Raw genomic sequence first — 72,089 nt, 5'->3', positions numbered from 1 at the left:
AAAACTGCAAATGACATAGATGTTATGGAGGGGAGTTTCTTCAAGTTTTGAGTAGATGTTTCCAAGGCAGGGAGGTCAGGGAATTCCTCTTTAAAGGAATTCTAAAAAAAATTCATAGTAAACTAGTGGAGGACAGGAGGAAAGTACATGCTAGGCATAGGGACAGAATGTGCAAAGTCCTGGTGGTGAAGGGAAGCATATGGGGGAGGCCAGTGGAGGCCAGTTGATGTTCTGGAGCACAGAAAAGGATGGGGAGTAGATTCCAGCAAGTACAAGATGGTACTCAGGAGGTAGGCCGCAGCCACATCTTATAGCTGAAGGGGAAGCAATAGCGCATGTTCAGAAAGGATAGATAATAAAAGTCCCAGCCTTTCCCAACAGGTAAAACATTAGGAAAAGCTTGGAGTGACCATTTGAGATCCTGTATTCCAAAGATCATTAAAGAGTAAAGCAATCCGATCCTTGTGCATTGTCCACAGTGTGTTACAATTCCTTTGCTCTGGATTCCAAATCTGAATGACCAGATGTGGCTGATTTTCTGTATAATCAAGTTTTGAGATGTAGCTTGTTATACAAAAGCAGATCAGTTTATGTCACTTCCCTACAGAGAATCAATGATTGACTCCAGAGTAATCTCAGAGTAAAACTTCTTTTTTTTTTTGGCTTTACATGTGTGACCCTAAAGATCTGACCTCTGCTTATTTCTCTTGAATCATCTGCTACCCTCTCTTGACTCCACGCATACCAAGAATTTGATGTTTTCCCAGTGTGCCAGCCTTTCTTTTAGACAGGGCACTGAGATTTTTTTCAGGTGCCTTTCATCCCCTCCCCCTTCTCCTCCTAAGAAATACTTGGTCATCCTTCAGCTTAAGTAAATCTACTCTTACAGGCCCTCCTATAATCCCCTTTCACCTTGACACCAAAGCTATATTTCTATTTCCTTTCTTCACACATTGCATCTTTTTTTTTTAAGAAAATAATTGTTTACTACAAAATATTTGTCTGTAACAGAATCTCTATTATAATAACAATTGGATAAGTGGAATCATTCAGTGGGCAGATCAGAGAAAGGCATAATAATGCTATTTGACTTTTGCATAATACAATAACTAAATTCTAAATATACCTTTTGTATATTTAGAATTTGTATATTTAGAATTTTCTAATAAACCACTGATGCATGCAGATCAACATGGATTTTAAAAGGAAGATTAAACAGGAGAGTTGCTGTAACTGTGTCTTAGTCCCAAAATGATTGGAAACTCTGCCACATTGTATAAATAATTCTACAGTTGGGGCCTCAGCTTCTACATTTCTAAAATGAGGGAAATGGGTGATGTACTCTTCAAGAACTCAGCTCTCCGTTCTGCCATACTATGTGATATTGGCTACTATTTCTATCTATAAAATTATGGAACTGAATATCATGAGTTCTAAAGTCTTACTAGAAATTTAACTTGTTTGTTTCAATTATTCCTGAGAATTATCCTCTAATTGATGTTGCTTTTGATATTATTTCTTTCCCAGATATATTCTACTCAATAATTGGATTCATATTTCTAAAATATTATTAACCAGATTAATTTAAAATTCCTGATATTTACACAATAAAATAATCTCTATCTTAACATGGTATATTTCATGCTGTATTTTATCATATATCTTTATTATATCCTTTGTTGGCTCTTTGAACCCATCTCAATTTCTCTCTTATCCACAGTCCTGCAAATCATTATGGCTTAAATATGGTTTTCAGTTGTTGTTCACTCATAAAAAACCCATAGAAGGCAGGCTTATCTTCCCTTTTATTACCTCCAGTGCTTAACACGGTGATGAGCACATAGCTGGTATGTAGTAGGTTTGTTATGCTTAAACATTCTTCCTCACAGCACTAGGATCTGGGTTTTGAGACTTCCAGGGATGAATGGATCTTGCTGATTCCAATATGTACCCTCTTCTCTGAGCCTCTTTGAACCAAAGACAGTAGATTTTCAAGATGGATTCAATATTTTTCAATTTAGAAATAACTTCAGCTGAAAATTGTATTGATTTATCTGTGATGTAGAGTAAAGGACACAAACACTCTTGAGTCAGAATATTTGACTTTGTGAGGCTCAGTCTCCTCACCAGTCTAAAGGGAATGAAAATGTCTTCTCAATTGATGTTACTGGCTTTCCAAGGGAATCAGGTGAGGACGGAGCTAGATGAGAAAGCATTCAAATATTGCAGTGTTGTGAGATAAAAGGGACTAATTTTATTGGCAGTAATATAAGTAGTAGTAACAGTAATAGTAGTAGTAGTAATTATACTATCATTAATTAAGAATCTGGCCCACATAAGGGTGGAGGATATTCTCAGGACTACCTCACATAGCCAAAAATTTCAGAATTAAGTAAATTTATATCTGTGTGTGTCCATATATATTTGTGTGTGTGTTTGCATACACATATATGTATTTTATATTAAGGTGTATTTCTATCCATCCGTCATTGCTCCCGTTCTTCATGACTCAAAGTTTGCACTTTTATTTATTTATTTATTTATTTCTTAAATTTATTTATTTATTTATTTATTTATTTATTATTGGCTGTGTTGGGTCTTCGTTTCTGTGCGAGGGCTTTCTCTAGTTGCGGCGAGCGGGGGCCACTCTTCATCGCGGTGTGCGGGCCTCTCACTGTCGCGGCCTCTCCCGTTGCGGAGCACAGGCTCCAGACGCGTAGGCTCAGTAGTTGTGGCTCACGGGCTTAGTTGCTCCGCGGCATGTGGGATCTTCCCAGACCAGGGCTCGAACCCGTGTCCCCTGCATTGGCAGGCATATTCTTAACCACTGCACCACCAGGGAAGCCCTGCACTTTTATTTTTAATTACATATAAGTTGAGTAGTTAAGGCTGAACAAAAGCATGGTGTCTTGATGTTTTCAGTTGTAAGAAACTAAACACATTCAAAAAGACTCAAGTGGAAAGTTGCTTATTTAAAGACTTCAGCAGATATCCTGTGGATAATCAAGTGTCACAAAATATTTGGAAATGGTAGGTAGGAACAAAAGTCATTGCTTCAGTCTCTCATTGAAGTACGTTTACACTTCTGCTCATTTTCTCATTTCCTTTCTCACAGCCTCTGTTTTCTGGGAGTTGCTAATGGACTTGGTTTTCCCTGATGCCTAGTCACACATCAACTTAACATGACTTTTCAGTTCAGTAGCCAAACATTATTTTTTTAATATTTTTATTAACATCTTTATTGGAGTATAATTGCTTTACAATGGTGTGTTAGTTTCTGCTGTATAACAAAGTGAATCAGCTATACATATACATATATCCTCATATCTCCTCCCTCTGGAGTCTTCCTCCCACCCTCCCTAACCCACCCCTCTAGGTGGACACAAAGCACCAAGCCGATTTCCCTGTGCTATGTGGCTTCTTCCCACTAGCTATCTATTTTACATTTGGTAAGGTGTATATGTGCATGCCACTCTCTCCCTTCCTCCCAGCTTACCCTTCCCCATCTCCGTGTTCTCAAGTCCATTCTCTAGGTCTGAGTCTTTATTCCTGTCCTGCCCCTAGGTTCTTCAGAATCATTTTTTTTTTTTAGATAACATATATATGTGTTAGCGTATGGTATTTGTATTTCTCTTTCTGACTTACTTCACTCTGTATGACAGACTCTAGGTCCATCCACCTAACTACAAATAACTCAATTTCATTTCCTTTTATGGCTGAGTAATATTCCATTGTATATATGTGTCACATCTTCTTTATCCATTCTCTGTTGATGGACACTTAGGTTGCTTCCATGTCCTGGCTATTGTAAATAATGCTGCAGTGAACATTGTAGTACATGACTCTTTTTGAATTATGGGTATAATGCCCAGTAGGGTATATGCCCAGTAGTGGAATTGCTGGGTCCGATGGTAGTTCATCATCATTTTTAGTTTTTTAAGGAACCTCCATACTATTCTTAAAAGTGGCTGTATCAATTTATATTCCCACCAACAGTGCAAGAGGGTTGACTTTTCTCCACACCCTCTCCATCATTTACTGTTTGTAGATTTTTTGATGATGGCCATTCTGACCAGGGTGAGGTGATACCTCATTGTAGTTTTGACTTGCATTTCTCTAATGATTAGTGCTGTTGAGCATCCTATCATGTGTTTGTTAGCAATCTGTATATCTTCTTTCGAGAAATGTCTATTTAGGCCTTCTACCCATTTTTGGATTGGGTTCTTTGTTTTTTTGATATTGAGTTGCATGAGCTGCTTGTATATTTTGGAGATTAACCCTTTGTCAGTTGCTTCATTTGCAAATATTTTCTCCCATTCTGAGGGTTGTCTTTTCGTCTTGTTTATGGTTTCCATTGCTGGGCAAAAGCTTTTAAGCTTCATTAGGTCCCATTTGTTTATTTTTGTTTTTATTTCCCTTTCTCTATGAGGTGGGTCAAAAAGAATTTTGCTGTGATTTATGTCATAGAGTGTTCTGCCTACGTTTTCGTCTAAGAGTTTTATAGTGTCTGCCCTTACATTTAGGTCTTTAATCCATTTTGAGATTACTTTTGTGTACGGTGTTAGGAAGTGTGCTAATTTTATTCTTTTACATGTAGCTGTCCAGTTTTCCCAGCATCACTTATTGAAGAGGCTGTTTTTCATGATTGTATATTCTTGCCTCCTTTATCAAAGATAAGGTGACCATGTGTGCTTGGCTTTATCTCTGGGATTTCTATCCTGTTCCATTGATCTATACTTCTTTTTTTGTGCCAGTACCATCCTGTCTTGATTACTGTAGCTTTGTGGTATAGTCTGAAGTTTGGGAGCCTGATTCCTCCAGCTCCGTTTTACTTTCTCAAGATTGCTTTGGCTATTCAGGGTCTTTTGTGTTTCTTTTGTGTTTTTTTTATCATAAGTGGGTGTTGAATTTGATGGAACAAATGCTTTATGCCTGAGGTGATCAGGGGAGACCTGAGAAGGGGCTCAGTCCTCACACTGTAATATATAAAAGTGGTCTGTCTCCCTCATTCCAGCTGAGGCTCCTGGACTTAGGGGAATTAACCAGTCCCTTAGGTTTCAGAATTATCTTGGTTTGGTTGTTCCCAGCATGAAGAACTAAGTTGTCCTCTTGGTTACCTTTCCTGGAGGTGCACAGAAAGTCAAAAGAGGTCACACATTAGGGCTAGTATGAGATAAGAATGGCATCTAAGGAGCACAGGGTTTTACAACTGGGAAGGCCACAACAAGCCAGCAAGCCATAAATAGGGTGCACTTTTTCTGCATCTACTGAGATGATCATATGGTTTTTCTCTTTCAATTTGTTAATATGGTTGATCACATTGGTTGATTTGCGTATATTGAAGGATCCTTGCATACCTGGGATAAACCCCACTTGATCATGATGTATGATCCTTTGAATGTGTTGTTAGATTCTGTTTGCTAGTACTTTGTTGAGGATTTTTGCATCTATGTTCATCAGAGATATTGGTCTGTAGTTTTCTTTCTTTGTGACATCTTTGTCTGGTTTTGGTATCAGGGTGATGGTGGCCTCTTAAAATGAGTTTGGGAGTGTTCCTCCCTCTGCCATATTTTGGAAGAGTTTGAGAAGGATAAGTGTTAGCTCTTCTCTAAATGTTTGATAGAATTCGCCTGTGAAGCCATCTGGTCCTGGGCTTTGGTTTGTTGGAAGATTGTTAATCACAGTTTCAATTTCAGTGCTTATGATTGGTCTGTTTATATTTTCTATTTCTTCCTGATTCAGTATGGGAGGTTGTGCTCTTCTAAGAATTTGTCCATTTCTTCTAGGTTGTCCATTTTATTGGCATAGAGTTGCATATAGTATTCTCTCATGATCCTTTGTATTTCTGTGGTGTCAGTTGTTACTTCTCCTTTCTCATTTCTAATTCTATTGATTTGAGTCTCCTCCTTTTTTTTTTTTTGATGACTCTGGCTAATGGTTTATCAATTTTTTTTGTCTTCTCAAAGAACCAGCTTTTAGTTTTATTGATATTTGCTATTATTTCCTTCATTTCTTTTTCATGTATTTCTGATCTGATCGTTTTGATTTCTTTCCTTCCGCTAACTTTGGGGTTTTTTTTGTTCTTCTTTCTCTAATTGCTTTAGGTGTAAGGTTAGGTTGTTTATTTGAGATGTTTCTTGTTTCTTGAGGTAGGATTGTATTGCTATAAGCTTTCCTCTTAGAACTGCTTTTGCTGCATCCCATAGGTTATGGGTCATCGTGTTTTCACTGTCATTTGTTTGTAGGTATTTTTTGATTTCATCTTTGATTTCTTCAATGATCTCTTGCTTATTTATTAGTGTATTGTTTAGCCTCCATGTGTTTGTATTTTTTAGAGATTTTTTCCTGTAATTGATATCTAGTCTTATAGCATTGTGGTCGGAAAAGATACTTGATATGATTTCAATTTTCTTAAATTCCCCAAGGCTTGATTTGTGACCCAACATATGGTCTATCCTGGGGAATGTTCCATGGGCATTTGAGAAGAAAGTGTATTCTGTTGTTTTTGGATGGAATGTCATATAAATATCAATTAAGTCCACCTTGTTTATTGTTTCATTTAAAGCTTGTGTTTCCTTATTTTCATTTTGGCTGATCTGTCCATTGGTGAAAGTGGGGTGTTAAAGTCCCCTACTATGATTGTGTTACTGTCAATTTCCCCTTTTATGGCTGTTAGCAGTTGCCTTATATATTGAGGTGCTCCCATGTTGGGTGGATAAATATTTACAATTGTTATATCTTCTTCTTGGATTGATCCCTTGATCATTATGTAGTGTTCTTCTTTTTCTCTTGTAATGGTCTTTATTTTAAAGTCTATTTTGTCTGATATGAGAATTGCTACTCCAGCTTACTTTTGATTTCCATTTGCATGGAATATCTTTTTCCATCCCCTCACTTTCAGTCTGTATGTGTCCCTAAGTCTGAAGTGGGTCTCCTGTAAACAGCATATATACGGGTCTTGTTTTTGTATCTATTCAACCAGTCTATGTCTTTTGGTTGGAGCATTTAATCCATATACTTTTAAGGTAGTTATCAATATGTATGTTCCTTTGTCCATTTTCTTAATTGTTTTGGGTTTGTTTTTGTAGGTGTTTTCCTTCTCTTGTGTTTCCTGCCTAGAGAAGTTCCTTTAGCATTTGTTGTAAAGCTCGTTTGGTGGTGCTGAATTCTCTTAGCTTTTCCATCTCTGTAAAGGTTTTAATTTCTCTGTCAAATCTGAATGAGATCTTTGCTGTGTAGAGTAATCTTGGTTGTAGGTTTTTCCCTTTCATCACTTTAAATATATCCTACCACTCCCTTCTGGCTTGCAGTGTTTCTGCTGAAAGATCAGCTGTTAACCATATGGGGATTCCGTTTTATGTTATTTGTTACTTTTCCCTTGCTGTTTTTGATATTTTTTCTTTGTACTTAATTTTTGATAGTTTGATTAATATGTGTCTTGGCATGTTTCTCCCTGGAGTTATCCTGTATGGGACTCTTTGTGCTTCCTGGGGTTGATTGACTATTTCCTTTCCCATACTAGGGAAGTTTTCAACTGTAATCTCTTCAAATATTTTCTCAGTCCCTTTTGTTTCTCTTCTGCTTCTGGGACACCTTTAATCTGTGATAGCTATTTCCACTATTTTATCTTCCAGGTCACGTATCTGTTCTTCTGCCTCAGTTATTCTGTTATTGATTCCTTCTAGAGAATTTTTAAGTTCATTTATTGTGTTGTTCATCCTTGTTAAACGTTTCTTTTATTTTTTCCATTCTATTTCCAAGATTTTGGATCCTCTTTACTATCATTACTCTGAATTCTTTTTCAGGTAGACTGCCTATTTCCTCTTCATTTGTTTGGTCTGTTGGGTTTTTACCTTGCTCCTTCACCTGCTGTGTATTTCTCTGTCTTTCATTTTGCTTCACTTACTGTGTTTAGGCTCTCCTTTTCACAGGCTGCAGTTTCGTAGTTTCTGTTGTTTTTGGCGTCTGCCCCCAGTGGGTAAGGTTGGTTCAGTGGGTTGTGTAGACTTCCTGGTGGAGGGGATTGGTGCCTGTGTTCTGGTGGATGAGGCTGGATCTTGTCTTTCTAGTGGGCAGGACTGCACCTCCTGGTGTGTTTTGGAGTGTCTGTGAACTTATTATGATTCTAGGCAGCCTCTCTGCTAATGGGTGGGGTTGTGTTCCTGTCTTGCTAGTTGTTTGGCATAATGTGTCCAACTCTGTTGCTTGCTGGTCATTGAGTGGAGCTGGGTCTTAGCGTTGAGATGGAGATCTCTGGGAGAGCTTTCGCTGTTTGATATTATGTGGGGCCAGGAGGTCTCTAGTGGACCAATGTCCTGAACTTGGCACTCCCACCTCAGAGGCTCAGGTCTGACACCCGGCCAGAGCACCAAGACCCTTTCAGCCACACAGCTGAGAAATAAAGATAGAAAGAAAGAAAGAAAGAAAGAAAGAAAGAAAGAAAGAAAAAAAGAAAAGAAAGAAAGAAAGGAAGGAAGAAAGAAAGGAGAAAGAAAGAAAGAAAAGAAAAAATAAAATAAAGTTATTAAAATAAAAAATTTTTAATATTATTAAAAATAAAAAAGTAATAAAACAAAAGAAAAGAAAGAAAGAAAGAAGAGAACAGCCAAACTAAAAAAAGAAAAAGAAATCCACCAATGATAATAAGCAGTAAAGAAAAAAAAAAAAAAAAAAAAGCAAAAACCTGACAGACAGACCCTAGGACAAATGGTAAAAGCAGAGCTATATAGACAAAATCACACAAAGAAGCATACACATACACACTCCCAAAAAGAGAAAAAGGAAAAAAATATATATATATATAGAAAAAAAAAAAGTAAAGGAAGAGAGCAATCAAATCAATAAACAAATCTACCAATGATAATAAGCACCAAATACTAAGATAAACATAAAACCAGATACAAATCAGATGCAGAATGCAAACCCCATGTCTACAGTTGCTCCCAATGTCCACCGCCTCAATTTTGGGATGATTCGTTGTCTCTTCAGGTATTCCACAGATGCAGGCTACATCAAGTTGATTACGGAGATTTAATCTGCTGCTCCTGAGCCTCCTGGGAGAAATTTCCCTTTCTCTTCTTTGTTCACACAGCTCCTGTGGTTCAGCTTTGGATTTGGCCCCGACTTTGCATGTAGGTTGCTGGAGGGCATCTGTTCCCCACCAGACAGGACAGGGTTAAAGTAGCAGCTGAATAGGGGGCTCTGGCTTACTCAGGCCAAGGGGAGTGAAGGGTACCAATGTGGGGTGAGCCTGGAGCTGCAGAGGCCAGCGTGACTTTGCACCAGCCTGAGGCGTGCCATGTGTTCTCCTGGGGAAGTTGTCCCTGGATCATGGGACCCTGGCAATGGCGGGCTGCACAGGGTCCCAGGAGGGGTGGTGTGGATAGTGACCTATGTTTGCACACAGGCTTCTTGGTGGCTGCAGCAGCAGCCTTAGTGTTTCATGCCCGTCTCTGGTGTCTGTGCTGAAAGCCGTGGCTCGCACCCATCTCTGGAGTTCATTTAGGCAGTGCTCTGAATACCCTCTCCTCTTGCACCCCAAAGCAATGGTCTCTTGACTCTTAGGCAGTTCCAGACTTTTTCCTGTACTCCTTCCCTGCTAGCTGTGGTGCACTAGCCCCCTTCAGGCTGTGTTCATGCAACCAACCCCAGTCCTCTCCCTGGAGTCTGACCTCCGAAGCCTGAGCCTCAGCTCCCAGCCCCCACCCGCCCTGGTGGCTGAGCAGACAATCCTCTCGGGCTGGTCAGTGTTGGTCGGCACCGATCCTTTGTGTGGGAATCTCTCTGCTTTGCCCTCTGCACCCCTGTTGCTGTGCTTTCTTCCGTGGCTCAGAAGCTACCCCCTGCCCACCCACCGTCTCCGCTAGTGAAGGGGCTTCCTAGTGTGTGGAAACCATTCGTCCTTTACAGCTCCCTCCCAGAGGGGCAAGTCTTGTCCCTATTCTTTTGTCTCTGTTTTTTCTTTTGCCTTACCCAGGTATGTGGGGAGTTTCCTGCCTTTTGGGAAGTCTGAGGTCTTCTGCCAATGTTCAGTAGGTGTTCGTAGGAGTTGTTCCAGGTGTAGATGCATTTTTGTTGTATTTGTGGGGAGGAAGGTGATCTCCACTTCTGACTCCTCTGCCATCTTGAAGGTCCTCCCCACACATTGCATCTTAATCATTAAAAAATAATTCTTTCTCCCCAAATCTATGATGGCATGAGGAAAAGTATATTTTTTTAATGTTTATTTCAGTATCCATGCTTAACACGATGGCTGCTACATATTTCGAAGGAATGAAGGCATCTGTGCATATATTAAACATTTGTTCCTTGTAGTGATCCATTCAATAAATTCCTGTTTTGGTACAGGAAGTAGAGAAGTTCTGATTAATGTACTATGGATTGTTTTTGAATGACTACATCTGAGTCTATTTGAATCATTTTATTCTTCAACTATTTGTATGGACTTTGTGCTTTTATGTACATGGTCAGATTTAAGCTTCTGGAGGAAAAGATAGTGTTTGTCTGGTATTTGTATTCCCAGGTAGCACAAACCACAGATTATCACATATCGTTGACACTCTTCAATTTTTTATTTCTTTTGAAACACACAAAGACAGAGATGTTAGTGTGAGTTTTTTACATCTGATCTTTTACCAAATTCTTCTCATATCTCTTGCTCATGGGGTTGTCTCCACACCACAAGAGCATTTTCTCCTATTCCCACAGCCAAACTGAACTGGAAATTTAACTCAGCTTGCATTCTTGACATCCCTACTTAGGCTGTTCTTAATCAATGCAGTTGTTATTTCTAAGGCAGTTGTTGTAATTATATTTTTGTTGGCTTTCTTCATTATATTTCTTCTCCAGATGGTCCACAGTTTAGGTTTTTGGCTTCCTTCCTAATATCAAACTCTAAGAATATTACACCATCTTCTTTTAAAAACAAATCTCAAATGGTTTCTTACTTGCCAATGGCTAGAGCTTTGAAAGTCCTCCTCCTGGGACCCTTCATATCTCAGTGATTTCATTAGGGAAGAGAACCCCCTGTGGAGATCCTGTTTTTCATTTCAGCCTGAACAATGTTCTGGCAAAACTCTGATACTGTGGATTAGATTTTGACATCCTTACTTTTATATAAAACATTATAAAAGCATTCTCCTCTGAAAATTCTGCTGAATTGAAACTCATGAACTACCTGACTCATGACAAAATTAACTGGAAAATAAGACCATGTTTTATAAAACAAGCAAGAATAGTCATCTGCAGTGAGAGTCTTTGAAGAGTTCGTAGCTCAAATACAAAGGCATTTTGAGTATTTATCTAAATTTTAAAGAATGTCATCTCCCTGTTCATGTCTTTAACACAAGGAAGCCCAACACCAGTGTATCAATTCTCTGTGCTTAGTTTTCTTTTTATCTTAAAATAATACACATAGTCTCATTTTTTTCCACTGAGGATGAAATAAGTTAAATCATGTAAAATGCTTAGAAAAATGTTTGATTAAAAAAAAAGCCTCAATAAATGTTAATTATTATTAGTAGTAGTAGTACGCATTGATATACTGTGCTAGCATTAAATGTTCGTCATGAACACAAAATTATTGTGTTTATATATAATTAGTGGGATTTGCCTTTGGTGATATCTTCCTGCCTCTCTTTTAAAGAAAATGAATAGTAAGAACTAAAATCACATGTAGTTTGTTACACGATCAGCTAATTTAACTTAGTCAGTGGGCAGAAATACTTGAAGTGCTATTTAACCCTAACATTTCAAACTTTAACACTTTAACAGTGAGAGAATAATTAGTAAATAAATGAAAGTTTCTGGCAGGAGAAAGAGAGAAGGAATTGAGAGGGGGAAAATAAGAAAAGTCACTTAGCTTTTAGAAAGAAGGCACATGAAAAATCTGGGAGAAGGATTCCTTGTCATTGTTAATGACATACTGGCACCCATGATTTCATTTCAGAAGCAGCTGTCTTAATGGCTGGAGGCGACTTCCAGTCATTCAAAGGGATGATTCTGTCTCAGTTGTCATACAGGTAGATGATGGTGTCATTTTGTGTAAGAGAATCTACCATAAGTAATTATAATCGTGAATATGGCAGGTCCACACCAGTCCTATTTACCAGCATATACCCTGCCACTATCATGGTGCCGACCCCTTTATTGAGCCTGTTCTCAATCAATACTTGTGGAATGAAAGAGTAAAAGAATGAATGTAAAAAAGAAATAAATATCACATGATTGAAACATTTATACATTTCACAAATTAAAAATAGTAAATATATAGATAGTGGTTCTGAACTTTAACTAAATCACCTGGGAATTTAAAAAAAAATCCTGATTATCAAACTGTGTTCCAGACCACTTAAATCAGAATCTCTGGCAGTGGGAGCCAGGTCTCAACATTATTTTAAATAATCTTTTCAAGTGTTTCCACCAGGCAGCCCACATTGACAATGACTGGTCTAGACCAAAACCAATGGAACACAGTAAATGGGATCCAAAAGAAAGCCTCATGCAAAGGAATCAAAACAGCCTCGTGGATCATCACTATTGAAGATGAATTTGGTTTCAAGTTACTTCACCAAATGCTTTTATATCTGAATGTCCAAATTCTCCACCTCCATATTTTAGGATGGATAGTGATTACTTAAAGCCATATACTGAAACTTAACTCACTCCAGCAGTTCTACTTAACATACTTTACTCACACTATTAAAGTGATCATTTTCCATTAGCATAGATGCACTGCCCTTGCTTTGTGCTACCCTGTATAGTCAGAAGCAGCCTAGCTGATATCCTTCAATGCCTATTAGAATAACGGGTCATGCTTTGCTTTTTGTGGTATATTTTCTATTATAACAAAGGGGTTTTTTTTGGATTTTATTTTATTTTTAATTTTTTTAAACTTTTTATTTTATATTGAAGTATAGTTGATTAACAATGTTGTGATAGTTTATTATAACAAAGTTAACAATAACAATAAAGCAAACACACATGTATAACCTCTGAGCAGAAGTCAATCTGCCTTTACTCACTGCCCCTTTCCGGACAAATACAATCACCCACATCTTATCCTCTATACCCCTCTCTTGTCCATATCTCCTAATTCCTATTCTGAGAAAAGAAATGCAGAATATTGCTGCATTGGCTCAATAAGCCTTCAAGATTTAGGTCATGTTACTGTTTTTTTTTCTTTTTTTTTTTCATTCATTCAAGAAATATTGACTGAGCTGTATTATGTTACATACTCTCTCAGGCTCTGGGAATAAAACAATAAATAAAATAGGCAAAACAAACAAACAAAATCCCTGCCCTGTGAAGTTTATATTCCTGTGAGAGAGAAAGAAAATAAACAAGGGGAAGTAGTACAATATATAGTAGTTGAGATGTTAAAAGTGTTAAAGAGAAAAAGAAAGTAGGGCAAGAAGATGAAAGGTATTAGAGGGTTGACATCACCAAGATGGCAGCATAGGAGAATCCAGCCTCTGTCCTCCAAAAAAGATCAACAATTAGACTGCTATCTATGAATAAAAACAGCTCTTGCATAGCTCTGGAGTCTACCTGAGAAACTTCAGAAACACAGTGAAACAAAAAACATGAGACTAACCGCACAAAAAGAGAAGGAAGACAGATTTATTTTGCCTGCATCATCCACTCCTCCAAGCTGACGTTGCTCAGTTCCAGGAGGGAACCCCCCAGCTAGAAAGAGTTCCCCTTGCTGGGAAAGAAAGAGCAGGATGAGCAATCAGTTCACCCAGCTTTTTGGGGGAACTGCACAAAGGTCTCATTTAATTTCACCCCACTCAGACCATCAAAGCTGAGACAAATAGAGACAGCGAGGAACAAGGAAGAAAAGCAGGGGTCACCAATAAATGTCACACAACAGGAGCAATCTCAGTTCAGTGTGACCTGCTTGACAGACAAACTCAGCAGCTTTACCACTGAAGAAGGAACCAGTTGCCAGCACAGCTACAGCAGAGCCCGTGCAGGTTTCACCACATTTTACCCCACAGGTATTCATGTGCACTAATGCCAGGCACCCGAGTCCCTTCTCTTCACCATCCCCATCTGAGCCCAGGAACCCTGCACCAGCAGCCAGCCCAGACCTCGGTGGCTGCATGAAAGCAAGGCGCTAGTCCAGACCCCTCTGTTTGACCTCCACTGTCATGCACCTGCTCTGGGTTAGCGCCTTCAGCTATGCACTTGCATGTCACTGGCCTGACTCCTGTCACCAGCCTCCACTATGCATACACACGTGGGGGGAGAGTGCACAGCCACAGGACAGCAGGCCTGATAGCTGGGGCCCCCATAGCTGCTTATAGGCTTGGATCAGACCCTGTCTACTCTCATTGGCCTGAATCACTGTGCTCACCTGCAATTGCTTCTCCAATTGAGCACCTGTAGGCCCCCAGCCCAACCCCTATCACTGGCTTCCACTGCCATATGACAAAGTTGAGACCTACTAGACACAGTAATCTACACTGACAACCAGGGCTCCTGTAGCCACTTGTGTGTCCACAGTTTGCTCCATCTCTTGCTTTCTGCCCTGGTCCCCACCATTATGTATGTGCCTGCAACTGGCCCCTTCCATTACACAGGTGTTCACAGCTGGCCCCCAGTCAAGTGTGTGTACACCACAGACTCTGGGCACTACTGCTGCCTGCTTTGGTCCCTAGCAGCTATTCCTGAAGGCACAGCTGAGGACCCCAATAGTCCTTGCACAAAAGCCCTTGCAGACACTGTGGACCCCCTACAAGTATTGCCAAGGACCATACAGTTGTCAGTGCTGTGGACAGCAAAGACCTGAGCCAAAGAGACACCATGCTTCCCAGGATCTGGTGCCGCTACACCCCACACTTGGTGCCATGCACCACTAGACCTGGAGTCACAGCATGCTCCAGCAGTCCCTCTCCTACAAGTGAACGTCTTCCTTCACCAAATCAGTCCATAAAGCCTGGAAGAGGTGAATGCTTCTTGAAATGTGCAAACACTTTGCAAATGCAAAGATACAGGGATCACAAAGAACCAGGGAAAACTGACTCCACCAAAGGAATCAGTGAACCTCCAGTACCTGGCCCCAAAGAAATAGAGATCCAGGTATTAACTGACAAATAATTCAAAATAATTGTTTTGAAGGAGCTCAGAGAGCCAGAAGAGAACACAGATAAATAATTTAATGATATCAGAAAAATAATACAAGCACAAAAATATTCAGCAAAGAGATAGAAAATATAAAAAAGAATCAAACAAATTTTGGAGCTGAAGAATACAATGACTAAACTGAAGAATTCAATAGAGAGATTCAACAGTAGTCTTGACCAAGTAGAAGAAAGACTGAAACACAGTGAAGAACACCTATATGATCTATGGGGTACCATCAAACTAACCAATTTGCAAATTATTGAATTCCCAGAAAGGGAAGAGGAAGAGGAGGCAGAAAGTTTATTAAAAAAAAAAAAATTGCTGAGATTTTCCCAAATCTGGGGAAAGTTTTGGATATCCAAGTTCATGAAGCTCATAGGTCAGTTAACAAAATCAACTTAAACAGATCCTCTCCAAGGCACATTATAATAAAACTGTCAAAAATTAAAGACAAAGAGAGAATCTTAAAAGCAACAAGAGAAAACATGCTTGGGACTTATAAGGGAACCCTCATAAGGCTATCAACAGATTTCTCAGCAGAAACATTACAGTCCATGAGAGAGGGAGTGATATATTTAAACTTCTGAAAGAAGGAAAAGGGGAGTAATCAAGAATACTTTACACAGCAAAGCTGTCCTTCAGAAATGAAGAGAGATAAAGACTTTCTTAGACAAACATAAGCTGAGGGGATTTATCACCACTAAACCTACTTTATAAGAAATGCTGAAAGGAGTTCTTCAAACTGAAATGAAAGATGGTGATTCATAACATAAACACATATGAAAATATATGACACACTGGTAAAGGTAAGTACATAGTCAAACAGATTATTCTAATACTATAATATGGTGGATTGTTAACCATTTGATCTAATATAAAGATTAAAGGATGAGAGTATTTTAAAAAAAACCTATAGCTACAATAATTTGTTAATGAATGCACAATATAGAAAGAGATAAATTATGGCATGAAAAAGGTAGAGTTTTTTGTAAGTGATTAAATTAAGTTGTTATGAAAATAAAATGGACTGTTATATCTATAAGAAGTTTTATGTAAGTCTCATGGTAACCACAAAGCAAAAAACTATAATATATTCACAAAAGATAGAGAAGGAAATCAAAGCATACCACTATGGAAAATCATCAATTCTCAAAGGAAGGCAACAAGAGAGAAAGCAAGGGATAAAGGAACTCCAAAAACAGCCAGGAAACAGTAAGATGGTGTTAGTAAGTCCTTACCTATCAATAAGTACTCTAAATGTGAATGGATTGAATTTTCAAATCAAAAGACACAGAGTGGTAGGATGGACTAAAAAAACAAAACCAAACCAAGACTCTAGTATGTGCTGCTTACAACACACTGACTTCAGCTTTAAGGATACACACAGACTCAAAGTGAATGGATAGAAGGAGATATGTCATGCAAGTAGAAACCAAAAGTGACCAAGAGTAGCTGTACTTATATGAGACAAAATAAACTTTAAGCTGAAGTGTTAACAAGAAAGAAAGAAGTTCATTTTATGATGATAGAGGTCAATTTATCAAGAAGATATAATAATCATAAATATATATGCACCCAACATCAGAGCACCTAAATGTATTACACAAATACAAAAAGTTCTGCAGGGAGAAATAGACAGCAATACAATGATAGTAGAGGACTTCAATATCCTAAATTTAACAATGGATAGTTTACCCATACAGAAAATCAACAAGCAAATGTTGGACTGGAGGCATACCTTAGCCAATGGACCTAACAGACGTAATAGAACATTCCATCCAATAGCAAAAGAATACACATTCTTCTCAGGCACTCATGGAGGATTCTCCAGGGTAGATCATGATAGTTCAAAGAACAAATTTTATCAAACTTAAAAAGATTAAAATCATACGAAGTATTTTTTTTTTTTCTGACCACAGTGGTATGAAACTAGAAATCAATAACAGGAGGAAAGCTGGAAAATTTACAAACACGTGGAAATTAAACAACACACTCCTGAACAACCAATAGATCAAAGAATTAAAAAAAGGGACATTAAAAAAATCTTGAAATAAAGGAAAATAGGAACACAACACACCAAAACATATGGGGTACTGCAAAATCAGTTTTAAGAAGGATGTTTATAGCAATAAACACCTACATTAAGAAAAAAGAAAAATCTTAAATAAATAAACTAGAAAAAGAAGAACAAAGTTAGAAGAAAGAAAATAACAAAGATTAGATCAGAAATAAATGAAATAGAGAATGGAAAAACAACAGAAAAGATCAACAACATCAAGAGTTGCTTTTTTAAAAAAGATAAACTTAACAAACTTTTAACTAGACTAAGAAAAAAAGAAAGAAGACTCAAATAAATTCGGAAATGAAAGAGGAGACATTACAGCTGATACCACAGATATACAAAGGCTCATAACAGACCACTGTGAACAATTATACACCAACAAATTTGATAAACTAGAATAAATGGACATAATCTTAGAAATATGCAACATACCAAGACTGAATCACAAAGAAATAGAAAATCTGAACAAACCAATTACTAGTAAGATTAAATCGGTAATCAAAAGCTTTTCAACAAAGAAGAAGTGCAGGACCAGATGGTTTCACTGGTGAATTCTACCAAAAGTTAAAATAATTAACACCAACCTGTCTCAAATCCTTCCAAAAAGTTGACAAAGTAAAAAGGAGGGAACACTTCCAAACTCATCTTATGAAGCCAGTGTTATCCTGATACCAGATAAGGATACTACAAGAAAAAAAAAATCTATAGATCAGTATCTTTGATGAATGTAGATGCAAAAATTCACAACAAATACTAGCAAACCAAATTTAACAGCACATTAAAAGGATTATACACCATGATAAATTGGGTTTTTCCCCTAGGATGCAAGGATGGTTCATCACATACAAATCAATAAATGTGATACATCACATTAATAGAATGAAAGATAAAAATCATGTGATCCTCTCAATTGATGCAAAAAATAATAATTTGACAAAATACATCACGATAAAAACAGTCAGAAATTGGGTAAAGAAGGAATGTACCTCACCATAATAAAGGCTGTATATGACAAGCCCACAGCTAATATACTAAATAATGAAAGCTTGAAAACTTTTCCTCTAAGATCAGGAACAAGACAAAGATGTCCACTCACCACTTCTATTCAACATGGTACTGGAATTCCTAGTCAGAGAAATTGGGCAACAAAAAAGAAATCAAAGGCATACAAATCAGAAAGGAAGCAGGAAAATTGTCTTTGTTTGCAGATAACATAATATTTTATGTAGAAAATACTAAAAACTCCACCAAAAAGCTATTGGAACTAATCAACAAATTCAGTAACTTTAAAGAATATAAAGTCAACATACAAAAAACAGTTGCATTTGTATACCCTAACAATGAAATATCTGAAAAAGAATATTACTTAGTCTTGAAAAAGAAGGGAATCCTACCATTTTCATCAACATGGATGGACCTTGAGAGCATTATGTTAAATAAAATAAGTCAGACTGACAAAGACAAATAGTGTATAACATTTTTTATATGTGGTATCTAAGAAAGCTGAACTCATGGAAATAGAGAGTAGAAAGGGTGTCACCAGGGGCTGGGGGGTTGGGAAATGGGAAGATGTTGTTCAAAAGGTATAAACTTCCAGTTTTAAGGTGAATAAGTTCTGGGAATCTGATATACAGCATGGCGATTATAGTTAATAATACTGTGTTTTATACTTGAAAGTTACTAAAAGAGTAGATTTTAATGTTCTCACCATAGAAAAGAAAGGGTAATTATGTGACATGATGAAGGTGTTAGCCAATGCTACAGTAGTAATCATTTTGAAATCTATAAGTATATCAAATCAACATGTTGTACACCTTAAGTTACACAATGGTGAGAATCAATTATATCACAATAAAGCTGGAAAAAAGTATTAGGGGGCACATGGAAACAGTCATTTCAAAATAAGCTAAAGAAAGTTTCATGGGGAAAATAATATTGTGGTAAAAATTTGAATAAGATTAGGGAATGAAAAATGTAGATATTTGAAGAATGAGCATTTTGAGAGAGGAGTTTTTAAAAACAGGGAAAAAAAGAAATCAATGTTGCTGGAGCAATCAGTAGGGAAAGGACTAGTAGGATATATGTCAGAGAAATAGAAGTGAGAGGGCAGATCATGTAAAATTTATAGGCCATTGTAAAGGACTGTGGTTTCTGCTCTGGGGAAGGGGAGAAGCCTCTGGAGGTTTGGATGTGTGTTTATGTTTTTCTCCCCTAGGAACATCACTATTCTATTACTAACATTTTACTTTAATTTTGCTGATGTTTACAATGTATATAATTGGAATTGTCTAAGTGGTACTCTTTTGTTTCTGACTCCTTTTGCTCATTATTTTGCCTGTTGAATCCCTCCATAATATTGTGTGCACTTGCATTTCATTCATTCACATTACCTTATAGTATTCCATTGAATGGATATGCCCCAATTTTTGTATTCATTCTGCCATATGTGGTTGAGTAGATTGCAGTTTGGGAGCATTGTGAATGTGTGTTGTTATGAGCATTCTTTTGGTCAATGCATTTCTGTGCAGAATATTTACTAGAAGTGGAATTTCTGGTTCAGGGGTTCTGTACATATTTAGCTTTCATAATGCATGCAGTTCAATGGTGCCAAAATAATGCCTGCAAAGTCCAAAATTTGTGAGATGAGCCTGGGCAGGTTGGCAGGGCAGAGAGATGGAGCCAGTGACTATCATGTTAAGGAGTCACGTTGGACTGATTTACTGAATAATGGATGGTCAAGAAGAGCTTTAAGAAGTGAATGACATAATCAGGATTACACTTAAATAGATGATCCTGTCTGTGATGTAAAAGAAGATTTGACAGGAACAGCCAATTAGGACACACAGGTATTTGCCTAGAGAAGAAAGGTAGTAAAGACACAGAGGAGGTAACAGCTTTGAGAAAAACTTAGGAGATGAAATAAGGGCCTCATCAACTGATGTTGTGAGTGGTGAGTCATGGAGAGAGAGTAGCAAAGACTCCCTACACCGTAGCTTGGACAACTGCATAGGTTCATGGGTCTAAATCAGAAGCAGATTATAGAAGAAAGTATAATTTCAGGAGGAAATTAATAAATGTAGTGTTGGACATGTTGAATTCAAGAGGTTAGATGAAGAACACTGAAGTCTAACAGGTATTCACATAAAAAAGTTTGAAGCCAAAGCTCATGGTCTGACTAGAGAGAGGGATTTAGGAATCATCAGTGCAGTTTTGTTTCAGAAACCGTCAGAGTTCTGGGTGACTTGAAAGAGTCTGCAGAATCAGAGGAACAATGGGCTCAAGACAGAAATGTAAGGAGCCACAATGTCGGCTGGGTGGGCAGGGGAGGAAGCATCTACAAAGATAGACAGCTGTGGAATGGAGGTGAGAGGTAAGCTGTGCATTTAAAAGAATTGAAGGTACTGACAAACGAAGCAGAGAATGGATTCATGAACATTAAGGGCTGAAAAATAGCTGTTGGATTTGACAGCTGGGAAGTTACTGCTGACTCCAGTGATAGCAATTTTGCTTGGGTTACGGGGGCAGAAACCAACTTCAAGGTTGAAAGTGAGAACATGATTACGTGGAATAAAGTCACGTCTGTCCTCAAGGAGTTTGCATGAGAGAGTCAGGAGAGCAGGAGTGAGATTAGAAGGAGATATTGGATCAAGAAGAGTTGTTTGGTTATTCTTCATCTTTTTATTTAGACTTAGGATGGGACACATGAGGGTGCTTAAAAAATGAGACGAAGGTGTGAACCAGAATTGTGTGAGAAACTAAAGATATAGAAAAGATAGTTGGAAGGGCTGAAGAAACAGTCATCAGAAAGAATCTGGGACAGTGTTGCTATCACTATCCAGCTCTTTCCTTTTATGATGGTCTCCATCAATCTCAATTTTAGGAAACCAACTTCACTCATTTCACTCATGTACATTACCTGTCCTGGCCCACCTTACATCATATAATGATAATAATATTGACAACAAATAAAATGTATCGAGTATACCCTGTGACCTAGGCACTGTGTTACGCGTTTTACACATTATCTATAACTGAGAAACGACCACTAAACTCAAAAGTATTTACCCAACTTCTAGATGGAAAACTGAGCCTCAGAGTACTATGAACAAATTTCCTAAGGCAACGGTGAATGAGAAGCTACCAGGATTTAAATCCAGCTCTGCCTGCATCCAAAGTCTATACTCTTTCCACTAAATCCGGCTGACTTGACTCCTGTAATATTTGTATTTAAGTATGCGTATCATCTTGATAAGAATCTGGCAGGGACCAGTCCTTTTCTTAGCTGTTCAAGTAGGTAAGGCTTGTATCCAGTTCCTCTGATTTTATGCCCTGAGAGTAAAGAGTGAGCGATCTGTAGTGCTAGTTGTCTCTTGATGCACTAAAGCAGATTCAACTTCAATAAATCAAAGAGTTCCTCTGCCCTTGCAAGCATCCACAGCGGAGTATTTGACGAATGTCTTTTCTAAGCATTTCCTTATTACTAGTTACTAAGGAGAAAAGCAGAAAGACTGGCTATTTGGTGTGGCTTTCTAATAAAGGGCCCTACAAGCCTTAAGACATAACAAAGCACTGCATTACTTTTATGACCTTCGTTTATTAGAGTTTGGCTTGGCTGAATTTTAGCTAATGCGATTTGCAAACAATCTATATTTTAAGTAAGTACCTTTTAAATTTCACTGATGCTCTTTACAGAGGCATTTGGAAGAGCAAAAGGAGGACTGTCTATATATGAATCATGCCATTAGAGAGACTGTTCTCTGACACAGGCAAATCATACATATTTCAAGGAATGGTCTTCTTTTGAGGGCTACAGACATGTTTTCCCAAAGATGCTCCTGGGGAAATTCATGGGGCCAAAGTTATTCTCTCTGGGATATGAAATAATGTTTGGGAGATCCAAGCTAGAAATAAACATTGACTGTTCTCTTTGAGTAGCAGACACAGCAACCCTCCTAACCCCAAGGCGAGACAGGGTGTGTGGATGGACATACGTGGCCCTCATGTCTCTAATGGCAGCTTGATGGCATCCATTTCAGCTGCAACTTTTCTAATTCACTTTTGGAGCATGTTTATTGATTTGAAAAGAATGAAGACTGCCGAGTAAGATATTGTCCATCTGTGGTTATGACGTTCCTTCAAAAACAAAATCATAACCCTTTATCACACCTTGATATTTTAGGTGAAAAATTCACTAAGAATTCTTGCTTGCTCTTACCTTTATCTGACACTTGGATTGTATTAACATCTCTATTTTATTTTAACTTATCCATTTAACAAATATTTGGTGCATATTCTGTGCTAGGCCCTTGATATACAGTATTGAATCATACTGATTGAGATCGTTTCCTTGTGACTTTGGCATGCTTGTTGGGAATAAATTTTAAGCAAATAATTATAAGGGTATATATGACATTAAAAATTTTAATCAATGTGGTGAAGCCCAAGAGGTCAGGAGAAAGTATGATGAGGGAGATATAATTTTTATTAATAAAGACCTCCTTGAGGAAGCTGGCATTTAGAATGACACCTGAGGTAGGAGGTTAACCAGGTTCACAGTAACAGTGAGAACCCCCTGTGCCATATGACACATAACTTAGGAGAACCACTTTTTTAGTGAATGGAGGCTCCTTGTTTGAGATAGTCTTTTCTGGAAGGAGATTGATGCAAAATGGAAATCAACCTGCATTGAAGATACTATTATGTGCTGAAGATTTTCCACACACTATCTCATTTACTTCTCACCATAAGCCACTAATGTTGGTGTGATCATCCCCATTTTAAACACAACAAGAACAAAAAACAATAAAAGCTGAAGTTCAGATTATCTGAGGTAATATCTTCAGAACTGATTGTTTGGGGATGTCAACAATGTTTTTTTCTATCACCAGCATCATCTAAAATGTATTCTGATAAGACTTGTTCTATAAGAGTTAGTATTAGACATAGATACATAGGCACACACAAAAGCACACAAAGATACAGTCATACTCACACATGCACATACATGAACACCTGGGTTTTCTTGGTTAAATGCATTGGGCGATTTGAAGGTAAGCAATGTTACCCCAGCTTGTAGCACAAACAGATATGCACTGAGAATCTCCAAGAAGTCTGCTGGGCCTTTAGAGGGTCAATCAATAGCACCCTACTTCCCAATTCAAATTCAAAATGAATTAAAAGGTAGACATAAGCGTCAGACAATTGGTAATCAAAATATCAGCTTTCCTACCTAAAAAGCTGAATTGGAGAAGCTGGCTTTAGATGTCTAGCCCTGATGGGCTTGCTAATACCTAACCTCAGAATTAGATTTATCCAGCCGGTCTAAGGCAAGGCTGGATAACTAGTAGGTCATACCTATAGGGCCCGGTCCATGTAGAGACCAAGATCAGAATGGATCCTTCCTGCAAAGATGGATACATGAAAATAGGAAAGTCAAAGTGGTTAATTTTAGCATCATCAGCTCCTTCTCACAAATACATTCATCAGACAAGTAATTTTCCCCCAGGAGACTAAGGCAGCAGAGAGAGGCTGGGAGTATTTTCCTAATGGAATTTCCTCCATCTGGAAACAGGAAGGTGGAGGAAAAGGAGTTTCTAACTTATAGGAAGTAGAGAATATACCCCAGATTTTTAAAAATAGATTTTATTTTTCAGGACCGTTTCAGGTTCACAACAAAATTGAGCAGAAAATAGAGAGAGTTTTCATCTATTCTCAGGGAATTGATTTTTTTCATATTTCATGATAAAAATAAATATTTGAACACTTCACTCAGTGCTACAAATCGCTCTATGTATTGGTTAATTTAATGTTCACAATAACCTTATGATAGAAATACTATTATTGTTATTTTACAAATGAGGAAACTGAGGCATAGAAAATGTAAAATTTTAAATCTTTAGATTTGATGATTTTTATCATTGATATTTCATAGTTTAAAGAATCTATGACTCTAGATAGACACTTGCTTTCCAGGTATCATTAGCCTGAACCCAGATACACTGTCACAGGGATGGGTCTTAATGGATATTACCCTTTTCTTGTTCTCCCCCAGATTTTTTATGATGTCATCCTCTAGTGAAGACTACTTTACAGTGCTTGTTAAAGCATCTTAGGATATGTTCTAGAGGTCTGAGTACAATGAACATCTGTCTTGATTTCTCCAATGGTCACACTGAGGGTCTCCTGTGTACTTTTCCAGTGGTTTCCCATATTTTATTCTGATCCTTTTGAAACGGGTGATGGCAACATTGGCCAAAATAAGAAATAAAAAAAAGCATCATTTGTAGCACAGGTTACTAAATTATTGCACATCCATTTTCTCTAGGAAATTTAATTAATTATTGAGTAAACATGGCTTCCTATTGATTCTATGTTGATTACTTTCTAATATGAAAAATGGAACCATGCCATGATGTTATTTGAGCACAGCAGATCAGAGGCTCTATTGTGCAAGAAATGGAATAAAAGATATTGGCATTTCTGTGGAAGGAGGGTATCTGTCTCCATGTGAAAGAGGCTGTCTTTCTATAATCTCAAAAATAAATTGTGAACGAGAAGGAAAAGTAATATTAGCAACGAGGTTTAGGTTGCATGGAAGACTTCATTCGTCACTGATCTTCCTGATGATATCACAGTACCCCTTAAACATTATTGAAGTCTATTTATAATAAATGACTGTGCAGAACCGGCTCTAAATATTCAGTGTAACCTCTGATTTTCAAATCAGAGGAAGGAGAGAGTAATGCATGCTAACTATTAGGCAGATTAAACAAACGTCTTCTGAAATTCATCCCATGCAGCATCTCTCCACCTAGAATCTGTTCTCCTGTGTGTGTGTAAAGAAGTTTTATAGCACAACCATTATAATGAGTACAAGGGAGAAAACTTGCTCTATCAAATTTAACAGTAATCCAAAATCAGTGGATTCACGGACATAAATTTTTTTTTAAACATCTCTATTGGAGTATAATTGCTTTAAGATGTTGTGTTAGTTTCTGCTGTATAACAAAGTGAATCAGCTATATACATATCTATATCCCCATATCCCCTCCCTCTTGCGTCTCCCTCCCTCCCACCCTCCTTATCCCACCCCTCTAGGTGGTCACAAAGCACCGAGCTGATCTCCCTGTGCTATACGGCTGCTTCCCACTAGCTAGCTATTTTACATTTGGTAGTGTATATATGTCCATGTTACTCTTTCACTTCTTCCCAGGTTACCCGTCCCTCTCCCCGTGTCAGTGCCATTCTTTATGTCGGTGTCTTTATTCCTGCCCCTAGGTTCTTCAGAATCATTTCTTTTTTTTAGATTCCATATATATGTGTTAGCATATGGTATTTGTTTCTCTCTTTCTTTCTTTTTTTTTTTTAAACATCTTTATTGAAGTATAATTGCTTCACAATGGTGTGTTAGTTTCTGCTTTATAACAAAGTGAATCAGTTACACATATACACACGTTCCCATATCTCCTCCCTCCTGCATCTCCCTCCCTCCCACCCTCCCCATCCCACCCCCCCAGGAGGTCACAAAGCACCGAGCTGATCTCCCTGTGCTATGCGGCTGCTTCCCACTAGCTATCTATTTTACATTTGGTAGTGTATATATGTCCATGACACTCTCTCACCCTGTCACATCTCACCCCTCCCCCTCCCCATATCCTCAAGTCCATTCTTTAATAGGTCTGTGTCTTTATTCCCATCTTGCCACTAGGTTCTTCATGACCTTTTTTTTTTTTTTCCTTAGATTCCATATATATGTGTGAGCATACTGTATTTGTTTTTCTCTTTCTGACTTACTTCACTCTGTATGACAGACTCTAAATCCATCCACCTCATTACAAATACCTCCATTTCATTTCTTTTTATGGCTGAGTAATATTCCATTGTATATATGTGCCACATCTTCTTTATCCATTCATCCGATGATGGACACTTAGGTTGCTTCCATGTCCTGGCTATTGTAAATAGAGCTGCAATGAACATTTTGGTACATGACTCTTTTTGAATTATGGTTTTCTCAGGGTATTTGCCCAGTAGTGGGATTGCTGGGTCGTATGGTAGTTCTATTTTTAGTTTTTTAAGGAACCTCCATACTGTTCTCCATAGTGGCTGTATCAGTTTACATTCCCACCAAAAGTGCAGAAGGGTTCCCTTTTCTCCACACCCTCTCCAGCATTTATTGTTTGTAGATTTTTTGATGGTGGCCATTCTGACCGGTGTGAGATGATACCTCATTGTAGTTTTGATTTGCATTTCTCTAATGATTAATGATGTTGAGCATTCTTTCATGTGTCTCTTGGCCATCTGTATATCTTCTTTGGAGAAATGTCTATTTAGGTCTTCTGCCCATTTTTGGATTGGGTTGTTCGTTTTTTTGTTATTGAGCTGCATGAGCTGCTTGTAAATCTTGGAGATTAATCCTTTGTCAGTTGCTTCATTTGCAAATATTTTCTCCCATTCTGAGGGTTGTCTTTTGGTCTTGTTTATGGTTTCCTTTGCTGTGCAAAAGCTTTTAAGTTTCATTAGGTCCCATTTGTTTATTTGTGTTTTTATTTCCATTTCTCTAGGAGCTGGGTCAAAAAGGATCTTGTTGTGATTTATGTCATAGAGTGTTCTGCCTATGTTTTCCTCTAAGAGTTTGATAGTGTCTGGCCTTACACTTAGGTCTTTAATCCATTTTGAGTTTATTTTTGTGTATGGTGTCAGGGAGTGTTCTAACTTCATACTTTTACATGTACCTGTCCAATTTTCCCAGCACCACTTATTGAAGAGGCTGTCTTTTCTCCACTGTATATGCTTGCCTCCTTTATCAAAGATAAGGTGACCATATGTGCATGGGTTTATCTCTGGGCTTTCTATCCTGTTCCATTGATCTATATTTCTGTTTTTGTGCCAGTACAAAACTGTCTTGATTACTGTAGCTTTGTAATATAGTCTGAAGTCAGGGAGCCTGATTCCTCCAGCTCCATTTTTTGTTCTCAAGATTGCTTTGGCTATTCGGGGTCTTTTGTGTCTCCATATAAATTGTGAATTTTTTTGTTCTAGTTCTGTGAAAAATGCCAGTGGTAGTTTGATAGGGATTGCATTGAATCTGTAGATTGCTTTGGGTAGTAGAGTCATTTTCACAATGTTGATTCTTCCAATCCAAGAACATGGTATATCTCTCCATCTATTTGTATCATCTTTAATTTCTTTCATCAGTGTCCTATAATTTTCTGCATACAGGTCTTTTGTCTCCTTAGGTAGGTTTATTCCTAGATATTTTATTCTTTTTGTTGCAATGGTAAACAGGAGTGTTTTCTTAATTTCACTTTCAGATTTTTCATCATTAGTATATAGGAATGCAAGAGATTTCTGTGCATTAATTTTGTATCCTGCTACTTTACCAAATTCATTGATTACCTCTAGCAGCTTTCTGGTGGCAGTTTTAGGATTCTCTATGTATAGTATCATATCATCTGCAAACAGTGACAGCTTTACTTCTTCTTTTCCGATTTGGATTCCTTTTATTTCTTTGTCTTCTCTGATTGCTGTGGCTAACACTTCCAAAACTATGTTGAATAATAGTGGTGAGAGTGGGCAACCTTGTCTTGTTCCTGATCTTAGTGGAAATGGTTTCAGCTTTTCACCATTGAGTACAATGTTGGCTGTGGGTTTGTCATATATGGCCTTTATTATGTTGAGGAAAGTTCCCTCTATGCCTACTTTCTGCAGGGCTTTTATCATAAATCGGTGTTGAATTTTGTCGAAAGCTTTCTCTGCATCTATTGAGATGATCATATGGTTTTTCTCCTTCAATTTGTTAATATGATGTATCATGTTGATTGATTTGCGTATATTGAAGAATCCTTGCTTTCCTGGAATAAACCCCACTTGATCATGGTGTATAATCCTTTTAATGTGCTGTTGGATTCTGTTTGCTAGTATTTTGTTGAGGATTTTTGCATCTATGTTCATCAGTGATATTGGCCTGTAGTTTTCTTTCTTTGTGACATCTTTGTCTGCTTTTGGTATCAGGGTGATGGTGGCCTCGTAGAATGAGTTTGGGAGTGTTCCTCCCTCTGCAATATTTTGGAAGAGTTTGAGAAGGATAGGTGTTAGCTCTTCTCTAAATGTTTGATAGAATTCTCCTGTGAAGCCATCTGGTCCTGGGCTTTTGTTTGTTGGAAGATTTTTAATCACAGTTTCAATTTCAGTGCTTGTGATTGGTCTGTTCATATTTTCTATTTTCCTGGTTCAGTCTCGGTAGGTTGTGCATTTCTAAGAATCTGTCCATTTCTTCCAGGTTGGCCATTTTAATGGCATAGAGTTGCTTGTAGTAATCTCTCATGATCTTTTGTATTTCTGCAGTGTCAGTGGTTACTTCTCCTTTTTCATTTCTAATTCTATTGATTTGAGTCTTCTCCCTTTTTTTCTTGATAAGTTTGGCTAATGGTTTATCAATTTTGTTTATCTTCTCGAAGAACCAGCTTTTAGTTTCATTGATTTTTGCTATTGTTTCCTTCATTTCTTTTTCATTTATTTCTTATCTGATCTTTATGATTTCTTTCCTTCTGCTAGCTTTGGGGTTTTTTTGCTCTTCTTTCTCTAATTGCTTTAGGTGCAAGGTTAGGTTGTTTATTCGAGATGTTTCCTGTTTCTTGATGTAGGCTTGTATTGCTATAAACTTCCCTCTTAGCGCTGCTTTTGCTGCATCCCATAGGTTTTGGGTCGTCGTGTCTCCATTGTCATTTGTTTCTAGGTATATTTTGATTTCCCCTTTGATTTCTTCAGTGATCACTTTGTTATTAAGTAGTGTATTGTGTAGCCTCCATGTGTTTGTATTTTTTACAGATCTTTTCCTGTAATTGATATCTAGTCTCATAGCGTTGTGGTCCGAAAAGATACTTGTTATGATTTGAATTTTCTTAAATTTACCAAGGCTTGATTTGTGACCCAAGATATGATCTATCCTGGAGAATGTTCCATGAGCACTTGAGAAAAATGTGTATTCTGTTGTTTTTGGATGGAATGTCCTATAAATATCAATTAAGTCCATCTTGTTTAATGTATCATTTAAAGCTTGTGTTTCCTTATTTATTTTCATTTTGGATGATCTGTCCATTGGTGAAAGTGGGGTGTTAAAGTCCCCTACTATGATTGTATTACTGTCGATTTCCCCTTTTATGGCTGTTAGTATTTGCCTTATGTATTGAGGTGTTCCTATGTTGGGTGCATAAATATTTACAATTGTTATACCTTCCTCTTGGATCGATCCCTTGATCATTATATAGTGTCCTTCTTTGTCTCTTGTAATAGTCTTTATTTTAAAGTCTATATTGTCTGATATGAGAATTGCTACTCCAGCTTTCTTTTGATTTCCATTTGCATGGAATATCTTTTTCCATCCCCTCACTTTCAGTCTGTATGTGTCTCTAGGTCTGAAGTAGGTCTCTTGTAGACAGCATATAGATGGGTCTTGCTTTTGTATCCATTCAGCCAGCCTGTGTCTTTTGGTGGGAGCATTTAATCCATTTACATTTAAGGTAATTATCGATATGTATGTTCCTATTCCCATTTTCTTAAATATTTTTGGTTTGTTATTGTAGGTGTTTTCCTTCTCTTGTGTTTCTTGCCTAGAGAAGTTCCTTTAGCATTTGTTGTAAAGCTGGTTTGGTGGTGCTGAACTCTCTCAGCTTTTGCTTGTCTGTAAACGTTTTAATTTCTCCATCAAATCTGAATGAGATCCTTGCTGGGTAGAGTAACCTTGGTTGTAGGTTTTTCTCCTTCATCACTTTAAGTATATCCTGCCACTCCCTTCTGGCTTGCAGAGTTTCTGCTGAAAGATCAGCTGTTAACTTTATGGGGATTCCCTTGTGTGTTATTTGTTGTTTTCCCCTTGCTGCTTTTAATATGTTTTCTTTATATTTAATTTTTGACAGTTTGATTAATATGTGTCTTGGCATGTTTCTCCTTGGATTTATCCTGTATGGGACTCTCTGTGCTTCCAGGACTTGATTAACTATTTCCTTTCCCATATTAGGGAAGTTTTCAACTATAATCTCTTCAAATATTTTCTCAGTCCCTTTCTTTTTCTCTTCTTCTTCTGGAACCCCTATAATTCGAATGTTGGTGCGTTTAATGTTGTCCCAGAGGTCTCTGAGACTGTCCTCAGTTCTTTTCATTCTTTTTTCTTTATTCTGCTCTGCAGTAGTTATTTCCACTATTTTACCTTCCAGGTCACTTATCTGTTCTTCTGCCTCAGTTATTCTGCTATTGATCCCATCTAGAGTATTTTTAATTTCATTTATTGTGTTTTTCATCGTTGCTTGGTTCCTCTTTAGTTCTTCTACATCCTTGTTAAATGTTTCTTGTGTTTTCTCCATTCTGTTTCTGAGATTTTCGATCATCTTTACTATCAATACTCTGAATTCTTTTTCAGGTAGACTGCCTGTTTCGTTTTCATGTATTTTTTCTCGTAGGTTTTTACCTTGCTCATTCGTCTGTAACATATTTTTGGTGGTTTCATTTTTTTTTTTTTTTTTTTTGATGGGTGGTGCTGTATTCCTGTCTTACTGGTTGTTTGGCCTGTGGTCCAGCACTGGAGTGTGCAAGCAGTTGGATAGAGCTGGGTCTACATGCTGAGGTTCTCTGTTAGTCCAGTGGTTTGGACTTGGAGCTGCCACCACAGGAACTCGGGCCCGACCTCCGGCCTGGGAACCAAGATCTCGCAAGCTTCATGGCACAGTAAAAAAAGAAAGAAAGAAAGATAAAACGAAGCAGTACAATATCAAAGAAAAATAACAAAATAAAATTAGAAAGATAAAAAAAATTAGGAAAAATAAAACTTTTGTTGAAACAACCAATTGCTGGTGGTTCCTCCCATCCCCTTAGGTGTATGTGGTTCCCCGCTGGTGCCTGTTAGGTGCCTTAATTGTGAGGAGACGTGAATTCCATGTTCTCCTAATACACCATCTTGACTCCGCTCCCCGTCATAAACTTTTTAGGGCATTTTTGATGCACTGTACATAGAACACTGCATTCACCTCTTAAGAGACTCTGTCCCCTAACCTTATTTTGGAGGCCAAACCTACAGATGGAAGATAAAGAGCATCAAATAGCTCTTACAGAAACATATGTTGAGTACTTAGTCATAAATCAAGAAAAAAATGCAAAAATTCATTTCCCACAAGAGAATAAATTGACAGCTTTTATTTTTAATTAAAATTAAAATGTCAAGAAAAATATGAAATATTCATCCTGGAACTTTATTAAGAACTGTTCAATAGACTTGTTTCCAAAGGATTATTGCTAAAACTTCATATTTTGTGTAAAGTGAAGGGAAGTTTTAAGAATTAATTTCTCTTCAGCTAAAATGTGCTTTATACTGAAGTTCAGATGTATGTAGATGTATTTCTCTATACATTTTCCACAATCATGAGATTTTCAGGTTGAATATTGAAGGATTGTTATTAAATTCAAAACATGATTTAGACTGAACAACTAGTGAACTCTAATTTGTACAGTTTTAAAAGTCACTAATTATTTGAAATGGGAACCAAGCAAGTTTCTGCCTCTAAAAGTTTTATTGTTTTGTAAGTGTAACAGTAACCCAACAATATGTATGCAAAATAATTTCACTGAAACTACACAGAAAATTCCAACACATTTTATATCAAGCATAATAATAAAAATAAAATAGAATAATAATTATTAATAATTTAATGTGTGTAAACTCACATTGATATGACCCTCTTTTAATGTGTTTTCTTTTGCTTGTTTTCCAACTGTTTATTTATTGTTTAATTTTGCTATTTTTTAGTAGTGCATGGAACATGTTTCTATTGCTTTAGTATCTTTAAGATAGACCAGAGTTCTCAGCTTCACTTTCCCTGGGGGCTTCAAAGCTCATTTATTCTTCTGCTCCATGTAATTTTGTAATGCATTTGGTTAGTGTGAACTTTGGACTATTCAAAAGCCAAAGTGTCCTTTCCTTTATTTAGACCCTGCCTCCTCATCCTGTCCCTTTTTTTGACAAGATGAAATAGATCTGAATTCTCTAGCTTATCTTTAAAATCAAAATTCCCTGTTTTCCTTTTAGAGTTTCTGTTGGACCTGTGAGGAATAGTTTCTGCCGACAACTCTCTTAAAAGATGGTCGGTAGTAAGTTGCTGGTGAACAGTTACTCACATGGCCTGGGTCCTTTGAGGCTACTGGGGGCACTAGTTTCGTTCCTATGAGCACGTTAACAGATATATTTACTCTTTGATCTTTGGTGTAGCTCTTATTTAACACAAAACGGATGCTCCTGAAATATTTGAAGTCAGTGAAGATTATATATTTCTGATTTTTTAAAATTACAGATATGGTATATATTTGGAGAAAGAAAATTGAAACATAGTTTTTCAGACAAATAGAATAATTAGAGCCCACAAATGAAAATATTTGCTATTTTAAGGGTAAAATACATCATTTAATGATTGGGGAGATTTAACTTTGACCTAGTTCCCTCACAGACTCATGGATGATCACCTGAAATGCACCTATGTTAAATCAAATGTGAACAGGTATGGTTTAAAAATTGGTAAAATTAGTAATATATAATGGAGTCTACAGGTCTGTTCTTTCATGGTGACTAGTTAAGAAAGAGTTGACTAGGGTAAACTAACCCTGCTTCAACTAAAAGCCCCCTCCAATATTTCAAGACTAAAGAAGAGTGAGAGTAGTGACTCTATGATCTTGAAGAGATTCAAAGCACTGAAATTCCTGCTTAGCAAAAGCCAGTGTCTTTACTATTAGTTAATAAAATGGTAGAAACAGTCACAGTGAATGACCATTCTTTACTGTTACAATATACACCTTTGTTCCATCCCAGAAGAGTTGGAGCACAACTGAGTCCATGGTAGCAACAACTCCCATCAACCAGGAGGGCAAAAGGGCCAGGCTCAGAGTCCCAGCCACCGGCTACCTAGTTCCAGCTTCGTTCCCTGGCTGACAGAGTTGGACTTCTGAATTGTTATACACTTAGTAAGAGGTGATATTCAATTTCATAATAATGGGGAATGAACCTGGATGACAATAGAAACATTTCTTAGATTCTTTGGGCCTCTAATCCCTCATTTGTGATTTTGAAATAATAACCTTGGCTTCATTTAGTTATCAGAATTTTTATGAGTATAAAATAAAATAATAAAACTGTAAGTGGTCTGTAAGATTTAAAAGTGCCATAAAATGTATGCTATTAATTATTGTAGTATTATTAGCATATTCCAAATAGACTTGGGAAGTATCAATGGTAGATGCTGTCTTTCAATTTCAGGAAGAAAAGAGCAATGATTTTGCTGTTTTAACATGTCTATGATAATCACTTCTTATACTTGAATTTGTTTTTGTTGATTCAATGGAAGACATGTCAGAAAAATATATACCCCTCTATTTATGACCATGTTATGTGTAAGCATCAGCAAGTCTTTAAAACAATGAGATTTGAACAAACATAGTGGCATTGGTTAAGTGGTATAAATAAGGAATGTGTGCCTTTTTGTTTTGGAAAGGAGGGGTAATTCTAGACCTCACTGTCTTAATAAATCATTATGTCCTTGAAAATGAAAATGAAAAAAAAAAGTAGGAACTCAGAGTATCTAGAACTAAAAGCTAGTTAGTGGAGGTGACCATTTTAAAGCTATATTTTGTTCTTCTCATCCTTTACTTTTGGGTGGGTCAGAGAGGTATTTTAGCTGCAGTGCTGGCATTTCACTGTAGTTACAATGAATTGCAGCCATGATTGCAATTGTTTTGTGATGCCTGTGGTGTCATTACCAAGATGCCATTACCAATTGCTATATGAAATTAGTTATGCATGAAATGAATAGGAAGCATAAATACTAGGAGGGAGAGTCTGAGCACAGACTTCATCCTCATTGTCTTCCAGATCCACTGATGCTTATGCATAATATGGTCATAAAACTTTAATTTATTTCCGAGTCATGGGACTAGAAGTGATCTTTAAAAGTCATCCAGGACATCCCCCTGTTTCCAGGCCCTTGAGCAAACCTAAAATGATCATGAATGAACGCTTTTTCCCAGGAGCAGATTAAAAATCTTCTAATGATTATAAGGCAAGTCGTGGTAGTAAGAGGAATTTCTACCATGTAGTAATGCATGGTGTTTTTTGGCCAATTAATACAATGTATTTTATATATATTATGCACCAAATTAATGTATTTATTGGCTTTTAAATATTTTAATGTTAGAATATAATTTCAGCATAAAGCTTTAGGAAATTAATTGTCTTTGCATGACATGCTTCTTTTTAAGGAATGACATGTTCCTAAAATTTGGGATTAATTGAAATTTCCCAATAGAATACTTAAAAGCTCAACAGAAATAGTTGAAAAGCTTTTGAAGAATGTGTTACACACACACACACACACACCCACCCCCCCCCACACACACACACCACTCACATATTCCAATGCAATCACTCTGGAAAGTGGGGCAGTTCAAAATTTTAAAAACTAGGTTTTTTTGTCTACTGAATTCACTTAAAATAAGATGTACCTGTAGATTATTTTAAGATTAAGTTATATTACAAGTATTCTGTTCAGTGATGAAAAACAGATTTCCATTTATCCTTGTTGGATACTTATTATAGAATTCAATTGATATGGTGAATGGCTTGATGTAAAAGAAGGAATCATGTTCCATATTTCATTACCCAAGTCATATAGGTTCACATAAAAGTGAATCAAATATCTTTGAACCCCAACTGTAAGATGATGTCCAGCAAAGCCAACAGCCTTTGAGAACACATGGTGATGTTTCTTTTCTCTTATAGGAAGACTGCCTTAGTGTGATGTAGCAAACATTGGGCTACTGTGGCTCAATGGCCTGCTCTGTGTCTCAGCGATGCTGTTAGACTTTGGTAGGTCAATTATTCTCTCTTGGACTCAGTTTCTTCCCCGTCAAATTGAGGTCATAACTCTGTCTTTTAGTATTGTGAGGATTAAATAAAATAACACACTCAGTTTTCTTAGCAAATTACTGAACACATAATAGATGGAGTACAAATGTGAGTTCACTGTGGCACTTCCTCCTTTAAAATGAAGGGCTACAGAGGATTCTGTCATACAAAAATTTTATGATTATTCGAGGTCTTTACTTGGGGCTAAAGAATATGACCAAGCAAAGAGGTGTAGGAACATAACATGTGACCCAGTATCTCAGATTAGGAAACTATTGTTCTGACATAAGTGTTTGAAAAAATACTATGCAAGGGAGAATTATTTTTCATGCTTCTATGTGCATTATGTTTGATATTAGTGACCCAGGATCTTAATATAATTGCATATTGAACACTGACTCATAAAATGTGGCAAATATTTACTCTCTCTATACGATATATTGTTCTTCTCCTACACCACCTTTTCCCTAGAAAAGCTAAACTATTGTTTGAGGTCTACAGCTTTCACATTGTATAACCTTTAACCTTAGTAGTCAGACTTACATCATTTTCCTCACTAGTAATTCTGAAATTCTCAGACAGCTCTTCCAGCCACACATAGGTAGTATTTTTCCTATTTCTTTTTAACACAGGAACATCATAACCTTGACCTTTGAGGAATTTAGCAATGTTATTTTGACCACTGAATTGTCAAAAGATTGGCATTGCTTCCTACTGCACTCTCTTCTCTGCTTTGCTATCCTGAGAATATACAGATGACGATAATAAAGCCAATAATCTAGATATAACATATATTTTGGAGTTTTGACCAACAAGATTTGCTATGTACTGAATGTGGGTGTTAAGGAAAGGTGTAAGTCAAGGATGGCCCCAAGTTTGGTGTCAGAGCAATTGAGTAAGTGGAAGTGCCATTTGTTGAGACAGGAAGTACGCAGTTGGAAAGGGAAATCAAGAGTTGTGTGTGGGACTTGTTGAGTTTGAGATGGCAGCTGAAGAGTCAAATGGACATGTGATGGAGGCAGCAGAATATGAGCCAGTGTTCAAAGGAGAGGACTGGGTTAGAGATTGATATTTAGAAGTCATCAGGATATTGATGGTATTTAAAGCCATGGAACTATATGAGATCACCCAGGAAGTCAATAGAAGAGCCAAGTTCTGAGGACAGAGTTCTGAGTCATGTCAACATCTACACATCAAGAGGTTATGGGATCTGGCAAAGGAGATTGAAGAGGAGTGATGTCACAGGGAAACCAGGAATGATTGGTATTCCAGAACTCGAGTGGAGAAGATATTTTAAGAAGGAGTAGGTGATACATTGTGTTAAATACTGCTGATGGATAGACTAAGGTCATAGCTAGGAATTGACTACAGAAATTAACAATTTGGATGACATTAGTGGTTTTAACCCAGTGGATTTAGGCAAAAACAAAAAGTAGAGGTGAAAACCTAATTGAATATTGTGAATGTAAGAGGTGATGCATTGCAGATGATGGCAAAATATTTTAAAGAGTTTTGTTATAAAGTTGTTTTTTTATAAAGTTGAGGGAAAAGGAAAGCAGTAGGCATAGTTGATCTGTTGTAACAAATCAAAAGTCACTTCCCCCTGGGGATGGAAGTAAGTGGGGAAAAATTAATCTACTTCAAGTCTCAGTTCGATTTTGACACAAAATTTTAAGTGTTGGGGTTGCTTTAAATATATCTAAGCTCCCAGAATGCAAAGTAAGGCGAATCAAGTTTTAATTTGTTGCTCATGGTCATCCTGGAATCTCAGACCCAGCTCTAGAACTAAGATCTAGCAACTCTTTCTAGGCTATCTATCTATCTATCTATCTATCTATCTATCTATCTATCTATCTGTCTATCTATCTATGTATCAGACCTACTATACACAGTTTAAAGCAGGTGTCTAAGATTTTGTGTATATTTTCCATCATTCTCAGAACATCTATTGCTTAAGAGTGCTTTTGAATAAATACTTCTAATGCCATATCCAACTGTCTTAAAATGCACTATTGCAACTTTTATTGTATAGTTTTTAAGACATGGAAGTTTTTGTGGATCTAAAAGCATTTATCCCCTTAAATGTGTCCACTTTATGTTATGCTTTCCTGGCAAGTAAATTACTCTTCTATCCTTAAAACTTGCCAAGTTACTTAAAGCGTAGCCTAAAGGTTCTATGCTAATGGAGTTACTTACAGTAGATTTGTAAAGCATTGCAGTGTTTCTCAGAAAGGTGGCACTAAGTTGTATGCTCTTTCCTCCATCTTGATTACAAATACTTTAGTGGTAATTTTGTCTAATATATAAGCCATAAGTCACTTTTATTTAACTCATTACTGGTGAAATATATTCTCCCAAGATAGTCCAGTTTGTAACCAAAACAATGCCACTTGAACTGGCACAACTCAGAACAGCTTTTAAGGAAAACCTGAGAAACACTATCGACAATCTCAAATTTTTTCAAATTTCACTGACCTGTCATTTGGAGAACACATTTAACAGATTCATTTACCAAACTGCCATAACATGATCTGTTAGGCTGTAACTATACATAAGAACACAATGTTAAGCAATCAGATTTTAAAAAATAAGAATTCAGCCATTATATCGAAGCAGTCACTTTAACCGTTAAGTGCTTTCCATGAGATCAGGTACTATATTTATTTAATAAGATTATTGTTTAGCTTTTATTATGTGTCAGGAGCTCTTCTTAGCACTTTACAAAGATTAACTCATTTAATCCTCATAATAATTCTATGAGCTTGTTAATATTAGTATTACCATTTCAGAGACGAGAAAACTGGGGCAGAGAGAGAGTGAATGATTTATTTGCCCACTGTTACAGAGTCAGTGTGCAGTTGAGGTTCAAATCCAGGTAGATATGCTCCAAAGTGCTTGTGTACATCCACTGTGCTGATCTGCCTCTCTGTGAATTTGGAGGGCAATATGTTTTATATCTTATTGTGTGGACTTTTGAGCCAAATGGCCTGGGTACAAATTCTCTCTGGGCTGTTACTAGGTTTGTGATCATGTACAATTTATCTAATCTCCCTGTGCTTTAGTTTCCTCATCTGTAAAACAGAGATATCCATATATGTAAACCATTAGAATATTAATGAGCATATACTCAACAGTTATTAATCAGGAGTTATTAAAAATTGTGTCGGGGGGGTGATAATCCAGCTGTGAGGAATGACATCACTTTTTTTTTTAAGTGGGGTACCCAGATAACTAGCCTTTCTTAATACCCCTTCTGGTGTCCATTTTTAAGATCTCTTCCTTTTTCTTCAGGAAAGGTGATGAGTTTAGAATATCTATATAGCAACCTCACAGATGATGTCAGTATCTGTGGAAGGCCAGACCTTAAGTGTCCATAGAGTCTAACCACACACCCTTGTTGTTCAGGTTTCTTGTGTTCTGGATTTGATGGTTCTGTCCCAAAGGTCAGGGAGTTTCCTTTGAGGCTGCAGGCTAGTCCTCTCATGACTCATGACCCTCATCGGCTTCCCATACCCACATATAATATAACTATATCTATGTTATATATAGGTATATATATATGTATATATTCAAAGTAAAAGCAGAGTGTTGGCTATTATGCAAGCAACACAAGTTGTCTAGTCCTTAAAGTACATCCAACATAGAAATTCTTGAGCTGTCATTGTTTGGGGTTAATTCACCCCCTCTCCTGAAACTAACTCTTAGAACTCAGAATGAATTTTAAAGCTTTTACAAGCTAGCTTATAGCTAACTTGAAGAAGCAAATATCTAAGGTATACCAAAGTACCTTTCTTTTGTAACCTAGAGTGTAATATGTCTCTCTATGGCTTTGTTATTGCCCCAGCAAACACACCTTTAAAAAGAAAATTGCTCAATTTTGTAACTTACATTCCTTTGCCTTCAATTTTCGGAAGAAGTTTACTGTCAATTGCTTTTCTAAGCACTTCAGTTTATGGAATACTTTAATTTTATGCATGTCTTACCTCAATTTTATCTTCAGTGAATACCCATGTCTTTTCAATAAGGAAACACATGCAGACAACAAATGATTGGTTGTCCTGACCAAAATAATAAGTCGTACATTGTTTGAAGAAACAACTTGGGCAGCCTAGTACTGTTACTATTTGACTTTAGCTAGATATAGTGAAAGATTTATTTAAAAAGAGTACATTTTTGCTGAAGTTAATTTTCCTCTCTCAACAGATCCAAAATGTAAATTTTGAGTCCATTAGTTTTTACAAAATTCAGTTTCAAAGCATATATAAACACAACTGTGTAAAATACTCTGATAGACATAGGAAGATATCAATTTGAAGAAAACATAACTTCAGGTTTCTAGGAATTTGAACTCTAGTCAGGGCATTTGCTGGAGTGCAATACAAGCAAGTAAGAAGTTCTATAAACAAAATATAGGCATCAAGGTGCGCAGCAAAGAGATTTCTGACTTGGGGGATAACATATGAAAAAGCTACTCTGGTTTCTATGAGAATGGAAGATTTGAAACTTACAAATTCTGCCTGACATGCAAACCTTTCAAACTATAGACCTGCAATAAATGCTTCTGAAGGAAGAGATGCAGGCAGGGAAGGAAAAACAACATTACTAGGCAAAACAAGGTGGAGGGGAGTCATGAGCCAGAGAGGGAGATGAACTTCTGGTTGTTGTTATTATTATTATTATTATTAATTATTTTGGTTTGCCATTTGAGACAGGATTGACTTTTTTGTCTTAAATAAAAATTCCTTCTGGAAATGGCAGGTCCCTGTGTAAATGAAGTAGGAAACTGCTGAGGCCAGAATCCCACACCCAGCTCTCACCTGCAAGAGACCCCAGTCCTCCATTCCTAATGCAAGAGACACATTCCCAATGCCTTGTCCTGATTTTACCTTTATGTGATCAGTGGGATTGTTCACAGATTCCCCATGACAGATGGACAATTTGTTTTCTTTTTTTTTTTTTAACTTGTTTTTGGCAAACAACACTTAGAATTCCCACTGGCCTCTCTCATATTTCTTGAAACACGTATATATGTTTGGTATAGCTTTGATTCAGGGTTTAACCAATTTGAGGGCTGAGTCGTGATTTCTAATTACTCAGAGTGTATAAAAAAAAATAGCTTCATAAAAAGCACGCATGTACACCCTGACTCAGCCCTGAGCTGGGGTCCAGCAGTCCCTGAAGACCATGGATAAGAGGACTCCAGGACTGCCTTGCATTATCTCCAGCACAGCTGTAGGAGGAACTTTACTCCTCAGAAGCCGTTTGGCCCAACTCTAATTAATACTTCATCTAATCTTCTAGTAATACCACTAATTGTTCACAAACTGGCAATTTAATCAACAATCTGCTAACAGGCAAAGTTTTTTTTCCCCTCTCCACTTTTTTTGTGCTCTGACACAAAGTGAACTTAGGCAAGTATGTCCCAATTGCTTTGTTTCCATGTAATTTAACAGCCAGACATTATTTTCTCATAAGAGGTGCTTTGAATTTTTACTGCTAATGAATAAATTAACTAAAAAAGGTTAATCTGCCTACATGTTTATGAAACATTATGCAAATCGTTCTTTGAAAGGTTTAATGGTAATTGAAAGCAATTGAAAACCATGGTACATTTCCCCCAATTTTCATCTATTTTTTTAAAAAGTGTACAGATTACACAGATTTTTACATTTTACAGATGTGTATGTAGAGGGGGTTTTGTGGGGCTCTGATGTCATTTCTATGGTTTAAGTACATTAATACAAACATGCAGGGCCTCCATTTTTGATCAGGAATGGCACTGACTTTGGTAATTAATTTCAAAGCAGAACTGTAAAAATGAAAAGAATCTGTGTGATTAATATTATTACAGTGAGCAGCAAAGGAAGTAATTATGTTTAGACACACATTGTAAAGTTTGACAAAACAGCTCTTGCATTGAGTTCAAATTGCATACAGTTTATCACCTGCTATTCGCTTCGGAGGTATTTTACATGAGTGGCACAGGTGTTGAAGGCTGAAGAGATGTGGATCACTATTTACATGAGTGTCACTTTGTAAGGAAACCTTTGCCTAATAAAGGGACTATTTTTCCCATCCCACCCTTTTCTCTTCTGCACTGAAGGTGGACTTACTTACTGACTGGTATGGGCATTTTGGAAAAGAAAATGTGAATGGGTGTGTGTGTGTGTGTGTGTGTGTGTGTGTGTGTTAAGGAGGAACAGAGGGCATACATTGGGAATTACATACTGAAAAAAAGAAAATCACAATTTTCTTATATGAAATGCTTTTCGTATGTCCAGAAATGCTTCATATCTAAGAATCTGAAGAAATGACAAAGTAGCTTATAAGTCTCTTTCACAATTTTAAAAAAGTGTGTTTTATAAAATGATCCCCATACTGTGTAAGCTCAGGACAACTTTACATTCTTAAAAATTATTGAAGACCCCAAAGAGCTTTTGTTTTTATGTGTTCTATCCAGAGATGTTCTGGTACATACTTAACAATAGGCTCTATAGAGGGAATAAAAAGTCTGTAGTATTTGCTGGCTTCAAGCCACCAATATGAGGTCACTGAAATCAACTGTGTGTCAGCTCCAGCACACACTGTTGTCATATTGGAAGTTAAAAGTCACAAGTTTAAAAATATCAAGGAAAAGGAACTATACGTTTACTCCAACTTCTCTTTCCTTCTATATCATCATCATCACTATCAGTGTAAGTTTTGGCTAATACAGGGAAGGGAAGTAACAAAAGTAAGAAAGTGTATGATGGAGTTCTTTGGCTGTTAGTGTTTCTTAGAATACCATTGCTTTTTGCCTGCATTTAAAGCAAATTCTGGTTCAAATAGAAAGCATGTCTTCTCAGAGATGTCAACCAACAGCCTCTCCATAGTCTTAGATGTAATGTGCTTACCTTGTACTTGCTTTAAATCTTGCTGAAGTCCCATGCATTGTGGGCCCGCCAGAATTCCATGCTCATGTGGCGTTGTGAATGCTCTGTACCAATCGAGTGGCAAGGAATGGTGGTCACATGTGTTGTGCGTATCTCTTCTGATCAAGCTCCATTGTCCCACTGGATTTCACTTATGAAACAAAAGTTCAAAGATAAGATTAAAAACTGTACGATGGTGACAGCAAAGCATGAAACTGAGCAAGGAGCCCTTCTGAATGCAGGGCTCTGTGCCACTGCCCACACATTCATGAAACCAGCCCCGAAAATAGCGATAACAAATCCATTCCACGTTCATGTGAATATTTTCATAAAAATTATGGGAAAGTGAGATTGTTTTTTACTTTTACAAACATCTTTAATGTCTTTAATGTCTGGTTTAATAGAAGACAGCTGGAATCTTGTATCTGCTTCTGTACTGAATTTGTTGCAATATATTGCTTTGGTTGAGGTATTTGAAGAACATCGTGCCTTTCACAAATATGTAGTTGGACGATGTAGGCAGATTTTAATAATCTTTTTAGAAAATTGTGGATATTCTTATTTGAAATTATACTAAAACTCAATAAGTGGTGGTTTCTTATAAGTTAATTGCAATATAATCTGATACCATATTAACAAACATTTTTACTCTTTGATTTTAATCCATTGGTGTGTCTTTGAATAGATCTCTACCCATATGTGATTTTATAACATCATGCATTGTTCATTGGAAAATACTGACTCACTGAATTATGCAGATATTACAAATTTTGACACATTTCATTTTACAATAGGACTCAGATACTATTTAGTAATATCACTTTCAGTCTTATCAGAAGCTGTCAACCTCACAATGACTGATACAAGTTTTCAAAACTTATAATATTTTTTGCTTAAAACTCAAATTGTATCACTGACAACACATGTCAATTGTTTTCCTTGAAGTGACAAGATGAAGCTTCATTCATTTTTGAGAAAATATCTGCCTAATACCTAAGTCCGGACAAGCACAATGTCAATCATTTTTTCCAAGTAAAAATTTTGTACCATGAAAAAAGAGGCTAGTTCAGCTGGCAATTCAACCAATAAAATAAGTATTCTTTCTTCAGATAAACATCACACCTAGATATGCAATAAAAGAGCATTAACCACAATTACCATTTTGTCATACAGAGTACTAAAAAGACAGGGGCTGAAGGGTCAAAATATTTAGTAATAATAATAAGTTTTACTGATCCATGAAAGATATTTTAAAGTGAAACTTGCTTTTATTTTTACTCTGTGTACTGGTGAAGAGTGCGATGAATACTAATGCAGTTTGGTGTCACAACTTTAATTTGTGTTAAGATACAGCAGCTGCAACCACCATTGTGTTTGCAACAGTAGTACAAATGTCAACACAGTGAAAAAGGCAAATAATATCTTAGTATTTTTCCAAAATTATTTTTGGCATGGTGGACCCAGTAAATGGATTTTGGGAATCCAGAAGCTACACATTGGCAACTGCTGGTATGAAAATACTGCAGTAGGGGATTTTTTTTCTGACACTTGATAGAAATGTCCCTCTGGGCTGTCTCCTCCCGTCTCTGAATCTCAGTTTTCTCAAGTGGGGGCAATAATACTTGTTTTGCTAACAATAGATTTACTCTAGGGATCAAAGAAATCATGATTCTGAAAAAATTTTGAAAGACCTCCCTGTTTGTCTTTCTCTTCTTAAAATCATTATTGGTTTCTTGTTGCTAATACTAATAACATCTATATTTGATTATTTATTATGGCCCATGCATGGCCCTAGCTTATGATATTCAGACTTGAGATTTCATCCGGAAGTCCATAATTTTTCCTCTATGTCACAATACTTCTTCTAAATGCTGAAACCAATGTAGAGAGAAAGAAGAAGTTGGGTAAGAACTGATTTGACTGGAGAACTTAGTTTCAAAAATTCCCACTCATAAAATGGCAGAAAAATCCTTGAAGATCCATGAATAATAGTTACAGAACTGCTTTTATAAGTAGAACACTGTAGTGAGCATATAAAAAATGTTACTTTCAAGAAGTTATTGCAAATAAATATGCAGGCATCTCATCTAGAGCTTTATAGGGAAGAAAACAAGGCAAAGCTGTAATGCACCAGAGAGCTTTGGTAAGGCCGCCCTTGCTGTTTTGATTTGGTATTTCTCTAAGTTCTTGTTTATGTGATTTCTATGGGAAGACAAATCTGGAATTAATTTATTTTTGAGTAGTTGTTCATGGGTAACATAGTTTTTTCCAGTAAAAACACTCCTCTCATTGCTTTATAAGCAAACACTGGGTTTTAGCACTTGCAAACCCAACAATAAATATGAGATATGAGGAGGAGATGAGGCATAGCAACTAGAGTATCAAATACAACACAAATGCAATCACTGGCAGGTTGTAGTTCACCTGATTTAGGTTCAGGGAAAGTCAGCGGAGTTTTAAGGAAGCTTTTCCAAATCTAATATAGAGGCTCAGGCTGTAATCTATTCCAGCTGAAATAACTCCCCTCCTGAAAACAGCCTCACATACCACCATTAACCTGACTGACCTCATCATAGCACTTATCACCAACAGAAATTGTTTGATATATTTTATTGAACCTATAACATCTTCAACTATAAGACATTTCATTATTTTGTATATACCAAAAATACCAATTAAATTACACTGAATTTAAATTTTTTAGTATTGATTTCAAAAACTTCTTCAATTGGGTATTTTATAAGTAAAATAAATATATGTCTATCTTTTTCAAAAACTATCATCCTCTTTGTACCATTATACCATATTATTTTTTATTTAAGTTTTATCCTGCCTCTGGGATTTTTTTCAAGCCTTAATACTGTTTTGATGATGGTGCTTTTAAAATGTTACCAAAAGGTTTTAAGACATCAACTAGGACTCCTTTTCCTTCTTTAAATGGTTTTTGAGTGATTCATGGATTGAAATGTCAGGGACTGAGGTTGTCCTTTCATGCCATCAGGAATAACAGCCAAGTTCACCCATGCATAGGCCATGACAATATGTTACCCCGCCACCTGACCTACCATAATTGAAAGAAGCCATCCCAATTTCTGAGATGCTAAAATTATGGGGGGAAATGAAATACAGTCTTATATTTTAATGTGTGTAGTTTTTTTTTTTTGTTTTCTCCCACTGGCATACAAGCTCCTTGAAGGTAAGGCTCTATCTTTATTGTTTATCCAAGTATCTAAGTTGAACATTGCTCAATACATGCATTAAAGACACGTGATTTGTAATGAATGATGAATAAAAGCTCAATATACACATGAAGGCCTTACAGGAATATGGAAATATGGGATACTTGATTAAACAAAAGGTTTCTCATTAGAAAGACCGTTAACTCCCTCACCCCACGTGGTCACAGTGGCCATGTGACATGGCATAAATGTTGAAATCTCTAACCCTCAAAATGAGAATAAAAATGTCTACCTTGTGAATGATGATTTTATGAGTTTTGACCAACAGAGTATAAGGTAAACGTTAGTACAGGGTCTGTAGGTCCTACTAAATAAGAAGCATGTCCATCTTCATCCTTTTGCATCTAGTGTTATTTGCAGCTCTGAGATCAGAATTCTTGTTGGAAATGACCTTTTTCTTGACTCTCAGAGTTTACACAACTGTGGAAAAACAATCTGAAAGAATAGAACTCTTACATTTTCACATCTGGAGTTTGCGTTCTTCCTCTCCTCCAGTCTAATATCTGAAACCTGGAAAAACATGAGTGCTGAGAGACAAGGCCCAGTGGAAGGAGAGATAAAAATAATGTGTCCATTTTCTACTACTCAAAACAAAAAATGTATGTTACTATTTTGATGAGATGAAAGTTAGTGCTGTTTTGGAACAGAGAATTCTCCAAGTTCTCACTATCAGGTGTCAGTGTCATGCTGCTGTTTGCTGTCTGCAGAAAGGAGACAGGTGGGACTAAAGTTTGGAGAGAAGACTTGATATTTACATTTGAATTATCACCCACATGCCCTGAAGCTTACAGCAGCTCAAAGGAGGCTCTATTTTCTCCTTTTACAGAGCCAGCGATGAAGGAGTAGACTGATTGGCCTTTCAAAGTAAACTAGATTGTAGGTAGGATATTGAGGCAAAGAATGTAAGTGCATTCTATGTCACCCAAAGAAAAATTCAGTGATGGAACTGGGATGGGAAACAATTTTCGGATTTCATTATCTTGACACTTACTATTTAGCCACCATTCCTTATACATGGACATGTTTAGCTTGCCAATAAACTCCCTGTAGATTTGAATAATTTTACCAATGTGATTGAAAGTAATACTGTATTATAATTAGTATTTTATAGCACTCTAATTTTCCTAATGATAGCTGCTTTATAAACCAAGAGAAGGGGAATGAAGTTAAGGTACTACAAGTTGGAAACAAGCAGAGGAATTCATATTATCAAGTCAAAGACGTTAGGTGAATTCAAAATTATAACAACGATGCTAACACAATATGGAAAAGAGATTGTGAATTCAATAGCATGTTCTGAAAACTTAAAAGTAAAATAAATTAAATGGTGAAACCCTAAAGCATAGAAAACAATGTTAGTGATTTCAAGAGAATAGATGTCACTATTGTTACTTTCAATGAATTGGATAGATGGCCGTATTGTCAGAGTACTTCTATTGCATTTTCTTTTGACAGCTAGAATTGTGATTTTAGTTTCAAACTGAGATAGAGCCTTAAAATAATTCACTAGTTCATGTTTCATTCACCATTCAGTTTGAAATCATCTATAAGCCACATACTGTAAAGGTGTGTGCTTGTGAAACATGTCTTCTATTTTATTGCTTTCACAAAACTTAATTCTGTCACACAAATATCTTGAAAAGCTTTTGTTGAGTTTCCAACATGCCTTTGCAGTTCTTCAGTCATGGTGGTCTCAAAATCCAAACTATTCAAGCCTCTGGCTTCATTTTCACCCAATGCATTGGACTGTGCACAGTCTAATGATGTCAGAGAATAGACTGGAGGTGGTACCTGTCATGAATCAAAATTAACTCCTTTAAATAATAGGAGTTTCATCTAAACAAGACAAATTACAAATTTCCATATCTTTTTCTTTTAATTTCTTTTTCTAATTCATAAAACCATGAACTAATTTGAATGTTTAGTTTCCCTTCTGACTTGATTTGTTTCATGCCAAGTGATACCCAAGGGAGCATTTCACCTGGTGCTATAATGGGAAACTTGACAGACCTTAATATATATCACTGCAATGTTTTTCTCAATTATATACTCTTTTTCCTGTATCTTTTGGACGTTTTTCAGATGGTCTTGACCATTAAGTTTCTGTAAATGAATAGTGTTCAGAAAGTTCCTTAAACATTCCTGAATAGCAATTTAATAGGCTCATGATAGACCCTATTATCGAGATAGACAAGATTTCCAGTTATTTAGCACATAAAAGTGTTATGTAGAGATGATGCTGGTTGAAATTATTTGATGTGGATATGCTAGATAAAATAAACACAGTTTCTATTCCCTGTCTATTTTTGAACTCAAGTGTTGAAGGAGTTTGAACAGTGGAGTGACATATTTTTTGAAAGGCTGAAGGATGAGACCAACAATCTAAGGAAACAGCCAATGATTTCTTAAAATCCTATGAGAGATAATGAATAATGATCAATGTGAGTTTGATTTTTGATTATTTTATGTATTCCATGCCTGTATCATTCTGACATTCTTGTCCTGTTTTTATTCATTCATTCATGCAACACCTATTTTCAGTGTCCATTATGTGCCAGGCAACATCCAATTTTAATGAGGGAGAGCAAACAATAAGTAAACTGGGCAATTAAAATAAGTTCTGACAAATATTAAAACAGAAATATGTACAGAATATGGAAGTATAGTGGAAGAACAGTTAACCCAGACTTGCTAATGAAGAATGGTTCCCTGCAAAAAGTTACAGCTACACTAAATTTTAATGTCTGGAGGATGTTTAGGACTAGTTGGAGTGAGTAAGCACAGGGGACTTTTTGTTTTGTTTTGCTTTGTTTTGTTTTTTTGGCTGCGTTGTGTCTTCGTTGCTGCGCACAGTCTTTTCTCTGGTTGCGGTGAGCGGGGACTACTCTTCGGTGCATAGGCTTCTCATTGTGGTGGCTTCTCTTGTTGCGGAGCACTGGCTCTAGGTGTGCGGGCTTCAGTAGTTGTGGCACACAGGCTCAATAGTTGTAGCTCGCAGGCTCTAGAGCACAGGCTCAGTAGTTGTGGTGCACGGGCTTAGTTGCTCTGCAGCATGTGGGATCTTCCCAGACCAGGGCTCGAACCCGTGTCCCCTGCATTGGCGGGCGGATTATTAACCACTGCACCACCAGGGAAGCCTCAGAGTTTTTAATCACATGTAGGAACTTTTGGAATAACATGAGTAGTAGATCAATAACATAGAAGTGTATGGTCTATATGCTATCAATTTATTTTAGCCATCTTCGTAGACCGGAACTAATCCTACAAATTTGAGATATCCTTCAATTGCCTTTGGCTGTGTGTGTAACAGAATTCAATTAGTTCTTATTTAAAATTGCCTGTGACGTTCTCTGCCTCTTAAGAGGAAAGGAGGAGGTGGTAAATTTCTTTCATTGGAAAACAATCTCATATTACTCCCTACAAAGAGATTGATGAGTAGTAGAAAGAAAAGGCTAAACCTTCAATATTCTACTAATTCTTCAGTACTTATCAGAATTTTTTTAAAAGTAAATTTTATTCAAAGCATATTGGAAAGGTAGAGATAGACCCAGAAGCCTAAGCAATAGAAAGCTAAGTAATGAGGCATAATAAAGGGAGGAGAGCTGGGAGGTACAGGAATCTTAAGAGGAGAAGAGGAGAAGCACTTTGGATAGGTGGCCAAAGCTATTTAAGAATCAAAATAGCTATTACTTAATTTTAATTTGTCTGGGTTTTGTAATTACATATCTTGATATGGCATACACTTTTCCAAAGCTGTGAAACATGCAAACGTCTTGCTTTTGAGAAAAATGGAAGAGTAAGGCTGAGTTTCACATATGGTTTAGTGTGGAGCAGAGCAAAGAGAAATGCAAGAAACCAATGAATCACATGACATTCTGTGCAGGACCTGGGGTGTCACAAGGGATATGGGTCAAAGGATTCAAGTCAGCTTTGCATAAATTTCAAAGGTAGGATGACCTCAACTGACATCTGGTTGCCATAGAACCTTTGAAGAATTACAATGCAAAGTTTTTACACATCCAAGACAGCATTAGAAGGTCGACTTTCAAATGTGTGTGTTAGTAAAGTAGTAGCAGTGGCAGTAGTCTCATATTGTTAGTATCCATTACAGAAATATTGTTACTCATGTTTGGTTTTAAATATATTTCTCAGTTAATTTAACTTCTTAATTACCTTTTGCTTAGGCTTCTATTAAAATGTTTTTATTTCCTAGGCATAGTTTGGCTAGGCAACAGGAAAAGTAGGCTAAGCTGGTTTATAAATGGTATACTGTCTTAAAACAGGTGACTGAAAATTGACTGAAGTTTGAATACTATATTCTATTCTTGTAGATTCAAATGGTTTACTTTGCCCTAAAGATCTTTGATCAGCCATCCCATGAGTGTGCTGAAACCAACTGAGCATACATTTTGATTTTCCAACTATTAGATAAATGTTAACGTTCCCTAAACAGTTCTTTTGACTGCAGGCCACAATTCCACAAAAAAACAAGTGTAACTGTAAACTTTAAACTTACTAATATGTGGAGGAGTACTTAATTCTTAAACAGCTCAAAACACAATTCATTATTTTGTTGCACTTTTCTGCCCGTTTGCAACTCTTTTAGGGTTATAGAACTAGGAATAAATATTTGTGTTCCGTGACCTTAGGAAATCGATGCTGGGCTGAGGTTGTTGTTGGAATATTGTCTGGTCTTTTCACTGTGAAAACAACAGCAGTCTAAGCTCCTCAAAACTGAACAGGATAAAATAATCCAATTTGCTTTTATCCTTTGTAGCACTTACTTTTTGCATTTCATTTAGTTTGGTCAATAAAAACACTCAGGTCTTTTTCAGTGTGCTCAATTTTTTCCATTATTTAAAAATTTTAGTTTTTAATGTTTAGCATGAACATAAAACCATTCTCAGTGGGTCTCTGGAACGACACTGTGAAAGATTTAAGTAAAACCAAAATCTGTTTTCATTTAATGCCAAAAATAAACTCATGAAGTGATTTTATTCTTATTAGGTTTTATGGCTCTTCAATCTTCATTCTTTTGTGAAACTGAAATTATGAATCAAAATGAAGTAGTGTCTTCTGAAAGCATGCTATAAAAGTAACTGACTTCTAGTCCATACAATTTGGGTGTGATCATGTCATTTAGAAGATGCTACTTACTGCACCGATTACCCATAGATACATTTTGGAATGAAAGATGTCTCCAAGCTTATCACCACACTGCTATCTACATGCAAATGAAAATCTTGAAGAACTTCTCTTGCATGGAAGTTAATTCACCTTGATCCTCTTGAAGTCTTCTCTTTCCTTGGTTTGGATTTGTTGATTCAGAGCAAATCTGTTTATTATGACAAATAACAAATTGAAAGGAGAAAGTAGAAGAAGGTGCCTCTAAATGTATTAGAATAGTGTCAAATTTTTCTGGGTCCATGTCTTTCCTAAGGGTTTCTAAGAATCTTTTAAGTCCTGAATAACTGCTGGCCACTTTAGTTCAGCCTTGAATTATATTTAATTGAAAAACAGAGTGGGGAAATAACAAAGAGCAAAACTGATGAGATTTGTATGGTTAAAGAACTTTAACTCATTTGATTTTCCTGAAATTCTAGACACAAAGCAATTCCACACACATTGCTAGATGTTGCCTGTGGCTTGTATTAGAAATGTCACTTGGCTGAAGCCCTTTGAGGGTATTACATGTGTACAATGTACCATTGCTCTTCTAGGGTAGAGTATTTCATTGTATGATCAATAGCCCGAGGACTCCTGCATTGACCTTGAAAAATATTGGTTTGTCAAAGTGGCTGCTGTACTCTGCAAATGTATTTGTTCCAAATTTTATTTGTTCTGAATTCTTCGCCTTAGATGTGTATTATCCTCATACTTTCATCATGGTGCTCACTGAGAGAGTAACATGTCTCTAATTTAAATGAAAAATGAGAGATTTAATTGGAAAGGAAAAGAGGAGTCTGAAAACCATTCACTGATACCTCCTGAATACAACACAAAGCTACAAGACACAAGAAAAATTTGGAAACAGAGTTACGAATATCAAATTCCCAAGCCATTCTTTTTTCTCTCACTTTAGTCCTCTCCTTGCTCAACTCCCTCACTAATCCAAACCCAACATCTATATATTAGAATATCTTCTATTTGCCAAAACTGTGCTAATTTCAGTGAAGAAATCAAAGGAGTGAAATTATAAGCTAATGTATGTAGAGGACTGATCACAGTACAAAACCGTAAACAATGAGAGTTTTATAAGTGGTGTTAATGCTGCCTTTATGTGAATACATTAGTGGATGTGTCTGCACAACATATGTATATTAGTGCGTTATCTTTTCATTCTTCCACTAAGTGATGTAGATATATATTTGTAAAAATAATCATTTCATATTATATGCACAGTTGTCAATAATAATCGTGCCATGAGTTAAGCTATTTGGCCTCCTTACCAAAGTATGGTATGTGTAAATGTGATCTGTTTTTAAACAATCCCATCCATTTTCCTACAACTTATATTTAATTATTCCATTTAGGGTAAAACCCAAAATGGTCATATCCCTTGTGCCTTTTGAACTCTTCTCTTCATCTTTTCTTGCCATATGCATCAAAGAATACAGCATTCTATTAGCTGGAGTCATGCAGTGTAAATATTCCCTCTGATACGTCAGTTTGAAATCCTGACTAGATACCTGGAATTCCTATCTTTCTGTGGGACTGAAAAGCCATAACCTGCAGGCTTTTAGAGGAGAATCAGATCTGGAGAAAAAACAATATATTCAGATCATTGAAGGAGGTTATAACTTTTCATCTGGGACATCCTGACAATGTGCAGTGAGCAGTAAGAAAAATAAAGTGGGAGTCTCAAGGTATAGTTTGTCAAGAGATGAGCCCTGGCATACTCTCCAGCAGGAACTGACACTCCACTATGTAGGAAGGAGTCACTGCCTTGTTCCTGCTCCTTCTGAGTCCCTTTATTTGCAGACCATGCTTTTGGAAGTTATCAATTAGGCAAATAGTAAATTGTCAATGAATATTAGTTGATCTTACAAAGCATGCACACATCAGATTGCAGTGACAGTCTGTAAACTCCTTGAGATCAGTTAATGGACAAGACACACATTCTCCTTGTTATTACCATACTTTTGTACCAACACTTCCCCTACATGCCTTTTTTAAAGCACTATGAAAAGACGACTGTGATGCTAAACGAGAAGGTGATGAAAGGATTCATGTTCGAGGGATGATTAGCAAGCATATGAAAGACTGTCATAAGCTACTATGAAGTCAGGTTCTAATTCCTCAGGAAAGCAGAATGGTGTAAGCAAAATCACTGGAGTGAAAACTGGGGATTTTGTTCAGAAAAGGTCAACTTGTTTAGACTATAAAATTTGTGTAGAGAAGTAATGGCAGGAAATGAAAGATCCGGTCCCAGAATCTCACCTCCTACAGCCTACCATATTTCTTTCTAGATTTTAGAGAGATTAGCCTACATAGTTAATTCAATTTATGTCCCTTAAAAATATTGCACATGTATATACTTCTCTCTGCTGGCCATTCATTGTTGAAAAAAGAACAAGCTAAATGCCTACTTTCATGGAATTTCAACTCTAATGTGTATGCTTAGGGATGGGGGTGGAGAAGAAACACATGAACTAACAATAAATGAATAAGATAATTAATTAATTAATATATAGCACATGAAAGATAATCACCCTTGAGTTCTTGTTATTCTGAGCATGAGAATATTGGGTAGCCTTGGATCAGAGTATGATAAATGGGGGTGGTTTGGAGAGTGTTTTAGCAATTAAAGAAGTTTACTTATGAATTGGAGTCAACAGGAAGTGTCATCTGATGACCTGAATCTCAACTGAGGAAAGAGTAGTATGGAGACAAGAGAAACTTCATTTCTTTTAAATATGTATTTAGTGCCTAGCATATGCCATATACACTTTTAGGGTTTAGCAGTGATATAAACAGAAAACTCCTTACCCTCTAAGGTTTGCTTTCTGGGCAGGAATGGGGGCACAAATAAAATTAATTAATCAGATACACATTAAAATATGGAATGTGTTAGTTGCTGGTAAGTGCTCTGAAGAAGGATAAAGCAGGAGAGGCGGCTGGCAATGAAAGGATGGTGGTGGTAAAATTTTAAAAGGGATAGGACAGATTTCACTGAAGTGGTGACATTTACACAGAAGTCTGAAGATGTAGCCACGTGGATACTTTAGGGAAGAGGTTCCAAGCAGGAAAAAAAAAAAAAAAAAAAATAACAGAAAAGTATGTAACTCCTTGTGCCTGGCATGTTCAAGGAGCATGAGAGGATCCATGTGGTGGGAGGAATATGAACAAGTGGGCTCAGAAATAAAAGAAAACTGGAGAGCTAGATCATGGGGAACGCAGGAGTGAAATTTGTCAGTTAAGTAGTTGTCATGCTAGCTTAATTATGTAGGAGGTACTTTTAGAGGTAATTTATTCTTCCAAGCAATGCCTTCTTGGTGGTGCCTGACCTAGCTCCATCTCCATGCTAAAGATCTGATTAGAAAACTGAGAGGTCAGCCATGAGATGATCTAATCAGTTAAAATGTTAGCTGAGTGGCCCAGAGTCAGGATGGAAAGGTGTCCAGCACTTGTTCTGTAGAATTTTCCTGCCTGTGTTAAAGGTACCATATGGATGATAAAAGAAGAGTAATAGGAAATTCCCTGTTTTCTTGCAAACAACCACAAAGTGTTGTGATCTAATATTGAGTTGAGGCTTTTACCATAAAAATGATCCACTCATGTCATGTATCATACAAAGTCAGGGGTGTTATTTGAATCATTTTGATGAACATTCAACAATGATTATGAAGAAGGCCACAACTAGAGGTTTTGGTTTTAAGTGCAAATGGTGGTTAAGAGACTATTTTGAACCCTACCCTTTTATCCAATTGACCATCTACTCATTTTGCCTTAGATACCAACCCTCCTCCCCACCTCATTTAGCAAAGTAAAACCTCCAGCTCTAATGGTGCCTGGGGCTCAATAAGTATCTGGAGAATGAAAAAGTGTGCAATATGTATTCAGAAATATTGGCTGGTTATTTTATTTAAATACATACTAAATGAATATTTTAAACAATTATTATCAATGGCATGCTGTTTACTTTAGAAATAAAAATTAAGTAGTTTCTTCCAAAAATACATGGGATAGCTGAAATATGGGTATTCATAATGATGGAATCTGAAGAGTTTATAAGAATTAATTTTTGGTCTAGAGATCTAGACTTATGAATAATTGGATTCATCCTAACTATATTAGGCTGATAAAATTAAAATGAATCCAGAGCAATAGATTTTTCAAGAAACATGTTGGCTGTTATGTATAAAACTAAGTAAAAGATTTTTACATGTCACTCTTTGGTGCAGTAAAAGAACATTAAACTAGATGACAGGAACTCTATAGAGTGCTTACACTGGATCCACATTATTCCAAGTAGTCTATATATACTATCTCATTTAATCTTTCTCCTAATTAGAAGGTTAAATAAAAGTATTATGCTATTTCTAAGGTGAGCTAGCTTGAAAATGTCAATTATTCAAGTCAGTTCATTTATTGCCCCAAGAAATGAGAAAAGAAATAACATGCAGTTGAACATGTTGGTAGCTGACCAGGCAAGAAATCTGATGTTCTTTCATCACCTGCCTTAGCACCTTAGAAGCCGCATGAATATTGAACTAAAATTTTGATGCATAGTCTAGATTTCTCAACCTCTGGCTACAGAGTTGGATATTAGCACATGAATTATGACTTCTATCTGTAATAATAGAATCACTGGGGGAATGTGGGTTAATTAGAATATCGCTGCAAAAGCTTGGGCAATAGCCCATTAAATGTCACAACCTCAGCAAACACAGATTGGGGAACAATGCTAGTTTCTGGGAATATGTTCATATTACCTTGTTATGGGACAACTTATAACTCCTGTCACCACCATAACCCCACAAATGATTGTTACTGTTGGTCTCAAGGGAACAGAGTTATTTATTATAGCAACACAAAGCAATAGTCTATGTATTCCTTTTTCCATTTGCATGAAGACATGGGTCAGATGATTCTAAGAAAACTTCTAGTCACTCATGGCACAACAAATCACATGCACAAAATGATTTTTGTGAATAGTTGTTTTCCTTATCAACAATTATGGTCTTCTTTTCAATGTGAAATCTTTTCCAGGTAGTTTCAATATAAAGAAAGAAAAGCTATTTTGTGTCTTAATAATGCTCACATGTCTCTATAAGAGAGTTAGGAACAAAAGGAATGTTGAAGTAGATATAAATAGGATAATTTGTTTAAGTATAAAAGGAGAAGGGAAAACAAATTCTTATTTAATAAAGCTTTGAATCCAAGCATGTTTCCTGTTACCGGTAATTATTGCCTAACTTGATAAGCCAGCAAGCAGTTATTGGAAAACGCTTGTGAAAATATAGTATCGCTTTACCACTATCAGCCTATAACTGCCTGCATGAATGGTCAATGCTCTTTATCACTGAATTTGTTTATGTCTCTGCTCTGATGAGGAAAGGAAAACTGTGGGTACCAAATTCTGGGAATAGAGCAGCTCAGTTACCATTTGGACTAATTTGAATCCCACAGGACCACACCACATTTAAATGATTGATATTGATTCGAGAAATAGACCTCAAATGAGCTGGTATGGCAGACACAATTAATCTCTGTTGAAATGTGAATGAAATCATGAGGAGGGAAGCTGGCCAAAGGTTTACCTAATAACAATGGGATCACCAAGATCTATGATCACTTTTAATTTTTGCTCTAATAATTAACAACAGAAGTTTGGGTCAGGATGGTGGAAGAACAGAAGCACTTAGGGAAACAGGTTGCACAGAATAGATGTAAGGAAAGCCAACAGAGAGCATTCAGTATTAGAGTGTCTGACGATAAAATGTCTGGAAGGCCTAAAGGTAACACATCAAACCATTCACAGAAGCTGGGCCATTAAAGAAGTTTTTCACTTGCTTCAAGGTATTGTATTTTGAGTAAACTGCTTTCTGTACTATGCATTTTTATCTGAGATAGCAGTGCTTGGGAAACTGTAGTTATAGAAAAAATAAAAATACTGAAAGTTTCAATCAATCTTTTAAGACAAGTGAAGTTAATTAAAATTAGGAAAGAAAAAAGATAAGAACTGCCAAAAATAATAACAAAGAAAAATTAGAACAATTGTTGAAGTGAGGGTTGTGTAATTCCTGTATTAGATTCACTTGAATCAGAGGAGGGGAAAAATAAGTATTTTTGTCTTACATCTGACACATTTTGCTTTGCATTAGGACCAAGATTCCCGAAATTTTGGACATTCAAGCTTTTTATATCTAACTTGATGTATTTCGAGCAGTAGAAAATGAGTAGTATTCGTCAGATGGTAGGGATTCCCCCTTGTGCTGCCACCAGGGGGCGAACTCAGAGAAGGCTCCAGTGTGGGACTCTTCACTTTGCACCAATGGGGACGCCAAGGTGTTCTCACAGTTGGCCAAGTTATTGCACTTTTAAATAGACATAAGAACATGCAGCTTCGTTGATAACAAGGGTAGAGTACAGGTTTTCAGTTATTAAAGAGTTTGGGTTTTCTGCAGGAAATTAAGAGCAGGCCCGTGGGAGACACTAAATCTATTTCCATAAAAATAACAGTTATGGACTTAGCTTTAATCTTTGGTCAGTTTTAATCAAGTCAATGATAATACTGGTGTTTCTATCTCAGAACTATTCTAAAAGAACTGAATGTTTTCCATCAGACCATACCTAAACTCTGCCTTTCTAGTTGGTGTTACAGGTGATGGCTCCACTTTTAGTTTAGGGGTTTCATAAAAAGTTAACTTATTCTCCAAAAGTAGACTCATTATCAGAAGTTAATAACACAGTTAATATTGTTTATGACTCAGATGCATCACCAACTTGTTCTTAATCAGCAACTGGAGGATGGTGTACCCAGGGATGGTACCCATGTCCTAGAATCTAGGCTGAAATGATTCACAGCTGAGCTTCTCATGGCATGTATTTCTTGATCTTTCATATATGTAAGCTAATATATTAAAAACATTCATCTGCATGCTGGGTTCAAATACAGCCCATACAGTTTCAGATCATATGCTTAAGACTCCTGCTCTAGGGCATTAGCATTTTCTTTTACTTTTTAAAAAATAGCTTTATTCAAATAAATTCATATACTCTGCATCCACTCAAAGTGTACAATTCAACAGTTTTTAGTATATTCAGAGACTTGTACAAACATCATCATAAACCATTTAGAACATTTTCATTGACTCTATTTCCCTCCGTCTCCACAGCCCAAAGAAAACACTAATCAATGTCTCTATAGATTTACCTACTCTGGACATTTTATATAAATGGAATCATAAAATATATAGTCTTCTGTGACTGACTTCTTTAGCATATGTTTAGCATAAGGTTCTCCATGTTTTAGCAGGTATCAGTACTTCATTCCTCTTTTATTGCCGAATAATATTTCACTTTAAGGACGTACCACACTTTATTACCATTCATTACATAGGGTAATTAATCAATTGCGTTGTTTCCACTTTTCGCTTGTTAGCAATAATGCTTATATGAGCAGTCACATACATATATTCATGTGGACATACTTTTTAAATTTCTTTTAGATATATGCCTAGGAATAGAATTACTGGATCACATGGTAACTCTATGTTTAACCTTTTGAGGAGCCATCAGACTATTTTTGAAAGTGGCTGCACCAGTTACATTCCCACAAACAATGTATGAGTGTTTCAATTTCTCCACATCCCCACCAATGCTTGTTGCTGTCTTTTTTATTATAGCTATCCTGGTTGATGTAAAGTGGTATCTCATTATGGTTTTGATTTGCATGTTCCTGGTAACTAGTGCTGTTTAGCATGTTTTCATGCACTTAGTGGTTGAACTCATTGATCTGTTCTATGTAGAATGTATTTCAGAAGATAGTATTTGCAATTATACCTACACTTAAATAATAATCATTTAAGGTAGATATTGTATGTTATATAAAGCACAGTGTTAATATATGTGTTACATATAAAATATAAATGCATTTCATAGTAACATATGTAATAGCATATAAAAATATTAGACATATACAAAGATATTAAGTACAGCATATAAAATATTTTGACTGTTTCCTGTTTACACCTATGTAATCTGATACCACAATAGTTCTACTCCCTCCTTCCAGTAACAAGGTAGAGAGAGAGGCATCTTTATTATCCTCATTTTGTAGACGATAATCTTGCAGCTGCTCTGTCAGACCTAAACTGCTTAAGTGCATTTATTGGTGAGTTTTTCCACATACCCTGGGTGTAATGCAGTAAAAAGAAGGATGTGGGTTTCCCTGGCCACACTAAGAAGGCAATTTCTTCCAAATCAGGAAGGGTTTGAATTTGAACAGGACTGAATCAGATTAGATAGATAAGTGGAAACACAAAAGAAATGCCCAAGGGATTTTATTCTTTTATCATTATTCTAATTATCATTTATTCAACATGTGTCATATATAGATAAATGTTATATGCTATAGGTAAGTGTATTTACTTATGGTATAATATTCATTATATGTTATATATTATGTGTTAATATACATATTTTATAGGTAATGCACATATTTTAATATTATACTTTATATAACATGCTATATCCAATTGCTAGAAATCCTTTCCTAAAATTAGTCCATATAGATGTCAAGGGACCTACCCAGCTACCTGAAATCATTCCCACAAACTTTCAACAAATGATCCATGTTCTATACATGTGACTGTGGAAGAAATAGCCAGTTTTCTCTATTATCTATTCTCTTCTTTCTTCATAGTAATAGTGGCTTAAATCTACATTTCTTAACTATACTCCAATAAAAATTAATTTTAAAAATTCAGAAATAATCTACATTTCTTATTCTCCCTTGCGGTTAAATGTGGCCACATATCTAAGTTTTAGCCAATGGATGTGGGTAGAAATACTTGAAACTTTTAGGTCTTACTCTTAAAAAGAAGGCACATGCTTTCACTCCCTCTTTTTCTGACTTTCTGCTGCCTGGAGTTTAGATGTGAAGGTGGGAGCTGGAGCAGCAATTTTGGACCAAGATATGGAGACATTTTGCAGAGTCTGGGAGAGAAAGATAGAAAGATCCTGGACTCCCTCCCCCCAAACCTTGAAGCTGCTGTGTCAGCCCTGAACTGCTTAGTTCATGTTCTGTTACTGGGTCTCTCTGTTAGAGCAGCTGAAACTATTCTAACAAGGAAACTGCTTCATCCACAAAAAATCTGTGCTCTCCATGGCAACCCTTCAAATATGCAAAAGCTGATGTGCTGTTGGTCTTAAGTATTTTCTATTGTAGAAAATTTTTCTTCAATTCTTTCACCTAGATTTCATGTAACACTGTTCATGGACATCTCACCTTCTTGGACTTATTCTTTATCAATATTTCTCTGAAATTGGGTTACTTAGAATGAAAAACATTACTCTAGATATGGACTGAGAAGCAGAGAGCAAACTGATTACTCTCAAGATAGGAAGGTAGCTCAATTCAAAATTAGCTTGTCTAACAACCTCATTTATTTATTCAGCCAGTCAGTTATTAGGCTGAGATTATATTGTATGACAGGCTATGGGCAGGGAGCTAGAGTCATCAAAGATGAAGATGTTCTGAATACTTACTGAATTTGCAGTGAATTAAAACATGCCTTCATGACCTGCACCCCAGTGAGAACTTCCTCATGCTGTATCAGTATAATTAACAAATAAGACATTTTGCATGCATCTAATATTTGTAAAATTTCATTATTGTTTTCTGACATGGTTAAGTTCAAGTGTTGGTTTGGGAGCTTGAGCATGTCCTGGTAAGAGACAAGTATTTTTATTGCTCTTGGATATTTCTGGAATTCAGAATGAATGTATACCACTGTATCTCCAGGCCTCGCATAGAGGAGTAAGAGAGGGATGACTTTGTAACTCTCGCCTTCTCTTCTCCGTTCCTGCAGTCATTGGAGTATTTTCTTTGCAGATTTATAGCTTCAGTCTGCAGACATGCTGTCACTAGTATCCAAATTCTTGGTCCTCACACAACTCTTCTTTCTGCTACAGTTCCAAAGGATGGGGTGCTGGCAGTGACTTTATATTATGGGGTTGCTTCCTTTGAGCCACTTATTTTTTATTCTGCTTAATTTTAGATTCCTTTTGAATTTCTCCCCTTGTTTGCCTGTACTTTCCCTTGAGAGCCCCTCTGCTAATAGTGTCAAGTAATGCCACTTCCAATACATCATTCCCTTTCATTCCTTTAGAGGAGAACTAGGGCGAGAGGTGGTTACAACTGTTAGGCTCCAACCATTGAAACTAAAGAAAGCAACTGCAGCGCTGCTGTGAAGGGGCTTTCACCAGGAACATGTGTGCAGTTGCGAGCAACTGTAAGCTTTCTTTAGCTCTTAATTACCACCCCCCCCAAAAGGCAGTGTTTGCTCTCATGCACATGGGATTTACCTGCCTACTTTTCATTAGTGTTAATGGGGGTCTCTATGTATAAATCTTCTCCCCTTCCCCCAGCATCAGTGGTGGAACAGATGCCAAGAGAGCTTTCTGCAGTTTTGCTCCTTGATTGGTTTCAGATGATACACAAAGAAAATCTCTGAGTGTGAGCACGCTCTCTCTCCACGCGCTGTGCTTCAGGCTTTATTAACACTCATGGGACTTCTTGCCTCATTTGCTGTCCCAGGACCAGCCAGAAACCATCCTCCCACTGTGCCCCACTTCATCCCCTCCAAGCCATGGAAAAGCACTTTTCTTTTTCTCACACCAGCTTGACGTATTCTATTTTCCTTGATATAAGTAGATCAACATAAAGATCAGAAGCCAAAAAAGACACAAAAATACAAATTCCTCTCCCTTAGGTCTCCCAAACACTCTTTAAATTCCTTTCATGTCCTCCAGATGCCCAATTCCATTTAGACATCCTACCCCACCTGAGGCTATTCACTGGATAGTGATGTCATCTTGATGTGCATTCCTCTCCCCAAATCTATCCTGGTGCTTTTCAGGACACTCATATTTATACCTTAATTAGTTTCAGGATTCCTGGAATCTCCAAGTCCTCCCCCAGATATTTAGCTCTCAGCTTGTCAGACTATTATTCATTAGTAGGTAGGAACTGGCCAGGTTTCCATTAACGATACACAGAACTCTCTCCATTGTTATTCAGGTTGCCCTTAAATCATACATCCTACATAGAATACCTTTTCTTTCTTTAATTTTTTATAGGTTGGCTTAAACCTGAGTATAGTTATTAATGAATTTTTCCAGCCACCCCAGGTGTATTGCAGTGAGAAGAGGAGTGTGGGTTTCCTTGGTAGCACTAGGAGGGCAGTTTCTTCCAAATCAGAAAGTTATCCCAAATTAGGACACAAAACCCCAGATTTTTTTTTTTAATTAATTAATTTATTTATTTATTTATTTATTTTTGGCTGTGTTGGGTCTTCGTTTCTGTGCGAGGGCTTTCTCTAGTTGCGGCGAGCGGGGGCCACTCTTCATCGCGGTGCGCGGGCCTCTCACTGTCGCGGCCTCTCTTCTTGCGGACCACAAGCTCCAGGCGCGCAGGCTCAGTAGTTGTGGTTGACGGGCCTAGTTGCTCCGCGGCATGTGGGATCTTCCCAGACCAGGGCTCGAACCCGTGTGCCCTGCATCGGCAGGCAGATTCTCAACCACTGCGCCACCAGGGAAGCCCAAAACCCCAGATTTTTATTCAGCTGCTGACTGTAATTGACTGCACAGTTCCCATCTCATCTGCAGGGATGAGAAAGAGAGTGCAAGAAAGTTGGAGAAAAAAGGTGCAATGTCCTGGAATATTAATGGGTGTCATCTCTTTTGTCAAATAATATAATATATAATATGTATTATATATATATATATGTTTATATATCCATCTATCTCCAATATATATAAAACATACATAAACATATCATGTATATCATATGACATGGAAAATATCATATATATATGGAAAATCTCCCCCTAAACCAAAAGTCAAAATTAAATCTTTATTCTTAAGTTAGTTTTTCTTAACAGATCTGTTTAAAACAGATTAAATTTTTCAGAGATCAAATAAATTGCTTAGTTAAGCACTAAACTTTTAAAAACATTACCCATGATAATGATTATGCTATTTACAGTTTTAACAAACAGTGCCATGTATATTATTGTAGTTGATTTTCCAAAAAGTGCTGTTTTTCAGGGGTCAATGTCACATTTTTAATAGCAAGAGATCAGCCTTTTTTTTTTTTTTTTTTAGTACATACATCTTTTGTCATAAATCTACAAGGTTTCCCTTGTTCTAAAGTTTATTTGATGAAAAGAAACCTAAGTCATCAAGGTAATCAGAAACATCCTCCGCTTTAGCCTTCTCTCCTATGGGATGCTTCCTAATTTCACTTATTTTTCAAGTATTTTCCCTTCCCTGTATCTGACTCCATCCCTTAGCTCCAAAGTGTAGAATAAGGAAAAAATTAAGTACAGAGTAAAAACGTTATGAACAAAGTAACAGCAAAAATTTCTCATTCTTAATATCCCAGAGACTCCCTCCTCCTCCCATATATCATAATATATGATATGCATGGTGGGAACATTCCTCCCTGAAGTTTGGAGGTCTGGATGGTGAAGGACTATTGGTCCTTTAAGGCTGTTGGCTTATCCATCATTGGGACTTATGTTTGCAAGGGATAGGTTATCAACATTAGGTATGACTTCAAGATTCTTTGGTGATTTGTTAATTCCTCTTGTCTAAGACTGTTGAATATCTGTATTTGTTAATTTTTCTAAGAATGTGACACATTTGAGGAAGTAATAAATCTGATTAATTGACAAAAGCCATTTGACTAGTTTCAAGGAATTCTGCATGTGTCTGTGATATAAAGTGTCCACCTTTCCATGAGACCCACAATGGCTTGATAATTAAGAACAAACATCTTCGCTGACAAGGTCTGCAGTACTTGATAAATTTTCTATGAGTAGGAATTACGTTGAAAGATGAAATGAAGTACTTGTGGGGAGGTGGGCGGGGAGCCTCCAAGCCTGACTCAACATGGGAGGGTATGAAATGTCAATTATTGTTACTGATGTGGACCTCGTGGGGCTAGGGATTTTGAGGACTGCAGTCATGGGACAATCTGGCTGATTATGAAAAAGTGATAAATGCCTTAATGAAAGCATCTGAATTAGAAATGAAATAATTTGAAAGTCAATGCAGCATAGACTTCGAATTGTTTTTGGCCTACAGGCTTAATACACTGGCACACTCGCATAATGACTAAGCCTGAGAGTTAAGTTCTTAGAGAGCAAAGCGATCACTCTTCTTGGACAGGCAGGAAACCTGTAATCCTTATATCCACACAGGTCTTAAAAAAAAGATCAATTGAAAGACACCTTTGTGTCTTAAAAAATCCAGCGCTTATGTGTATGTGAAAGGGAAGTGCGAGTGAGCTTGCCTGCCTGCTTATAAATAACTACCTTTCCACACAAGCTCCTCATTCATATATGGACATGATTAATGCCTAGGAGTCAGCTCTTTCCACTCAGCAGCTCCAGAGGATGTGGTTTGATTGGTTGTGGGCTCAGTGGTCATTGTTTTCCACATGATGAGAAAGGACCTTACATCTTAAGGGTCTGCCCATTTTCCTCCTCTCGGCCTCCACTGACACCCTCGCTGGATTGTTATAAGTGAAATGACAAACGAAGGTAAAACAGCACAGCACAATATTATGCACCTGGTAAAGAAGCTCAGTTAATGGTTGTTGCTGTTATCTTCATCAGCATCATGAATAACCATAATAAATAGGCACCTTGAGCCATGAACCGACTTGCTCAAGAGGACAGTTGAATCAATGAAGGGCTCGATCTGTTTTACTCCCTTTCAAACACATGGTTGAATGCTTATTATGTATGCTCACTATAAGTAATACAAAGTAAAGTAAGACATCCATCCATCCTCAAAATAATGCATGATCTGTGAGGATGAGGAGATGGAACTCCGTGTAGACAAAAAAATAAGAGGGATAAAGCAGGGGACAGAGAAAATGGGGATCTGAAAGGGGTAGGGAGCCCAGGAATAGGACTTTTCCAATTTCATTTTGAAACATAAGGTTGTGGGACGTCTGTTAAAACATCTCACGGTGACTTTGTTGGGAGAGTATTAGATGAGCCAAAAATGGGAAAAAAGAGCAGGTGCTCTAACTGGTATTAGATCCTCTTCCAGCTCATGGGTAAGAGGGAAACTTACCTGGCTTTAGGACAGTATTGCTCAATTTGTGACCTGAAGGCCCCCTGCCTCAGGGTTATTTGGAGTGCCCTTTAGATATAGGTTTGTGGTACCTGCCCTGAGTTTCTAATCAGCATCCCTTGAGGGTAAAACCCAGAGTTTGCATTTCAGACAAGCTCCTTGGGTTATTCTTAAACCCACTAGAATTTAAAAGGAGACATTCAAAAGAGAATGGCATTGGAAAATTTGCCACTGCTCTCATCAAGATTCTTGCTTAGGTCTGGAGATATTACTCGTGGCCTCTTTTCTATCTCTATACTCCCAAACTTAATGAATGTAGAGTATATATCAGAAAGGGGAAAAACTGAATAAATGATGGAAAGAGATGAAAAGGAAAGGAAATCATCCAAGGATAACTGTAAGATCTCCCTTCTTCATCCAGTTTCTGAGAAGACATTGTAATTATGTGTCAAGGATATATGGCACAGATGGCAAATATCTAGCACGTGCCCCTCTTTTCATGCCTCCAGTCCCCATAGCAGTCATTATTCACGGGTAACAACACTTTTCAGCAGAGCCTTCACATTGTCTCACAATTCGTTCCGACATAACCCTCCATGTAACCACTTCAGTCAATTGGAGTTACTATGGGCGATGAACTCTTACTGCATATGTGGACACACACAACTAATCCCTGTCTCCTTAGAAACAAACAGGTGAAAAGCCAGTTTTTTTTTTTTTTACAAGAAGTGACTTTTAGGGGATTCCTGAGGGTACCTGGTGTTATAAGATGGGTAGGGGTCTATGTCCCGTTTGGCATCACAAATCCTAAAAATATAAACACACATTCTCAGGATGTCAGTGGGTTCAGAGAGGGCCCTGGAGGATAGGTAAGAATTTTGTGGATGGTTTAGACAGGTTTTCTGCTGAATCTTGGTGAGAAATATTCGTATCCTCTTGTATAAGGTGGTGATCAGGAGACAGGCTCTGATACCAGGGTACATGGGTCACACCCCAGCTCTGTGCTTTTCTGATAGTGCGGATGAACAAACTCAGTGTTGCATCTTCAGTCTCAAGTTGCATCGGTGAAATGCAGACGATCCTGCTAGCTCCCTCATTGAGATATTGAGTGGATTGAATGAAATAATTCAGTGTCTGGCACATGAATGCTAGTAATGAATTCATGTGGGTATACCCACTGTGCTTCTCTTCTGCATTAGAATACTGAGACCCAGAAGGACCGATCAGGAGATGGAACTAAAAACTCAAGCTAAGTTTTAAGCTTGGGTGGCAAATAGGGTTCCACCCAACTCACATATGATCCCATTTTATTTGCCAGAGCAGAAAAGCACAAATGTGGGTAGAGTTCAAATCCAAGCACAGGGGAATATGCTTTGCCTGTTGAGACTTCTGGATTATCCCAGAAGGCTTAGACTGAATGGCCATGACCAAAGGGGGTGGCCGAGTGACAATTTTAAACAGAAATGACCAACTATACATAGAAAAAAATGTCATGGAAGGAATCATGCCGTTTTTAAGCAACACTGAAAGACAGATAAAACTGTTATAATTCTAACTCTTTCTCTCATCCCATCAGCAGCTTAAGAGGCTAGTATCCTCCTGGACTTTTCTGTATGGGATTTCCCGCAGTCCAATTCCCAGTCCTACTATCTGCTCCAGTACCTGCTCTGTAAGTGAGCATTAACCAGCTTCCTTCCTCTCCGTGTTGGTAAAGTAATGACCTGTGGGTTATAAACAGTTGAAAACAAATATTAGAAGGTCATTGTGCTGTTAAACTTTGATATATTGAGAAAGGTGAACTCTAGCAGGGCTTCTAAAGTATTGTCATGCAGGAATCGCTAGAGTAAGTGGATTCATCTGTCACTGGTGAAAACATGGGCACAGCATCACTGGTTGAAGGTTGAGCATGGAAATGCTCAACCCTGATTAAACAGCCATAATTCCTCAAGGCTGTGACATGGCTGGCAGGCATGGGAAGCTGGGGCCTTAAAACATAAATTGTTGGAATTTATAATACACTGTCAGTCTGTCAGAAAAAAAAAGTATCAGATTCTCCCTAAATTCAAACTATTGGCTAATTATTTTAGCATTTTCAAATGCTGATCTGCACATGCCTTTTGATGGTCAAGGGAAAAATCATATTTTTTCTACTTTATTAGAAATATCAGCAGTTTGCACATAAAGGTATTACTTAATGTTTCTTTAAAGTGCACGTCCTCTTTGATAGCTTGGGTGATTTGTTAGTAGCATTACCTTAAAGTATGGATTGTGAAGTTGGGATAATTAGGGATGCGGAACAGTACACTTATCCTTGAATTTCAGGCACTTGCTTTGCGGGAATGAAAAGTCAGCTGGTGAGTACATTTATTTTCTTCTGTGGAGAAGCCTCCCATATATACACTGCACTTATTTCAATTATTTCAAAGGATAAGAGAATGTATAGGTAAATTACTGGAACAAGAAAGAAGGCATAAGTCTGGCACTCAGAACTAAGGTGTGGGTCATGCTTGGAATGATCTTGAGTCATTTCTAGAGGTCAAGGTTGTGTCAGTGTCCCATCTACTTTATAGCACTTAGCAGATGTATATAGGAGTGATGAATAAATACTAAGTAAGAAAAGATTTGATTAAGAGTCTTAGGATCATAAGTCGACGAAAGTCATTGCTGGTGGGAATTTCAAAGGGGTTTTTATAGCTCTAAGTCATGTTGCCTGGTCAGAGCAGTAAGTATTTCTTTAGCTCTCATTATGTGCCTTGCTATATACTATGGAGTGAAGACACAAGAACAAGATGAACAATTTCTTCGAGAAGCTTAACACCTGGAGAGAAAAAACTCAACCAAATAAGGATTAAGTGTATGTAACTCTATGCATACAATTGTTTTAGAAGGCAAATGGGCTTGTATGCATTTCAAGAAGACAGAGAGCAATACTGGCTCAACAGTTGGGGAAGGTTAAATAGAGTAGGTAGGGCTTCAGAAAGACCTTGAATGATGAGGACAATTTTTAAAGTCTGATGGAACATTCTTCAGATAGGAAATTTAAAAAGTAAAGGCATTCTAAGACCATGTATGATATTAAGACTCTTTTGGCATTTGCTCCACATTTTGTTATATTCTGTAATTTCCTTTCTCTTTCCTGAAACTCCACTTTTGAACTCCCTCTTTCAGCCTCAGGAGTTAACTCAATAATCCCTAATCTGCATTTTCCCCTTGTTACTCTTTTCTTCTCTCAGGGTCTATCATGTGCTCCCACCATAAACTGTCTCTATACAGATTTGCAAGGATTCCATCAAATCCTTGTTCCTCTGACAGCCACTCCTAAGAGGATGGACTGTCCCCTTCCCACACTCTCTTTATTTTCTCACTCGTAGTGCCCCCCTCTTTCTCTCACCATGTTATGCACCCATGGAGTCTTAGCCATCTTTGCATCCTTTATTGCACCTAACATAGTGCTTTGCTTATACTAGGTATATCAATAGAATAAATGCCTATTGGATTAAATTTCCAGCTCTTTCTATAAATAGCAGAAAAATTACATAATGCTCAGTGAATGAAAATGTAAAAAGCAAATGCCATCTTCCTGAGGACTGAGCAGATGTGAGCTAATAGATTAGAGCCCTTGAAGATTGGGCCTGTCTTGTTCATCACTGTCTTCCCAATGCTCTTTGCCACACCTAGTACAGAGTAGGTGCTGAAAATGTTTGATGCATGAATGAATAAAGATGCACAGGTGTATATATGTACCACATCTTCTTTATCCATTCTTCTGTCGTTGGGCAGTTAGGTTGCTTCCATGACCAGGCTATTGTAAATAGTGCTGCAGTGAACATTGGGGTGCATGTGTCTTTTTGAATTATGGTTTTCTCTGGGTATAAGTACAATGGAATATTACTCAGCCATAAAAAGGAACGAAACTGGGTCATTTGCAGAGATGTGAATGGACCTAGAGACTGTCATACAGAGTGAAGTAAGTCAGAAAGAGAAAAACAAAGACCATATATTAACTCATATATGTGGAATCTAGAAAAATGGTACAGATGAACCAATTTGCAAGGCAGAAATAGAGACACAGATGTAGAGAACAAATGTATGGACACCAAGGGGAAAAAGTGGTGGTGGGGGGGAGTGGTGGTGGGATGAATTGCGAGGTTGGGATTGACATACATACACTAATATGTACAAAATAGATAAGTAGTAAGGACCTGCTGTATAAAAAAATAAAAATAAATAAAATGAGATGCCAAAAAAAAAAAAAAAAAATGCACCGGTGGCCACAATGCTATCCCTGCACTTTATGGAGCTTACAGTGTGTCATCTCTGCACCTGTCTGGCTTTGCCAGGTTCCCACAGGTGGTTCTAGGGAGATCAGTCAACACTTACCCTGCTAACGTATGCACCACCCAGGTCCAAGCCTCTGTCCCTTCTCCCTCTGGAGACAGTTTTTAATAGAGAAAGCTGTAAAAGGGTAAGCTACCATGGAAGTAGACAGACATAAACTTTATGCCAGATCCTGATTCTCAGAAGAGCATCTCCTGCTTGCAATGAGAATATATCACAAAACCCAGAATCTTTATCTCATGAGTTAATTTAAAATGACTGAGATTTTTGTGATTCATTTCTTAAAAGGAAGGATATGGTGTCCCTCATATAAGCTAGACAACAACCTAGCTATGGTTTCAGTCATCAGGATAAAGCCCGAATAGTCTACAGCTACAAATCCTACGTTTTCTGTATGACTTCTGGGTCTTCCCTGTCATGGAGTCTGAAGAGGTAGACAAACCACTTTTTCTGAGGATATCCACTCCCTTTTTGGGACTTTAAATGACAATAGATTCCCTGATTATGCAGAAACAGGACACTAAGGTACAATAAATAAACAAATAAACTGAAATACTATTTTTAAGTTCCTGAATGATATGCTAATGGCCATGACAAATCTCATTTGGATCAGAGTTATCCCCATTTAAATGAAGAACTCTAGAGAAATCTAATGCTAAATGAGTCATCATCATAATGATCAGAATTGTAATCACATGAAAGAGTATTTAATTTCAAAAGCCAAGTTCAGTTGTATCTACTGAGAACTCTGAGTAGCTTTAAACATATGTAAGTTCTTCGTATTTATTTTGTGGATATATCTTGGCACTTTACACATAGGTCTTGTGCCACATCTTATCATGTTGACAAAGCAAGAAGGCTTCCCCCTCCACCGACTTGTAGATACCCTTGACACCTCACAAAGGAACAGGCGATGTAGCCGAGTGAACAGGTGCAAGTGTTCAGCCTGGTTTTGTTACACTGAACTCACATAAGGAGTTACATTCAATGGTGAGGCTATATCTGACTAGTTCCAAGTGATTCATTAGCACAAAGAAATAGCAGAGCGAGAGCAGTTCTCAGAGCCTTTGGCAAGCATGTTAAAGCAGGCCCATGACAGATGAACTCAATGAACTAATAGCTTAAATAGCAGTTGGGAACTGGGAGTGCTGGGAAATGAATGTGCTGACCTTACAATAGAGAGCAAAACTTCATGACTAGAAAACACAAACTTTCCAGCTCTTGTGGGAGAATGTATCCCATTATGTAGCATTGAAGGAGACGAGAGAGGGACTATACAGTTATACATGCCATTAATTAAACTTAGCATAGATAGACCACGGGTATCTACCTTACCGCCTGATTAACATATTGGGTCAAGTGCATTAGATATTTATCCACTGTTTTTGCATCAGAAACCATAAGGGAAATGGCCCCTCAGAAGTGCATCTATAATTCATGGGCCAAATCAGAAGCTGTTCATGTAGACTTACATTGCTATGAATTCTTTCCCCTCTTTCAAGTGGCAGCCAGCCATGCATAAGGAAGGTCCCGTCATGCTGTGCAATTCCATTCCTGTTTGTGTTGTTTTCAAGATTCTTTGGATATCCTGAGACATGGGCAAGGGCAATGCGAAAAAGGGGGGTATGTAGGTTAAAGTAAAGGAAGCTTATTTATTTTAGTGAATCTTTCAAAGACTTGCAGGTATCTAAATAGACAAAAACAAATTTTTATAAGTCTGGGATGTGGAAAGATGCCTCATAGGCAACATTATCAGGTTAAATTGTAAATACATATGAGCAATGTGTTTTAGCTCTTTGATATGCATGATTATTTAGTATAGCTCTTGCTTTAGCTATTGTGCCATTTTTTCCCCAAGTATTTGTATTTGCCTCCAATTGTATAACCTGCTGTACAAAACGTGGGTTCTTTGTATAATAGTTTTTTTGATATTTTGAAATACATGTGTGTTTTTAATTTTTTTAATTAATATATTCATTTTGAAATTTTGAAATTTTGAAATTAAATCTCTGTTTAGGATTAACAATTTTAGTAAGCCATTAATAGAAATTAAGAGAATGAATGAAAATAGCTTTTTATATTATTATGGAATTTCTATTTTTAACTACAAAATATTAAAGTGAGGATTATAAGTCACCCACGAGGGCTCTGTAACTAATCAGTTTCACAATTAGAGAGCAGCTCAGAACCATCCTTCCTAAGCACCAGGGAACAGCCTGCCAGTCTGACTAAGTAATTGAGGAGCTAATCAAATCCCTAGCCAATGTTAGGGATGGTGTAGCTGGTAGACGGCTGACCCGAGACCAGAATAAAACATAGATGGTGGAGCCGGGCCTAAAACACTATCCAGCACTACACTTTCCTCAGGCACCAAGTCCCTTCTGAATCTATTTTAGTGTAATTAGATTGAGAAGATAAAAACTATCACTTTCTGGTAACTTAAAGTACCTACAAACTGAAAGTGGGCTGTTTCTAATATTATATTTCAGCTTTCTGTCTGTTGATCCTGTCTATGTCTGGGTCAGGCAAAAGGATTCCAGAAAAGATAAACATTATGTGCGCTTTTTTTCTTTTACCAAGGCAAAAAGACAACATGGACTAAGTTACATGCATATATTAAAAAAGACCCTGCTCATTCTCTGGTGATTGGTAGGTCTGTAACTTTGCCTCCTATGTTATCTAATTCTTAGTTCATAGCAATTTCCAGCCACGTTAGCTAGATCTTGCCTCATTTTCTTTCAGTGAGATTACTCCTTGATAAGTATGTGTTTGCAAGAGGGCAGTCTAGGCCTGCATTCCAGGACCATCACACCATCCATTATCCATCTGACTTGACTCCACATACTGACCCAGTCTCAAATACTCACTTTACCCCCAACACAATTAAAATCCCCCTCAAGTCTGTTCCTATCAGCCTGTAAACAAAGGGAAGACATAGGTCCCAGAGACATCCAAATAGACCGAAGTCTTTTGATTGACCACATGGAATTGGGTACACATTCAAAGATGTCTCTGCCTCTGCCCAGACTAGTTAAATGTGGGTAAATCGTGCACATCTGCAAGCCAGCTGTTGCCTTCAGCTCAATCCCATCTGATGTAGGAATCCCAGGAGGTCAAAGAGAAGAGCTTTTCAGTTCTCTGCTGTACATATGGT

Source organism: Balaenoptera borealis (genome assembly GCF_965194805.1).
Source record: "Balaenoptera borealis genome assembly, chromosome: 3".
NCBI lineage: Eukaryota > Metazoa > Chordata > Mammalia > Artiodactyla > Balaenopteridae > Balaenoptera > Balaenoptera borealis.
Note: the sequence above shows the minus strand (reverse complement) of the source record.